Genomic DNA, 72,089 nt, shown 5'->3' with positions numbered 1-72,089 from the left:
TGATCAACTTTATCTTTTCTCTTGTCTTCTCGAGTTGTAGATGAACCATGACTGTCGTTTGGGATCTGGTCAATAATTTCTGTTTTGATTTGAACCTGTAGAACAGGGTTCTCCAACCCCAGTCCTCTAGGGCCCAGTCCCAGTCAAATAATTGGGCCGTTAGCAGGACTCTGGAGAATTTGACTGTATGTGAAGTCATTTGATTCAGGTGTATTGAACCAGGAACACATCGAGAGGTTGCACGGCAGGAGATCTGGCAACTGAAAAGGCCATTTTCAGTTGCCAGATCTTACAAGTTTTCTGTTCAAGATCTCTTTCTCTTTCCAATAATTCCTGACACCAGGCACTCATAGAGTTTATGCAGAGCATCCGTCTTATTCAGCTGGCAGAACACATGCTGACCCTGTTCCAAAAATAATATCCCATCTTAAAATCATTGACGTTCAAAATGGTATTGCAGTTGGAATAACAGCCCAGATGTACACAACTGAAATGCAGCAACAGGACTTCCAGAGTTTGTTGTTGCTTTGTTCTGTCCAGTGGGAGCAGTAATGTCACCGCGTTGCTTTGTTTAAACCCTCCAGACTCTAATGACGGTCCGTTCTGGCATCAGAGCATCTTACATTCACACAAGATGAGACCAAGTCTTGCTGGAGGGATTCTCCTCAAAATACATTCATGTTCCTTTAAAATAGGGAGAGAAAAAAGACGGAGACAGAGTAACACTGTTTGTTCTGTAGCACAGTTTGAGGAACAATCAGGAACAAAATTGCTGCTGACTTGATGGATCTGCTGGACTAAAATCCTTCATTTATTTATTTTTTAAGGTTTGACATAATTTCAGAAATCTCCCATTTATATTTTGATATGAATGATTTGAGGAGTATTTCATATTGTTTGGTCTGCAGCTCAAATATGTCAGCACAACCTATAGACTGTGATCACGTCAGTCAGAAATTGGCTTCTGTTCAATTTCACCAAAAATATGAATTCCATTTCACACAGAAATCATTTCTAACAATGGAACACTCGATACAGCCCTTCTTGTCGAAATGAGAGGAACAGCAACCCTGAGCTGCCATCACAGGAAGAGTTTCTGACGTCCAACCAGGACGGACCTACAGGAGCCGAGCGAGGAACTCGGGGTGAACCTCATCCAACACAAACACAAACTGTTGACTCTCACTCACTCATCCAGCCCCATTCCTATCTGAGTTCAGCAGTGGACAGCCTGACAAATGGCCACAATTAGAGCTTTCTCATTAAAGTTGTTTTTAATTCAGCCTTCCCATGCAGCATATCCATCATCTCCACAAGATGACCGCATATGTTTGTTTGCATTTGCATATTCTCTACGTGTGTACTTTGTGTCTTCAGAATAACATGGAGAAAGAAGGATAGACGAAACTCCCTGTTCTTCCTGGCAACATAAAGCCAAAAGCAGTCTGACGCTTTTGGCTTTCTGTGAGTTATTTACATCACCTTACCTTGTCCTTGCCTCACACAGGTATTCATGTATTTTGAACCGTTTTGTGTGTAAGGTTACAACAACAAAAGGGTTCCATAGCTCACTGTTATGCAGATGATAAATGAATCTATCTGTGCTTAAAAATGCTATCAAACGAATCATGACAGACTTCACTGAACTGGTTAGACAACATGAAAACGTCATTGAGCTGCCTTCACCACTTTGATATTAGGAAGTAGTTGTAGTTTGTTTAGTAAAGGAGGTAGTTAAAACGTTTCTAAAGCATCTTTTCTTCAATTTTGATGAGCGCATGTAATACTCATGCACATTGTACTATAAAGAGCTTTTCTGGGTGTAGTCGATTGAAGCGTTCTCTGCTTACTCAGGTATATGAAGATCATTTTAGTGTGACCTTCCTGGTAGATTCATCAAAGTAACCTGCTTTGATGCAACATTGGGTGAAGAGGATATTTTGTAAAAGTACAGATGATGTGGTGAGGAAAAACACATGGTGCTCAGTGTGTAAAGAAAAGGGAAAAAATGTAATGTAAGTTTGTTTTTTTTTACTCAGAAAGTTCAGCTTGAAGGCTTGTCAGCCTTTACATAAGTCATTCATTAATTCTTTTATTAATGTAGAATTTCATAGAATGCACTTAAAGTACATTCTTGTTTAGAATAGATTCTTTTCCCAGGGTGGTCATGACCCTGGATCCCACAGGTCAGGCTGTTGTATCATACAGCATCAGCTGTACATATGCTACATTCTGTTTCAACTTCATCAAATTATTCTCATCTGGTTTACTGTTTTTCCCTGTTGCTGGGAAACAAACTTTTCCATTCAGTTTTCTGTGATTATGGTGGTACAAAGCATTCTGGGAACAAGCAGCTTCTTTAGCGGTGACCTCTGGTGGCTTCCCCTCCTGGAGGACATATCTGTCTTCTGGACGTCTGTCCAGTCAGCGGTCGTCCCCAGGACGGTGTCCTGCTGACCCAAACTGAGAAAACATTTACAGATTCTGGTGTTTTAGGTTCATTAACTGATTGGGATGTGAGACGAGTTATGAAACGAGTTATTAAACATGTTCTATTTGTTCTTCAGTCCAGTCATTTAAGCCCTACTCAAAACTGGGCTATTTGACTATTTTAAACCTTTCTATAAATATGGAAAAAAAACTATTTCTATACTATTAGCTGAGTCAGACATTACAGTTAATTCAGTTCAGCTCAATTCAAATTCAATTCAAAAGTACTTTATGAATCCCAGGCAAAAACGACAGGTTGTCATTATTAACCCTCCTGTTATGTTGCGGGTCATATTGAGCCGCTTTAAAGTTAACTTTTTTTTTTAAATAGTTGGAAGTATTTTTTTTGCATGAAACTTTTTCTATTAGTCTTAGTAGGTGCACTCTACATATAAATTGAAAATTTATTCAAAAGATCAATTTCAAGGAAATGACTGGGTTTTTTTTGTTTGCAGGTTTTTTTCAGTTTACATAAAAAATGTAAAATCCATTTTTTATGTCCAAATGAGCAAATGAGCAGGTTGTTGTCATTGATCCTCAATTTGCGAGAGATAAAAAAAACATCATTGCACAAATATTGATTGAAATGGTTAGTATTGGAGTTAATAATCAGATACAAAAATGTTTTGGAGGATTTTTTTGGTTTCTGACACTATTAAACACTCCCCGGGTCAAACTGATCCAGGAACATTATTACTGTACCTCAGAAACGAACATAACAGGAGGGTTAAAACCAGTGTTGTATAGTAACGAAGTAAAAATACTTCACTACGTTACTTAAGTATATTTTGGAGTACTTCATACTTTCCTCGAGTATGAAAATTTTTGATGACTTTCACTTTTACTTCACTATATTTCCGAACTTAATTGCATACTTTTACTCCGATACATTTTCAATGTGTGGTTTAGTTACTCGTTACAAAAAAGCGAGAGAGAGAAACGCAAGTGTTTTGACCCCACCTACTGATTAGCAAGTAGCAAGTAGGCTACCGAACAAAGTCGGTAGCCTGCTTGCCTGGGCTGGTTCATCACCACCAATAGGATACACCTGTTTCGCTTCTCCCATTAAACACAAAGCAAGTCTCGCAATCAGCAGCAGCCACATGGAGGAGGAGTCGGAGACCACAACGACTGCAACTACGTCAGACACGGCTCCAGGGGAACCACCAGCTGGTGATGAGAGCCCATAGCCTTATTTAAACACAATACACTCTTTCGTGGGTGTTAAAGATTCGTCGTACCGCATGCAGTGTATGTTATTCCTGCCCGAAGATGTGGAAATTCTATCTTACAAAAACTCCCCGTCCAACTTGAAGAAACACATCGAGGTAACTTCTTATGAAATGGTTATAATCCTCCTGTTTCAGTAACTATAGCTTGGTCACTAGGCACTACTGTATTGTGAAACGTTGACCATAAATGAACTTTGTTTGGCATTGTTTCAGTTCCACACGTGGTGTATTTAGCTTAGGCCTAATGTTGACTGTAGCAGGCTACCTAGACTCCTCTGTTCAAGGGGGGACATAAGCCATAGCGATAGCAATTTAGACTAAATTTAACGAATATAGGAAAGGCATGCAAGTTCAAAACCAGGTTTACAAAAAAGGTCTCCCTCTTCAGATGCCAATAAGCTGCATTTCCCTCCCAATTCTTTTTTTCTTTTGCATAATGACCAGTTGTGTGCACCACCTACTGACTGTAGCATTGACTGATTCACTGATTTGTGAAGTAGAGTAATCGTAACAGCTCTTTTTCTTCATGTTGGCCGCATTTTCTGTACTATTTATTTTTCTCATTTTCAGCACTGACCTTACTTGAAGGGAAAACTTAAGGCTTACAAAAACTTAGTATTTTCTGTCCTGGAGGGTATACTAAGAAGCTGGTTCAGTTGTAAAGCAGGTTAAGTTAACCTTGTGCTATAGGTAAAGCACCTAATTTTCTTAACTAAATGATGCCTGCAGGTATATCTATTAGCAGGTTTAATTTTGCCTGCACTTGGTTGTGTACATTATTTTAAGTGTATTTGACAAGTTTACCAAAATATAAAAAATGTCATTCAAACTGCATTTGCCTTGTTTTACTTTTTACTTGTACTTTTCATTACATTACTTGAGTACATCCATTTTTACAGTAATTTCCATACTGAAGTACAAGAAGTTTCAGATACTTTAAGACTTTAACTCAAGTAACGTTTCAGTCAGTGACTTGGACTTTTACCAAAGTCATATTTTGGAGAGGTACTTGTACTTTTACTTGACTCTGAGATTTCAGTACTTTATACAACACTGGTTAAAACCCTGTCATGTCAGTGGCCTGCTCCTGCTCATCAGAACATGTTCAAGCTTTAACGTTGCCCGTAGCAACCGGCTTGTACACACATTCCTCAAGGTCAACACGGCATGAAGCAATCTCTTGTATATAGAAGGAATAATAATAATGTTTCCTGTTTGAACAACCCTTATTACCACATAGTTAGCATTTTGGCCTCGGGGCATGTTCGCCGTAATGTTGTGACTTTGATCCCTGAGCGTAATAAGTACTATCACTGACGCAAGCATCAACGTAAACAAAACAGGTTCTCAGTCTGACAGCTCCTGCCTTACCTTCACTTTAATGCGTTTCAGCAGAGTTCCCCATGTCACGCTTTTATATGCGTAATATTTTCCGCTGCAGAGAAGGAACTGTTTGCAACGGTTGCCAAGAAACACTCTTTTGACGCAATCGTCAAAAATAAAAAGGAAGGGCTTTTTAAATTCCAACTTTTACCCAGTAGGCAGACATAACATAATCTGGTCCTCCTCAAAGTTTTAAAATTAGATCAATAAAATTTTATTTGGAATTATAACATAACGCCATTATACAAAGTCAAAGCCAAAGCACAAAATCAGTGAGAGGAGAACAAACTTCATCGTGGACGACTCTTACTGATTCTAACTGAAAGTGCTAGTAACAACCAGGAAATGCCAATCAAATGTGCTTCAGTAACTAAGGGTTACGGTGAGCAAAAGCAATGATAAATCCGATATTCTGGCAGGTTGCTGGTTTGACGTTGTCAGCCCAGACGGTTGGCGATGACGTCCAGACAGGAGTGTTGGTTGTGCAACCTTTGGGAAGGTAAAAATCTCCATGAGCTGCAGTTTTGGTCTGAAGTTTAAATACACCAATCTGTGCATGAATGGCATTGATTTGTTTTGACGCTCTAGTGTGTGTGTGTGTGTGTTCTTTTTTAACATTTTGCATCCTGGGTGGCATATTTATACAGCAGAAACTGCAATCATTTTCAATGATAAAAAAGTAGGTGTGCAAGTTTTGATCTAGTTTTTTCTGATCTGTGCATTGGGTCAAAAATATACATACCTGCTAAAGAATTTGCATCCACGCTCACCGATATTGGGTTAAATCTTTTTGAGCAAGTTGCAGCTTGACCACACACTTTTTGTCGCCATCAGCAAGTCCTGGCAGAACCCTTGGTGGGTATTTTAACCTGCAAGAATTTGATTTGGTAGCGTTCATGATTCAGTGTTCCTAAACAAAAACCAGTCTTTAAACTAAAAACACAATTACTCAACGACGCTGAGGTCTGGGCTCTGGGATCGACGTTCCACGAGTTCAGCCTTTTCCATTGCAAAACCAGTTTTGATGTTTCCACAAAACATTTCACCGGCCCTGAAGCTGGAGGATCTAATCGGCTCTCTGTCAGCACACAGGACGATCCCCGGCCCAAAACTCGTCTCTGGTGCAAACTGCAGTCCCATAACCATCAGACGACATCTGCGAGAGAAAGGTTTTAAGTAGGGATGAACGACATTGGATTTTTTTAGTTGATATCCGATATGCCGATATACTAAAACTCATTTGGCCGATAACCAATACCAATGCCGATATTTATCCAAAGCTTGTAGAACGGACTGCTGGTGAGGCTTTTTTCTTCTCCACGGTTAACTGCTCTCTTGCTTTCCCTTTTGGCCACCATGAACTCATCGTAATGGTCAGAATGGTGATTTTTGAGATGGTTAATGAGGTTCCAAGTGTTGCAGGACGTCGTTGTCGCTCCTCCTCGCATCGCTGAGCAGTTTTGCTATCAGTTTCAGACACTTTGAAAAACTTCCATACCGCTGACATTTTCACCTGGTCCCACTGTCACGCTGTCATCAGATCAGGTTGGGGCGCGTGATGTCATGACTGCTGTGCTGCAGGCATCATTGGCACTGATTTGTCATCTAAAAACAAAGCCTTTGGGTTATTTTGATGGAATGGCCAATGTCAGACATCAAATTTTACAGCTAATATCTACTGATACCAATACCATGCCGATAATATTGTGCATCCCTAGTTTTAAGAAGAAAAATGTCTTCCAAGGCCTCTTCTTCTTCAATGGCACAAAATTGCCCGTTTGGAGTTTGGATGAAAGCATCAATCATGGCACCCGGAAAGGTGGAAGAAAGTTTTATACTCTGATGAGAAAAAATGTAACCTTGACAAGGAGATTCCACTTGAGAAGTTTGCTACACGTCTCAGTGAAGAGGGCGCCACTATGGCCTTATGGGCTGAGGGGTTCCCATCAAAGGAACAATGGAGCCTGTTGCAAACCCGACCAGAACTTTGGGGTCGGGTTGGGCCAGAATTATTGGCTTGATGGTCGGCTTTGGGTTAGACTCAGACTTCTGTGGTGCATTTGATAGGCTTACAATACATGCAGTGTATTGTAAGCCTATTTCAATTTAGTAATTGTTTGCAATAAAATGAAGACTCAGATTCTTTTTTTGTCTCACTCAAATTTCTTCTTTTTGCATCTAGAAGCTCTACAATACAAAATGTAAATTATTGCCATTTTCCATTTTCCAGCTGGTCTTAAAAAAAATTATGTGGAGTGTATATGGCCAAAAAAAAGTTCTCAGTCCTGAGCCTTGGGGAACACCTGCTGCAGAAGTGTGACCAAGCCAGAGATGTCACAGTAGAAAAACTACTAAGCCAATGGCAGCAATCTGAAGGTCAGAGCATCAGCCCCCTCTGGAGGAGCTGCAAATATTAAATATGAGATTTAGAGTATAGCTAAATACTATACTCTATAGTATAGTATTTAGAGTAAATCTCATACTCTAAATATGAGATTTAGAGTATAGCAGCAAGGAGAAAGTCATTGTTCTGTTTGCAGTTTGACACCAACAGGTGGTGTGTGGAGGAAAACTAAACCTCCAAACCATGAAACAAGGTGGTGGCAGAATCATGACCTGGGCCTTCTTTAGCAGGAATAGGGAAGCTGGGCAGAACTGGCAGTATGAAGGATGGAGCTAAATAAAAGACGAAAACCTTTCACTCGACGAAAGGGAAGAATTTCTAATCTGATGCATATCTAAACACAGCATGGACACACCCAGGGTTATCACACCAGCCATGTCATGTCCCTTTTATTTTAGGAAATGCGTTGTTTCGAGGAGGAACCTGAGCTCAACAGGCCAAACTGTAACCTTTTTTGAGGTCAACTAAGACTTTGACTCACCCTCCAACTTTCCCTACGTAAAGCCATCCCAGCCTGTCTCTCTCTCTCTCTCACTCACACGCCCTGTTCGCTCCCTCTAGTCAGACTCTCAAACACAAACATATCTAAGGAGACACACGTGGGCGGGTTGACGCCACGCTGTCTGCAGCGCGTCGAGGAGTATTGTTATTAACTGCAGTGTGAATAGACGCTGCAGCACATCCCTCCGCTCTCTGGCTGCTGCAGGGCTGCAGGGCTTGTCTTTCTTCTGCACGCCATAATTACAGTCTTAGCAGCGAAGGCGCACAGGCAGCGTTGACCTCACCTCACGGGGGCAGGAGAGGTGCAGCACTTTGGTTTTTACATGTGATTTCTTATTTATTTATTTTTCCTGTCAGTCTCTGTTGAGCACATGATTCTCACTGAGCCATTCAAACAGTTTGCGAAAGAACAGCACCGATGATTATGTCACAGAGGACATCCACTCCGCGCACACGATATCCTCACCTAACTCAGGCCGTCGTTACACGGAGCCGCTTCTCAGCTCAGCCGCGTTTTGTTGCGATGCAGAGACCCTTACCAAAGTCTCTGACAGCCGCGCTTTGTGGGACCAGGAAAACATTTCAGGCATATGTGAAGTACTCTGTAGGTGTACGAGCCCATAGGCCTACAGAATGCAGAGTGCAAGGCTGCAGGATTTGTTCTACGCTAGCGTACGTAGACAAAACAAAAACCTCTGGCGGATAGCATTGTGCTGCGTTGTGCTGCTTAACCTGGTCAGCTTGAAGAATATATGCTACATGAGAACTTCGTTTGTGACACATTACTGTTTTCTATGAGTTGGGAGGAAGTTAAATGTCAAAAGCGAATGCGCCTTTTGATGACGTGCTAAAATCACAATGCCACCCAGTGGCCTGGCATGACAACTACAGCCTCTGTGGTTTCTTCTAAACTTGGAACTTTACCCCAATCGATATCCGAAAACGCTACGAGCAAACGGGTCAGGTCTTCTCTGACACGTTTAAGGCTACAACTTTACACATTTAATTTGTTTTGCACAAGAAAACTTTTTTTGCATTTTGTTATTCTACAACTAAAAAGTAGTGTATAATTGTGAAGTGTATGTTTCGTCATTGTGCGGCTGAAATGTGCAGTCAGCAGCTTTTCTTTTCCAGCTTCCATGTCTCTAGTTAAATCATCCCCATGGTATGATGCACCATCATGTTTTGGTAAATGTCTTTTTTTTTTTTTTGGTGATTCACTGTCAGTTTTCTAGTGCACATAATATTTTGTCTGTAAGCCAAAAAGTTCAGTTTTGGTCTCGTGTGTCCTGAACACCTTCTTCCTTCTTATCTTGTGGTTGAAAACAGAAAACTGGACTTGAAAACTTGACACATAAATGGACTAACATCTCTCCTGTCAACAGATTCCCTCAGCTGAGCTGCGGATTTCTGCAGCTTTCCTAGAGTTAACCATTTCTCTGTTGGCTACTCCTCTGATTGATGTTCTCTTCAGTACCAAACGAGGCCAATTGGTGGCAATAGACTTTATTTAGGGGTACCCGAGTGGGAGATGAGTAAATGGAAAAGCACAACACACTTTCTAGATTTCAATACGAAAAAGCTGCACTTAGAAACCTGCAATTTTCATTGCACTTTATAATTGAGCTTTACTTTATGTCGGTCTGTCACATAAAATCCTAAAATATACCGAGCTTTATGGCTGGAGGCTGATAAAAACCTGAAAAGATTTATTGTTTTTTTTTTTTTTTTTAAACCACCTTTCTGTTTTAGCATCAACATATCCACGCATTAGGAGGTCAGTTTCTCCAGATTACCGTTTTTCTGCACCATCTTTTCCTAAAGGTGTAAACCGACCTTCAGCTGTTCCACAGTATCTCATCTCCCCAGACTGACAGCAGATGACAAATGACCTGCCTTCAGGGCGACAAGTAAGGGTTGCAGATTTTCAAAGCATAGACTGCTCTTCCTGCGATGCAACTGCTTTAACCACAAGAAGACAAAAAAAAAAAAGCATTTGAGAGGAATGATTTTTATTTTTTTCTTTATGCTTAGAGTCTTTTTAAACTTGGATCTGGAGCTGCAGTATTGGCTAATAGACTCGCACAATTTAGTTTCAAGAGACGTATAATTTGCACTCACACTGGCTGTCTCTGGCTCTCCCTTCGAAAAAATCCCCCCCTCCCCCCCCCAAAAGAAAGACCAAGTAGAAAATCAGCAGTAAATAACAGCGGTGGTACAGTAAGGCAGGGTTTCGCCCGGCGCACTCGGAGGTGAAGGGAGGGAGGGGGAGGAACGCTGGCATCGGATAAAAGCCGGGGAGCCCGCTGGGATGTGTAATAAGTCTCCACACATCAGCATGTTGGTATAATAAGCTGGATCTAGAAGCTGGAAAAGAAAGCAGGAGGAACATGCCGTAACACTGCACAGTGTGTCAGACCTGCTCGCTCTCCTCCATTTGTGTTGCTCCTTTTGTCGGTGGCGCCTTCAGGCTCCACGCAGCGACTGTTATTTTCCAGCTAGCATGAGACACGCTACAGTAATAAATTTGCTTTGTCGTTCAGAACAACAACTACCTCTGTGTTTTTCAAATTATTTTTTTTTTTACCAATAAAAAATATATTTTTTAAAAGTGCATTTTATAGCAAGCTCAGTCAGTCAATGTTTGGTTTAATCTTTTATTAATCCACCAAAAACTATGCATTCAATACCAACTATAGGACAGGCTGTTTAGAGCTGCAGTATGGAACTGTTGTGAAAAATAGATTTTTTTTTTTTTCATATTTGTTAGAACGGTCACTATGTGTTGACAGTATGAGACAAATAATCTGTGAAAAAACAGAGCTCCTCTGCTTTCTCCTGGTGTTAACTGCAGATACGCATTACTCAGTCGGAAACAACCAATGAGAGTCAGGAGGAGGGCATTAGTGCTGTTAATCATCCTCGTGCATGCGCCACTCATACCTCTGAGCAAGTCATGAATGCTAAGACCAGTCAACATGGCCACCAACGATGATGGACAAACAGTTTTCCTGCAACTGTAAGGTGCTTCTCCACCATTAGCACACTGAGCCGTGGTTACACAAGGATGATTGACAGCACTAAGACCCTCCTCCTGGCTCTGATTAGTGTATTTCTTCACTTAGTACTGGGAGCACTGGGAGAGGGCAAAAGAGATCAACTTTTCCGCAGATTATCTGTGTCACATTATTGTCACAATATAGTGACAGCTTTAACAAATATGTTAAAAATGCATGTATTTTTCAAATAAAAATTACATACTGCTGCTTTAATCTCACTGAAATAGTGAAAATAATATTGGCAAACAAGCAATTTATAATTTAAAAATAAAAGAAAACAACACAAGTATGTGGAAGCAGAAAGTTATTTGCAAATTAAATAGTAAAAGCAGACAAAATGACAATTTATCCAAATAAGAGAAACACATTTCTTTCCAAAAGAAATAAGTTTAAGTTTTTCTGCATTTAGTACATTACAATCACACTTACAATATATTTTATTGGAATTTTATGTGACAGAGCAACATTAAATAACATAACAGTGAACAAATCTAAAGTGGAACATGTTGAGCGTATGTCTTTATGTTCTTCTTCTGTGGTTACGTTACATTACAGCTGATCCAGCTATTTGTTCAAAGCTAGTTGTCAAACATTTCAGAAGTTTATTTGTAAAAATATTTCATGTGTTTTTCTTTCACCTCACAGTATTGTCCTGCGTTTGTTAGAACTGTCATATAGACGTGTCAAAAATAAAACAATTTCAAGTTTGTGGTCATAATGTGAAGAAATTCAAGCGGTGTGAATGTCTTGACAAGTTAAGTTAAGTTATAGTTATATATATAGTTATATATATATATTTTTTTAAATAATAGTTTTGTTGACATGGCCGTAATCTGAAAACTTGTCAGTCCAAGGATTCTCGTGTCCTGTGTGGTTATCCACCCTGGGATCTCTACAGAAACAACAGGCTGACGTTTCCCCTGACGACTTCTTGGAATCAAAGTGAAATAATGACATTCTCACGTAAGTCAGAGCTCAGCTAACACGGCCTCCATATTTAACAGGAACTTTTAAATCTGCTCAAAATCTCGTAAGAAGCCACAGAAGAGAACTTCTGTCGGCAGTAATGTTCAGCTCTGGTGAAGAAATCTGAGTCTTCAAGAGATTTCCAGTCGTCAGACAGATAGATCTGACAATTAGATTGAAGAAAAGGTACACGGAGAAATGTTCCGTTTATAAGACAATAATCGCTGGTTATTATTTGATCCAGAGCGACTGGGAGACAAATCTTGAATGCTGCTCAAGAGAAAAAGGAGGCCCTGATGTTATCTGATTTTGAAATGAGACGACTGCAGGAAGTCCAGAGCTTTTGACAATATGTCATCCTGTGACTAAATGTTGATAAATTGACTGAGAATCCTTTAAAATGGCAACATTCCAAGTACAGGTCCCTGTGGAACACCATCATTAAATGACATGGGGTCATTTATGTACAAACTGGAATCTCTCCCATAAATATGTTGTTGTTTTTTCCTTTGATCTTGGTTATATGTTTAAGTTTTCAAGTCTGTTTGCTCTGAAACATCCAGAACAAACTAACAGGATTTTTTTTCTCAGACTGTTTTGGGTCAGATCAGCAGTACTGTGCATAGATATCAATCCCAATGGGATCTGTTCTCAATAGCTTAAGGCATTCTGGTGCGAGTACAGTATTTTCAATATATGATGCAAATGTGTTGCAAAATCAATACATAAAATGTCTATCACAAAACAACTCAAAAAACAATAACAGCGTCTAAATTCTTCTGTCTGTTAGGACAATTACAGTATTTTAAATATGACTGTTGTTTGAACATTTCTTTCTTACAGTGCTACATTTAATGGTCATTTTTTCTCATTTATGTAAGGAAAAAATTTGGATTTGATTACAAAACCTATTAAATTAGATATAATAAATAAGCTCAGCTCATTTCATTGACTTCACAAAATATGTTGCTTTAAAAACCAGCTGAAAAAGTAGAAGAAAAGTTCTTCTAAAACAGAGAAGGGACGCAAGTAAATAAAAAAGGAGAAGCTAAAATTTTAAATCACACCAGTGAAAAATTATAATTACAATGTAAATGGAGAGAAACACATTAGAGATAAAAAGCAGCAGAAATTTATTTCTGTAGTGTTAAAAGCAAATAGCTGAAGTTAACTGGTCAGATGTGTTGAAAGGAGAAAATGCAGTGAAGGATACACCTATACATCTGTATAAAAATGTCTCCCCCTTTACTCTAACGCCCCTGAATTCAAGGCCTTTTAGTGGAATTTTGTCTGAATTGTCAAAAGCGAACCGTGTCTCCTTTAGGCTTCTCACTGCTGACCGAACGTGACTGTGATTTTAACTTTACTTCTAAAACAATGCAAGACGTTTTTCACTCTCTGTGTCTAAATGTCTGTTTCCAGAACTGAATCTTTCTGACTGGAAATCATCCGCTTTTTTAAATAATCTGTTTGTTTTTTTTGTCGTTTTTTTCACTAACATCACCTCCTATAGATTTTTTTCTCTCTCTCTAGGATTTCTCTAGGCCTTCACACACTCTGCAAAAACACAGACATTTGTTATTTTACTCAAGAGCAAAGTTCTGACCGGTGAGGACGTCACATCGTTCAGCAGAACTAAAGGACACAACTACAGTATCTCCCACTGCATATTTCTCTGTTGTGCATTTGCATTTTTTAAAGTTTACGTTTTGCCATTTTATGTTGGGACGCTCTTTTTTCTTTTCTTTTCTTTTTCTTCGACGTACAAAAAGTTCTGAAGAAAATCCTTTTATTTGGTCATTTGTAGGCTTGAATTTTCTTTTATCGAAACGTTTGTTCATAATCTCCAGACAAAGTCTTTTGTCTCAGATGCTCAGAACGGTGACCAACACTTGGTTCTGTTTCATTTATTTTCTGCCTTTCCTGCTAAAATCAGGAGGGTCAAGGCGAGGGCTGCGAAGGAAAACATTTCTTATTTTTCCATGTCACAAAATGGACGATTATAGATTATTTAAAAAAATTTTCATTTCAATTTAAAAGTCCTCTTAGTGTTTCTTCACAACACGAAGGCCCTAAATGGACCATAACTCTTAAGAAGAAAACTGGGGGCAAAATTCCTTTATGCATTTTCAGATAGCATACTCTGCTGGAACAAAATAGTTATGCAAATATGTAAGTATATGTTTAACCATCGGTTTGAATTTAATTACTTATTTATTTATGTGCCCTTCAGCTGTTTGACAGATTGCTGCTCTACTTTTAATTAGTTAAATGCCAGCAGTTTGCTCTCAGGCCTCCATAATGGGCCCTGGTGGCCTGTTACTGCAGCTCCGTTATTGGAAAGAAGCTGCTGGTGAATTTGATTAAAACCTGAAGGAAGCACAGGATTAGAGGTTGGATACATTTATGATCAATTTGACAAATTTCCTAAGTAATTTATGGAAATCTACATGCACCTTCAGAATAATGCAAAGGGAGATTTAGATTTATTTATTTATTTTCTTAATTTATTTATTAAGAAAATAATAATTAAAGCTGAATTTGAGAAAAGGCCTACAGTCAAGGGATTCCTCTGTGAGAAATTATAGATTTCTGGCTTTCAATTAAAAAAAAAACGAACAAAAAAAACCCACTTTGAGTTTCTCTATAGAGCATCGATGCAGAACCACAGGCGACGCGCTGAACGTGTGTGCGATGTTACATATAGCCTCATTGCATAACGAGAAGGTTTTTATTTTTTTGCTCTGAAATTGAAAATAAATGTGCTAAATCATGAAGGAAACTGTTTTCTTAGAAAATATTTTCATATTCTCGTTAGGCTTCGCTGATCAGATTTTTTGTTTTCTCCTTTTACTCCTAATTCTTTAAATCTTTAAAATACAAAAATGCGAGAGGAGAAATATCCTAAACAGAAAGAAAAAGAAAAAAAAAAACATGTCGGTTTTAATGCGCCGAATGTATTTATTTACCTACTTATTTATTTAGTACCTCAGTCAATGTGTTGTCGATTGTGCAGCACTGATCCCTGAAATAATTTAGTCGACAATCAGCGCGTCTCAGCGCCGCATCCCGCCGGTTCGGTGCTGCGTGTAATTTGCTCGCTCCGGTGACGCGCTGCAGCCAATCAGTGCAGTGCATCTCTGCGCGTGGAGACGGAATATACATGTGTAAGCGCGCGCGCGCGCGCGCGTGTTTGTGTGGCGGACTGGGCTGTGATGAAGAAGAGGATCACACGCGCCAGTCCTCCGCGCGGCTTCAGTCCTGTTTACAACACCGGACGAAACGAACGTCAGTGCAGTAAAAGTTGATTTATTTTATTTTATTTTTTTATTTTTTCTCTCACCAGCAGAAGGAAACTTAAGAAGGATTGCTTGGAGCTCCTCGCCTGACTGACTGCTGCTGCTGCTGCTGCTTGTTTTGATCCAACTTTCACTACTTGACTGGACGTAATGGCTTTTCCACGCAGAAGGTTACAGGAGCCTTCAGCCGGGATGTAGCGGAGGACGGAGCCGCTCAACGCCGCAGCTGTAACCGCCTCGTTCCCTCAGCAGCTCGGCTCGTCGTTAAACAGTTCGTGTTGATGAAACTCTGCTGAACATCTGAGCGTCGGTGGACCGTTTATGATGCCTCCCGCCTGGAGGTAGCTCTTTTTTCTTTCTTCTTTCTTTCTTTCCTTTTTCTTTTTCTTTTTTTTCGCACCGCATCACAGCCCCTCACACCAGCGATGACTATGAGCTCTATATCGGACGCGTTAGTCTCGGCTGATCCTTCAAAGTCGGCGTTTTTGGAGTTCGGCGGCCACGGCTACCCGGGACACCAGCAGCCCCCCTCGGGTCTGGCCCACAACCATTACCCGGTCCACAGTCTGCACGCTGTCGGGGGCCACGGTCAGCACGACGGGCCCTTCGCGGCCGGAGCATCCTCGTACGGCCGCTCGCTGGGTTACCCGCCTTACCACGCTCCGGTGAGCTCGCATCATCCCGGGACTTACCTGCCCTACCAGCACGGCGGCCACGGCGGCGCGCTGGGACACACGAGGCTAGAAGACACTGGTAAGTCCTGTGTGTGGCTTATGTGTCTTTATCAACATTTTTGCATACACACACCCACGCGCACACATTTATTACAAAACTAAATTCTTCCTTATAAACATAAAATTGGATTGAACATTGAAAAGTAAAAATAGGATTTCTTACAGACATAGTGGGTAAAAATGTATAAATAATAAATAAAGTACACTATATATAATAATAATAATAATAATTATTATTATTATTATTATTATTGTTGTTATTATTATTATTGTTATTCTGCACTGTATAAAGGCCACCTTATAAAAGTCTGGCGCTCTAGCATGTTGACGTTAAGCATGATGCCATGGATAGGACATGATAATAATAATAATAATAATAATAATAATTATTATTATTATTATTATTATTATAACAATGGTGGTAGGGTAAATGAACAAACAAAAGGCTTGCGGGTCTCCAGTCTTTCACCATGACAGCAGGCCGCAGTGGAGCCCGGTAATTGGATCCACACACAGGTCGGCCACAGCGCCGTGTTTAGGGGGCTTTAAGGCGGGCAGAAGCTCTCCACACCAGGCTTGCGGTCTCCCGCAGCGGCCCTCATATTCCTCTATCATCATCCAGTCCATCATCTTCTACCCGCTGAGTGATGTGGCCGGCTGCCTTCATTCGATTTAAATTAACGCCGACGAAAAAAAATTGAAAACATTAATATTGTGATTTTTTATTTTTATTATTATTTTTTCTTTGTAGTTCTTCCACAGTCCCATGAAGAGGGACTGACATGATTATGAATGTGCCTTATATAATAACTAGGCTGCACCCTCCAGGAAATTCAGCTGAATAATCACGAAAATCCCCCCCCCCCCCCCCCCCCCTCTTCTCCCCCACTCGACATTAGATCGAACAATGAAAAGTAAAACTATAGGTGTTTATTGATACATCCATTCTAATCTTTGGGGCGATCAGAGGTGCTCACCGAAATCAACCAATTCCTTCACGTTGTTTTGGTCAAATTTGGACCAAGTATCGAGCATGTCATGTGTGCAACATGGTTTCTGGCCTAAAGAAGCAGCAGAACTGGTCAATCTGCAAAAGTCATAGAAGAGACGCACATGAAAGTCCTGGGTATGTAGTGAAAAAAATCAAAAATAAACATGAGTAATTCTGCTTCTGATAATATCCCATGACCCTTGTAGCTGAAGTTGAAATTCAAAGTTAAATAAAATGTGACATTTATTTATTTCACATTTTTGACATATTGCAGTGAAAAACAACAACAATAATAATAGCATTAATAATAGTGATACTGTATTTAAAAAATATTCATTTAATTTACATTTTGGACTCATCAACATATTATTTTGTAAATTTCAAAAATGTAAAATCACTAGAAATCCAAATTTCTAAGTAAAGATGTGAGGCGATTTGACAGAAGTATTAAATAGAATAGAAATATTTCCTCCTGATGTGAAAACGTCAAGAGTTTATCAGGATTTCATAAATTTGTAAGGCACTAAGCAAAATGCCTGACCAAGAGTCATTTGAGGTTTTCTGGGAACAAAACGTTTTTCATTGATCTCTCTGTCTGAGTCACTGTGATCTTTGGACTCAACGTAAAATAAATGAAACCGACAATTTTCTAGAACAGAAAAAAAATATATATATATTCAAATGTTTCTATAAATGACCTATATCCTGATATAATTGATATAATTTTTTCTTTTTGTATTTTCCTTTCATATGTGATCATCAGGTCTGGGGAATCCTGAACAAAATCTGTAACTATACTAAACAAGAAAAAAAATTCAATCGAACTGAAAATGATCGGCTTTAAGGTTTTCCTCTAAATGAGAAATGGAGTTGAGGATTTTGCGAGGCCGCTCTTTGTCTCCCGGTCTCCTGCCCATCGCCGCAGCAGCTCGGTTACCCAATCTGACCTCTTTTTGGGGCCTCGGCTCCAACGCAACTGTCCTCTCCTCCCACTGCAGGCGTACAGTTCACGTCATGTAAACGGATCCTGGGAAGACGTGCTCAGAGCGTCTTTCTAAGAGGAACACAAAGAAAAGAAGGAAAGCCCTTCCAGCTGAGCCATGTGTGTTCTCGGTATTTGCTTGGCACACCGTTTTTAAGAGGATCAGCAGGATTCGTCGTGCATATGCCCTCCAAAATATATCTTCTTCAAACATGCATTAGGCCATTGAAAGAGCAGAGTTTAAATCAGTGTGACTGTATTGAGGGCTGAGCTACCGTCTGGGCAAACACAAGATAACCTAGAATTTATTTTTTTTTGTTTAAAGTTTGGAATAAAATGATAAATATAGTTAAAATCCATGTAGGAATGTGATAAGTAAAATAGGATGGATGTTTATTAAAATATAATAATGTCATGCATGATGGTTGAGACTTCCATGATATAACCTCGAGTAAAGATATCAAAAACATAAAACAAATTTATCTCGTTATAAGCGAAAGCAACAATTACTGCTGCTGTGGATAAAATAACGTTCTGAGTATTACAGCTGTGATAACGTTACCGTATGTTTATTGTTCTTCCTGTTGAGATAAATAGTGAGTATACATAAAATCTCCCAGGGGTTACACAGTTCTGAACAGGATTATAACTTTTTGTCATTCTGGGTGATATTGACTTAAAAAGTTAGTATGATATTTTGTGCTATTTATTGATACGACAAAAGTGACAATTGGAACTGACTGCAATAATTTTGCTCCCAACATAAAGAAGTGTGGTTAACATCACTGATCTGCACACAGTGAATGTATTTAATCATAATTTTAGTTTATTGATATTCATTGACTCTCTCATGGAACAAAGGGGACAAAACAGTGAAATATATATTCCCTTTTAGAGCTTTCAGCCACCGCTAATTGCAATATATTATTTTTACAATAAATCCAAATTCCTGACACCATAAGAAACGTTTCATGACGATGATGAATCCCTGTTCGTACTGTGAGAGGAACCCTTAAACGCCCCACCAGCTGTTATCTGGTTAATGCAGGATCTTAGTTAGCACAAGAGCCTGCAGTCGACGGCTTAACAGTCATGCTGCGTTCGCAAATATGCTCACACACGGCTAAATTTGTCGCCATGGAAACAAGGGTAATTCATTTCGATTCAGTCACACACAGATTCCAACCGATCCCAGTTGTCAAAGAGTGCAGCATGGTCAACCCATTATTCAAAGTCGATTTAAAAAGTCTCTATTGCAGGAAACCCAGCAGATTGTAGCAGCCTTCTTCCAAGGTTTTATCTGGAGGAGTGCAGAAACAAGTGGGGGAGGGGCAGCACAACTTTACTTAATCCTTTACATAACAAAAAAAAAAAACACACAAGTGAGTTCAGCACTTTCTCTGCCACGTCATTCACAGGATTTTGAGACGTAGGAACAATACGACATGAAAAAGTACGTGTGAAGCTATAAAGCCTTGATATGCCTTCAGAAACAGCTTATTGATGTTTGGTAAATAGAACAGACAGAACAGACTCTGGCAGAAAAACTTTAAAAAAAAAGGTTTATGTGGCACTAGAGGCCTTTACTCATTAATAACTGGACAGGCACAAGACATGATAAAAGAAATATTTTGTTTTTATGAGGCTTTTCACTTCACACACATCAAGTAAAATGACAAACTCAATCCTCAACATGTCAAACAAAATCTTAAATATGTTAAAATTTAAGATTTTGTTAAGAAAAATAATAAAATAGAACAGAAATATCCCTTTTGTTCAACAGTGGAGAAATTCAGGTATAACAGCAAAATCAAGATATAAAGGTTCACACAAAATATCAAAAAAGTGGTAAATTTATGCATATAAAAAAACATTATATATATATACATATATATATAACGATTAACAATAATAGTAATGTAATGTACAAGATTATAACAAAGAATCAGACATAGAATCCCAAAGATGTGCATCCGAGTAGAATGACATTTTACATGTGCAAAATGCACATGTGCATTGAACAATAAAAAATTGTTGGCTGTTTACTAGACAGGATATCAGCGCAGAGCAGAAAAACAGATGTGAAATAACAGCAGAAATGTTATTTAAAAATGAGTAAAAACCAGCGTAAATGATCGTTCTGATGCCAGCATGTATGGAAACAGTTCTGAGGCAAACGGCCCGAGCCAGAACCGGTTCCAGAACAGAGACGTGTTCAGGGTGAGAAGTGGCGGCGTGCAGCGGACGACATCATCAAGCCTGAGATGTTTTCATCAGCAATTTAAGACTTTGAATTTAAATATAAGTACATTTGTGTAAAACTTGTAGGCAGGGATTTATATAGTTACATTATTTTAAACTGGTAATTCTTAATATTTCCTAAATGTGTGAAAGCATAGCTGATAATGGTTAAAGTATAATATTCTATCAAGGTATAATGAAGTATTCTGATTTAGTAGTGTGCTGGATCATTACAAAGATAATGTGTGTTTTTTTATTATAGCTATATAGTTTATTGATATAGCGCAAACTTACAACAAATGTCATCTTCAGGCACTTTACAAAAAATAAATCATTTTGATGAAGTCACAAACATTCCTATTGATCTTAGTTCTCAAACAGCACAGTGTGCTGAATTAATTACTCAGTCAAGTAAAACGTTTCTAAGGAAACCCATCAGATTGCATCAAGTCGTTTCTTTCATATTATTATTTTTATATATACACACATTGCCTGCTTTGTGTTTAAGAAACATGATTAACAATAATAATAATATATTAGTAACCGTATCTATATGGACAGTTGATGTTTAGTTGCTTATGGCAGTGAATTGACTTTTGAGAGAAGAGGTTTTTTCTTCCAACTACTCCTTTTCATTCAAGATGTTGTTTATGTCGGCATGTGATTCAAACTGTAAGTAAGATAAATAAATAAATAAATAAATAAATAAATAAATAAATAAATAAATAAATAAATAAATAATGGTTCAGTGTATCTCAAAGAATGCTAGTCCGTTTAAGAAGCTTCATTCATTTTAGTTTGGAGACTTTTAATAAAAAAAACAACAACATATTTTTCTACCTCTCCAAATTGTGAAACATTTCCATATTCTTCCATTGTGCTTTAGTTAACGTTTCTTTTTTTTTTTTTTTTTTTTCTTGCATTTGCTTTGCGTCGTAAAGCTAAAGCTAGTTCCAGCTCTCCTTTGAAGTGAGGCATATTAAGCAAATTGCTCTCTTCCCTTTCGCCTCGCAGAACACGAGAAGCCCACAGCGGTGATAGAGAACGGCGAGGTGAGGCTGAACGGGAAGGGGAAGAAGATACGGAAGCCCCGGACCATCTACTCCAGCCTGCAGCTCCAGGCCCTCAACCAGCGCTTCCAGCAGACGCAGTACCTCGCCCTGCCCGAGAGGGCCGACCTCGCAGCCAAACTGGGCCTCACACAGACCCAGGTACCTGGAAACACGTGCAAAATATGGACGCTATTTATATTCGCTGTTTCATTGTTTGCTTGCCCTCTTAAAGCACAGAAAATGAACGCAAAAGCGTTCCCAAACACATTTTTTTGGAACAGCTCTGATGCCTCTGACATTTCTACGTCATTTGTGTTGTGAAGCTGCTCACACACTGCAAAAACACACACTCTTATCAAGTGGTTTTTGTCCCTGGTTTCTAGTGCAAATGTCTTATTACACTTGAAATAAGATGAAGATGACTTACATGTATCTTTTTAGCAAGATATAGCAGGTTGTTTTTAAAAACATAATTCCTTAATATCGATGTAAAAGTTCTAATTCCATCAGCAGATAAATTTACTTATGACAAGACAATTTTCCCATGTTATAAGTGAAATAATCTTCCAATGGTACTAGTACTTTCTCATCAATATTGAGTTTTTTTTTTTAAAGAAGCTTCTATATCTTGCTGATAAGTTACTTTTGAGTTAGTTTTGTCTCAATTCATCTGCATTGATATAAGTGCACTAGCAGCTAGACAAAAATACTTAGTAAGATTGTGTTTTTTTCCAGTGCATTGAGGATTTTAACCCTCTCCCTCAAATTAAAAAATAAAAAGTAAAAAAATGAAACGAGATTTCCTGTATGAGCTTATATCAATCACGCCTTTAATTGTTTCTTTTGTTCACATTGAAGCGAATCAAACGCCTAAACAGGCGGCGGCACATTCCTCCACAGGTTCCTCCCGCTGGAAATAGATACTGGTTCTTTTACTTACATAAATGTAACATGTCATGGGGCGTTCATGTTCCAGCGTAAACAAACCTTGAGCTTATCTCCAAGCAGGTTTATTAGTCAATGGTTTGATTTCAGTTGATTTTGTGGTCACTGTGTGGTTTGGCTCAAAGCTGCAGCAGAACTGCAGAGAAGATTGTCAGGCAGGACTTGAATAGGTCTAGAGTCAGAAAAAGAGGCAGTTAACATCTCTGCAGACCCCACACATGCTGGACGCAAGCTGTTTTCATATTCAGGCCGGCGCTACAGAGCTAGCGAAAGCTAGCCACTACGGAGGCAGTTTGTTCCCCCAGGCTGTCTCTGTGATGAACTCAGGGTTCCACGCAGACTTGCACTAATTACACCTTCTGCTTTTGTGAAAACGCTGCACATATACATATTTACAATGAAGAAAAAATTTATTTCCTTACTTTTATTTACTTATATTCCAAATGTCTACATTGAGAGAAAGCCAAGTCAAATTTTAAGATAGGATTTGAAGCAGATTATTTTCCTCTTAAAGTCATGTTTTCTTTTGTCTATGCTGTTTCTTAACATATGAACTCACACTCGCATATTTGTTTCTGTTAAAAAAGACAGTAAGCCACTGAACCATGTCTACTCCAGGTTATTTTATTTAAAAAAAAATTTTTTATTTGATATTTTAGTATGCTAGGACAATTCAGACCGTCCTGTGGTGCAGTGGTTAGAGCGGGCGCCCCGTATACGAAGGCTACTGACATCAACCCGGCCGTCTTGGGTTCGAATCCCATCCTCAGTTTCTTTCTTCTTTCTACCCTAAAAAAAAAAAAAGTTCACGTTTCCCCTAAATGTTCCCCACACCCAGGTATAAATTAACAACTGTAATTTAAGATACTGGACATTTGCCATATAAACCTTTGTGCTACCATTTATGCTGGATTACCTGCTGTAGGCGGGTTGGCTGACTGCCTGATGCAGTCGTTACTAACAAAAATGTAGAGCAGACTGAAAAACTTCTATTTAAAAAGAATATATCGTTATAACATAACATTTATTAAAATATGTATTTTTTTATGGGCTAAAATATAGAATAAACACCTGCTAAATTATGCAGTAATTTTCTAGAGCAGCACTGGGAGTTAATACGTCAGTCTGTCTGTCTGTCTGCATCCGGCGGCTTCATGGTTTACTTGTCCTCTGTAGCTTTAAAATGGCGTCACCTTTCCGTGGCTCGACTGTTGGTGTTTTGAAGAGGGAGAATATCTCTGAACTCGCTACTTTGTCCTTCTTGGAAGCAATGAAACAAAATTGCTACTACCTTACTGTGAGCCAACTGAGCCACTGGGTGACTCTGAGCTCCCCAGAGCCTCGTCTTTCATCACATGAAAAGGTCTTTAAACCACAGGAACAGTTTTGAAGAATTTCTTTTGGTAGTTTAGAAACTAATAATAATAATAATAATAATAATAAACAACCAACTAAAAAATTATGAAAATAGTTTAAAGAAGTTGCTGTTTGTTTGGGACGGTTTTTGCTGCTTATTTTTAAGATATTCGAGAAAATACTTTTTTCTATTATTACTTACTGATTACGGTTGTAAAAAAAAACAAAAAGAAACACTTGCTGCTTATCGGTCTCGTATTTATCAGTATTTATAAAACCCCACAATTGCATTTAATTGTTGAAAGATTTAAAAGGAACTGCCAGGCAGAGATTTTGTCGATATTGTCTCACAGCTTTAATTAGAAGCTAAAGACGATTTTTAACGTAAATTAAACAATTAAACAACTTCTTAATGGTGAGCTTCGTCTTGTCACAGACCAGGCAACTTGTTGTTTTTTAATGCTGAATTTTATATGGTAAAAAATAATAATAAAAAAAATGAGAAACAATAATAATAAACTTAAATGCTTTAGGTCATGGCTAGTAAATGACAGCCTACATATTCCCTTTCATTTCCTGTAAAACTAGGAAGACTCTACAATGCAGAGGGCTCCAAAATGTATTTAACACATACAAATTCAACAGGCTGCAGATTTAGCATTAATCTCCCGAATATTCTCAGTCTTTAAAAATGAATGATAATTCCACAAGTAGTGAGGAGACTTTATATCTGCAGTTCTTTGTAATTATGAGTTCCTGTAGCTCAGGGCTCTGCAATCACAAACCAACGAGCCGCTTTCTTGCCTTCAGTGCGGCTGAATAAATGCCGTTTAGAGCCACAAATCTCACATAACCTTTTGTGAAAAGATAACATAAAAATATTTCATTGAATATCTATAGTTGAAAATTTGTGGTCATTTTTTAAAGAACCGCCGTTTTAATTTGCTTTGAGGTTTTAAAACCAAGAAAAGCGTAAAACATTTACAAAAAGAGGATTGATACATTTTCTTCTATGGAATGTTGATGTTTGTGGAAAATGATAAAAATAAAAAAGTCTCCAAAGTAATGATGGGAAAAAAAGTAATAAGTGTTACCCGTACTTGTGTCAGTCTGTTATGGAAATCTAATGCTAGATTTGTTCCATGCAAAAGAAAAAAAAAAAACAACTGCTAAATCTGCGTTTGTTATATCTGCATTTTTTTAAAACAAAACATGCTGGTTCTTCACTTTTTTTAGGTTAAATTATTATGAGCCACTGCGGAGAGTTCATAGAGCCTCCTGTGGCTCTGGAGCCACAGTTTGCGGGCCCTTGCTCTGGCTTTAACAGGCAAAATGGCAACAGCCACAAACTAAACTCTCAAGTTGAAAAATCCATCTGTGGAAGCGTTGACAGTTTATGGGTGTGACTCGGTTTTTGAACAGTAACTTCATTTGAATAACTCCAGTGGAAACAAACAGTAACAGAGCTGTATTATTAACATGAAATAGCATATTACTATATGTTATTATATAGTCAAAAAATCATCAGTTATTATACATGCAGAATATTTTTTGACACATGGTTAGGCTAACATTTCTATCTACAGTTACACCAGATTTGTCAGTAAAAGTGAAAAATCTGGTTCTGAGCTGAGAACAGGTGTAACATTAACTCGGACTGAGTGGGAGTACTTCAGCTGCTATACGAGTGTGCGTGTGTGTGTGTGTGTGTGCGTGGGTGTGCGTGTGTGTGTGTGTGTGTGTTAATGTACTGGCTACACATTGCACCTTGTGTCATCAGTTGAATGGTTCTAATCTCCAATGAATGAACAGCCACAGATATGTTTACACTGGGGGAATTAGATGATCCATCGATTTGCCTCTGCCTGTTGTGGTAATAAAGCTCTGGGGAGGCAGCAGTTCGCCTGTAATTTACACGTCTACTGAGGAAGCAGTCGTAGAAAGTGGACTGTAACTGACATTGGCAAAGGTTTGATAGGAGTTTAACCGCCATGCTATTAAAAGGAGTTATGGGGATTATCGAGAATACAGGCCCAGTTTTTTTAGAAAGGTTTTTTTTTTTTTTTTTTTTTTTAAACGGGCAATCATGCAATTATTTTGCCACGTTTTTACATCGTGACATAAGAATGCAGTGTATGATATTATCAGCGAGCAGAATTTCTGAGATATGAATGAAACATCATGAAAGCAGGAGGGTGAGGCATTCTTTGTACTAGTTTATTATCCTGTGTGGTTCACATTTACAGGAAAAAATGTTTCCCACTAAAATCTTCACACTGCTCAGCAACAGGCAGACAAACCAAATCTGCTCCCCTGTCACTTTGACAACGACGCCTTGCAATGAAGAACTAAATCGATTATGATCACCCAGAGGGTAAAACTGGGAGAACTGAAACTGAACCTCAATTTGTGGCGACTAGCTAATCGGGCTACATCTTTGACAAGCTAATGTTTCCCTTATGCAGATGTGTGTAAGACAGCTTGCCGAATTGTTAACTTGCGTCCTCTCTTTTGCGATATCTCTTCTTTAAGACAGAAGAAGACAAACAGTTCAACTTCAATTATAGAGTTTTGTTTTCCAACCAAATTAATCCAAGATTCTTATCTAGCCTCAGACACCTAAATATGAAAAAATTAAGCTTTTTTGTTAATAATCAAGTCTTTCAAAATGACTAAAAAGTGACAATTGTGCAGAGTGTAAAAATTTACAGTGTCAGAATTGACATCACTGTCTTGTTTTTAACCTTTGTCTATTCGCAGTTCAGTATTTGCTAATTCACCCATTGGCAGATTTTTCTGTCAAGAGTAAATTTGCCTTTTTTTCTTTCTTATTACTTCATTCTTCCTTGCCTTCTTTTTTCTTTTTTCTGCCTTTTCTGAAATATTGAAAAGAAAAATAAGCCTTAGAAAGTGAAGAACAGAGCTCCAATGCTAGCTGACATGCTATTAGGTGGTGTTTCCAAAGCAACCAATCCAGTAGTGCCATTCATTTTTCTTGGCAGTAACAGACTGTCCCCATAAAAAGCAGAGATAAGGAAGGTTGTGGTGCTTTCCATGATGCGTATTAATACATATTCAGGTACGGTTGGTGTTTGAATGATTAAAACAGGCAGTTAAAACTTCTTTAATAGGAGTCTCAAACGTTAACTTTTTTCCTTGAGCCTTGATGGGTTCAGAAAGCCTCGGTGTGTGCTGTGTAAGGCTGGAGGTGGAATTTTATCCACTGAGAGAAACTCACAGAGCAGTTTGCTGATTGGTGTGAAACCGATTCCATTTCAATGAACTGCATGACTGTCATTTGCGTCCATGATGATTTTTACTATATTAGAACAAATCACAATCTGGATAAAGTTAAGTTTATGTTTAGAGGCTTACCTTATTTTGAAAGATGAGTATGCCTTTTATCCAATGTTTTTGTTGCTTGTTTTTCCATGTTTCTTTCTACAAAGTGATCAAAAACTTCTGTGCTGTGGTTTTTGTGGACGTTCTACTTGATCTAAGTCTAATTACGTTTTAAAAACTGTATTATAAGAAAATACAAGAACAGTTAAAAACATTATTTTTAGCTACCCTGCATGAGCGGTAATTAGTTATTCATTCCAGTATTCGCTATCGCTTAAGCAATGTCGCTATTGTGTTAGAGAGCAGGAAATAGGGTTTGACTATATTTTTAAAACTAAATAATTAATTATTAATATAATGTTGTCAACTGTTTTTAGCATTACGCATCAGAAATTGGTACAGTTAATTTCTCACAGGCTGTTTACATTTCCAAACCCAGTGTGTTCCATAAAACAACAATTTCAAATGACAACACTGGGCTTGGTTTAGTCTTCCTCACACGGCTCAACGTCTTGTAGGAAATACAGTTCCTTTTAAAACAACTTACTACACCTTGTGTTTCCTTTCACTTCGCTGACACTGAAAAGAGCAAAATGCATTTTTATTCTTCTTCTCTCAGTAACAACTTCCACCGAAAAGAGTATTGTGGTTAATCTCACCTGGTAATTCCTATTTATGGTACGCTTACAGATCAGAAAAGGTTCTGAGTTTCCAACCCATCCTCACTCCCTACTCGTCATATATTGACGCTTGTGCAGGTCCCTCAGCGTCACATGTTGACGCGTCGGGTACCCCCCTTCGCGTCAATAATTGAAGCGAGGGGTGAAGCGTAAGCCTAACCGTAACTTTTCCCCTAACCCTGCCCAGATCGTCGTTTTTTGAAGCTTAGGGAGCGCCCTTCGCGTGAATTATTAACGCAAAGTGGTTTCCCGACACGTCAACATGTGACGCTGAGGGAACCTTCCAAAATCGTCAATATGTGACGTTTTCCCAAATCGTCACATATTGACGCGAAGGGAGTACCATGTGACGCATGGACAGAACTCGTCCCAACTCGTCAATATATGACGAGTAGGGAGTGAGAATGTGTTGGAGTTTCAGTATGAGGGTCGGTTGTGCTGCCACCTGTTGGTCACCAAGGGATTTCAGAGGAGGCTCAACTCCAGCACGCTTAATTTTACCAATTGTTGGAGCAACACAGATGCATGAAAGTTGCATTCAACTAAACTGTCCTTATTTGTCATAATAGATGCACAACTAGCTTGAGCATTTCTGGTGTTTGGCCAGTACCATAGCAATAAACCACCAATGAATATGACTGATCTTAATTAATCTCACGATAAATAAAAATGAGCTTCAATTTTGAATTTTGCAATTTTGGTATTTTCTATTCTGATGATTTGTATTTTTAAAGAGCAATTAAAAGCAGCCTGAAAACTGATTTTGAGACTTCATGATCCATTTTATTTATGGTTTCAATTGTGTGTGTGTTTATTTATTTATTTCTGTTTCATTCAATATTTGTGGTTGCTGTAGTTTAATTTAAATATTGAAAATATCCTCCTGTCCCAGTGTTAAGTGTTCTCTACAAAATGAAAGTTTATTGGTCTTCGAGAGATCAAACTGGAAAAGGGCCTCAAAAGAGCAATATTGTCATTAATTGCGATAATTACGTGGACAATTTATCGTCCAGCAAAATTTGTGATTGTGACAAGCCTATTAACTGTCTCATTTATTCTCAATAAACAGATTGACAGCATTTTGCTGTCTCACCTGAGGAATAGCTACTTTATACTTAGCTGGTGTGTGCATTTTTACCTCCCTCTTCTCTCTTTACCTCCTTGTTGTTGTTTGCGGCACACACATCATCTCATTATTTAAACAAATTGAGTTTTAGAGATGTGTAGGCATGATAAACAAACACATTACAATTTTAAAAAGCCCAGCTGCTCCACCTGTGCACTTGAACCTTACATGTGCACATCCACGAATCAGTCAATCTTTACAAGCCTTTGTACAAACTCTTTCCTCTCCTTGTGGTCACATGGTCAACTGTAATTAGCTCAGTCTGCGAATGTTAATACTGTCTGTGTTATGTACCGGCCACATTCTTCTCAGTACCCTGGAGCCCACACAGTAACACACCAATACAAACATATGCATCTACTTAAATACATTTAGCCCGAGTGGATGCTTTCATACACATATAAAGAAACACACACACTTGGAGATAGTGATCATACACCCCATCGCCATCCCTCCTCCATGCCATTAGGCCGCCTGCCAAACACTGACCACTTTCCACTGAAATCGCAACTGTTCCCAGACGCTGCTGAGAAATGGCACGTAGCACATTTCTGATGTTTTTTTTTCTTTTCTCAAAAATATATTCATCATGCACATATGCACACACAGGCGCACCCCCACACGCGCGCGCACCCACACACACACCCAAACACACATTCATGTAATTCTGGTTTATGACACCATTATGACTTTTGGGGTGTTTATGGGGACAGACCTCTCTCTCCCTGTATCTCTCTCTCTTTCTGTCACCCCCCCCCCCCCCCCACCCGCCCCCCCCCACACACACCCACACCCCTACAAAAGCAAGCAAATTTAAAGGTTGCTGAAGATTGTGGAATATTTTGAATTTTGTGTGGTTCACTGATGGTTCTCATACACACTCAAATATACCTGGAATGCCTCTGAGCTGCACTCCCTCGTTAAAGTTGTGCACTGCAAAAACACAAAATCTTACCAAGTATTTTGGTCTAGTTTCTAGATCAACAAAACTAACTGTTACAAGTAACTTTTTAGCAAGACAAAGGAGCTTGTTTGAAGTAAATAACTCCTTGATGTTGATCTGACAGTGGAACAAGTACTTTTTCATCAATATTACAAAATTATTTACTTAAAATAAGCTCCTTCATCTTGCTGAAAGAAGTTACAAGTTAGTTTTAGGAAAAACTAACTTGTAAGTTAGTTTTTCCTAAAAAAAAAAAACCCTCTTGACTAAAAACCCAACTATTTGGAGTTGCTTTTGAAACATAATCAATGAAACATTAATCAACATTTTGATGTGTAATGATGGCACTATGACAATTGTTGGCTGTGTGCTCTACAACTTTGTATTTTTGTGTGTGTTTTTATGATGTAAAGCACTTCGAACTGCCTTGTTGCTAGAGATGAACTTGATTGATTTATTGATCTAATTTCAAGTACAATCAGATCTCTGCACCAGAAACTAGACAAAAATACTTGGTAAGATGTTATGTTTTTGCAGTGTGGTGTTGGTAGTATTTAGTAGTTAACCTCCCCTGAATGCTGTCAGTTGTCTGCTGCTTTGTGAATATGAGAACCATAATCACTGTAGCAATCCTCACACCTGAGCTGTTTTCCCTTCACAGGCTGTTGATTGACTGTTGGCTCAATAGACTTTCTTCACTTGCTTTAGGTGTTCACTCACTGCAGTTAAGATATTTCATAAACTGCTGACACTGATTAGTATCTCTTTATAATTGCAATGTTCTAATGCTTATGCAAACACACAGTGAGCTTTAAAAGCAAGTCATGATATGTTAGATCCACTTCAATGCGCAAAATGTAGAATTTGAATAATTTTGGAGATTTTAAAAAGCAGAGGTTGTTTTTCAGCAACATGTGCTTAAATCAAGTTGGGTCTCTATTTTTATGGAGTGGTTATTGTACTTTATGTGTTTACCATCATGCAGTTTAACTTCAGAAGGACAGTGTGGTCAGCAGATACTCTTGAGGAACAGGGATCTGTCAAAGTTTTACTGTCTGTGATTTTGTGGCTAATTAGCTCAAATGCTGGGTGTGTAAGAATTGTTCTGTTTTGATCATCAAATAAAGGGATCATTTTTTCCACATATTTAAGTCAATTTAAGAAGTCAGAGGTTGGATTGGATTTTTATTTTATAGGATTAAATATTTGCTATAAAAGCACTTCAGACATCAATATAAATAGCCGTAAACTCCCACTGTAACAATACCAAGCAACCCCACTGCCAACACTGTTGTCTACTTTATTCCTTTGCGCTTTTTCCTCTTTTTCTCTTGCCAGAAAATGTTCTGCTTGAAAAAAGTGTCAGAATCAATTGCAGACAAATGTTTGAACTGTGCTATAGTTGGCGATTTGTTTATTTACCGTAAGAGGCTATTGTAATTTGATGCTTCACTGGCAGGCATACTGGAACAAAAACGTGGCAATTATGTTAACAACAGCATGACTGAATAATCTTTGCCCACAGAGAAATGAATGGAGTGATAATCAGCTTCATTATCTGAAAGCTGATATTCTATCTCTAGCCATGCTTTTCCTTCTTTTAGTTAGAACCAGCGTATTTCACAAACCTCAGTGCCAGCATACATTAAAGCTAAGTGGTAAATGTTTCAGAATTTGTAAATGCAGGTGTTTAATACTGTTGCTTCGTATTACACCTGTTAGTCAGGGGTAAGATCTTTACCTGGATTCTATATTTTTGGATATTCTTCCACTAGCTTCTCAAAATAGTTCCCTTTATTCCTTTCCTCCTCACAGAACTGGTGTTACTGAGTCAGGCTTGTAGGTCAGACACTTTATCTTTTCTGTTACTGAGACCAGGGCTCTGTAAAGACCACTCTAAAATACTGACTTTGTCAACCTTAAGCCACTTTGTCACTAATTTGTGGCACAATTAGGGCCACACTTTAACTTCCTAGCTGATGTCTTGAGATGTTGTTTCAATATTTATATCTAATCTTCTGTCCTCATGATGGCTTATGTTTTGTGCCAAGTGTCACTGTGGTGCTCATTATAACAATTGACTTTTAGTTTCATCAGATAACAAGGAAATTTTTCTACAATTGAGGGTGATCGTCTCTGTGTGTGTTTGAAAACAGCAGTCTGGCTAATCTGGCTGAAGATGGCTAATGCACAAATGAGCAAGGAATAGTAAAAAAAAGGCAAATTTTTTGAAAAGGGTTTTCAAAAACTGCAAGAGGAAATTTTATATTATACAGATAAAGACTGTTGCAGGGCCAGCGCTAGCCGTTTGGGTGTCCTTTACTCAAAGGCTTTTTGGTGCCGGTCACCCCCAAGTCCCCAGAAAAGAAAAACTAATTAAGTATTAGTCAGTGCATTTCTCTTTATTTGGTAGTGGAAAGTTAAGGCACACAAAGACATTTTAGTGATGTTTCCACATGTTGTATTTGTTTGATGTCAACCCCTAAAACAACAAAAAGGTCTAACTTTACAAAGGAAACTGACTCATTTATTCATGACAAGTTTTGTTGTCCCAAGTGAGGTTAATTAGGGGGAGCTTTTGAAAACCAAGAATCCTCAAAGTCTGCAGAAATTCTTCCCATTAAGTTACATATTTTTTTAGATTAACAGTTTAGCTCTGCTATTCAAAGTAAATCTTGTTTGAAGCAGGATAGATGTAACAGGCTGGGCTTACGGTCATTTTTCATCATAAAAACCGAGCCAGCGCTCGTCATACAGGGAGCTCTGAAGTTATGACTGATCATTTTCTTCTAAGGTACTTTGAGCCCAGCAAAAATTAAATACGCAAATATCTTTAGGAATTTATTAGGAATAGACGTTACATGTTCAAATCCCAGTTGGGTCAACAAACACCAGAAAGTCACTTTTCTCTGGTGCCGATAACCAATAACAGAAAAAAAATAAATGCAAAAACATTTTAGTGACCTCAGAGAGCATAAACCAAAGAACAACATGAATTATTTCGAAACTGGAATGGACAAACATTTTTGGTAGATTTTATTTAGTTATTTTCTGTAGTTAGCATTTTTCATGTTTTTCATTTGTTAAAAGCAGTTTAGTTTTGCTTCAGTAGTGAGTAACTGCATGTAAAATGATGCTTTGCTACAGTTTTTTGTCTATAGCAGTAAAATAATTTTAGTGAAACATTCTGCTTCTCTCCTCTGCCGCTGCTGAGGAGGGAGAGAAATACAGAGGAGATTGGAGGTAGGACTAGGAGAGTCATGTTTTTCTCAAAGAAATATTTTACTTTTGTGTAATTTCTCACAGAAAATTACACAAAGCTGTATTTTTTTTACATGTAGAGCATGCTTTACACATTTTTGATTTAAATATGTATTTTTTTTATTATTTCCATAATTATGATGAATTGTCATGAGTCTGATTTTTGGTACCTCATGGTGATTTTTTGGCGCACTGTGTAATTTCCGTGGACTTTTGGAAGAAAATGATTTTCCCAATTAGGCTCCATGTTGTAGTGAAGACGTTTTATTTTTGTTTCACTTTTATTTCCTTTTAGATTTTTACAGAGTTATGTAAAGGCAGAGTTTCATAAAATATGAACATAAAAACAGGCTGGAAAATGAATGCTGAATGAGAAAGAAAGCGTAATACTAAATGCCTCGTGGAGTTACAGCCAATAAACTGTGAAAAGTATAAACACAGGTCTTCTCAGAGCTTACATTTTAAACCTTTGTTCTCAGCCCATTTCTTTCTCCCCTTTCCTTTTCCCCCAGGTGAAAATATGGTTCCAAAACAAACGGTCAAAGTACAAGAAGATCATGAAGAACGGTCCTTGTGGAGCCGAGGGAGATCACCTCGCCCCGCCGCCACCAGCCTCCTCCTCTCCATGCTCTCTGTGGGACATCAGTATGGCTGCCAAAGGCCCGCCTGTCCACTCTGGAGGATACATGAACAATTTTGGACACTGGTACTCTGGACATCAGCAGGACACCATGCCAAGGACTCAGATGATGTGACTGACGGAACAGATGGCAGACCTCTTGGATCAGTTGTGGATATTATACCAGCATGCTGAACTGGAAAGTACATGGCTACATGTGCGTTACATTGCTTACAGTCTGAGCCACTTTGGAGGTAAAAATAGTATTGAGTGGCACATCCTTCTCTGCCTAAGAAGACATATTGAGCAACTTCTTGCTGAACACTGCAGCCCTGCCAACACAGGACGATTAAAGGAGTTCAGGAACTGCTGAAGTGTCCCTTTGTAGCTGTTGCTGAAATACACTTATGGACATGCAATGTGTGTTTTTCCACCAAAACGTATATAAAAAATAATTGTTTTTTTTAGGGCTTTCTAATATTTTTTTTAAAGAACTGTAATAATTCAGTTAACCTACTTGTTGCAGATGTGGACAGTTTGAAGAGCTGAATGAAATAAAGAGTTCATGGGGAGCTGAAGTTTGAGCATCTTTTTTTGTTTGCTTAAAAATCTGACATTTATTGAATACTGACCCGTTCAATAAATGAAAACATCACTGAAAAGCCAATTTATTTCAGAAACTTTATCATTAAATGTAACACATTATATAGACTAGTTACATACAGACTGTTTACTGCTTGCAGTTAATGAAGACATGACATTTAAAATTAAAGCATTACAATAAAACCAATTAGGAAAACATTTTTATATTACAGCAATTTGGGTTTAATTAAAAAAAAGTACATTTAATACTTACAAAAGATTGTTTTCAAAAATGTACTTTTGATCTGACAAAAAGTCTAATCAGAAAGCATATTCTAATTTACTGAATATTACTGTAATCGCCAAATATCCAACGTTCTTACTCTGTATTCTAATGGGTCTTCTTGTTTGATGGTGAGTATCGAGCTGGAAAATAGACAATTTAATGACAATTTAATGTTTTATTTTTCCTTTTCATTCTGCATGGAACTTTAACAATGTTCTATCAGACATTTCTCTGTTTTCTCAGTTTCTTTTCAGATCCTGCAGGGCGTGATTCTCTCTCTGCGTTTCCAGTCACACGTATGTAATGTCACGACGTGTTCAGTGGAAGTCGTTCTCCAGCCTTTGAAATAAAAAAAAGTAAAAAATCAGTGCTTTGCTGTCTGAGAGAGGAAATCGCTCCTGTAGCTTCAACCTCGAATTATAACCTAAATACTGTTTGCTCTGCTGCCTACTTCCACCAGTCAAAGAACATTTCATCATAGTTCAGTCAGACTGAAGTTTCTGTCCAAAATGAAAAGGTATTTTCTCAAAATAATGTTTTATTACCCTTTCAATTATTGTGCTGCTGTTTACAGTAAAATCATCTAACACTGCATTACGTTATGAGATAATGAAGATGAAACATTTGAAATCCTCTGAAAAAATGCACGATTGCTTATACATGTTGGAATACTGAATGATATATTGAGGTTTTTATTATCCTGCGCTAAAACCATTAATCGCATTAATCATGCTGAACTGATTATTGTGATCGATTAATTGCAAATTGGGGGGTACAGACTAAAAAAAAGAAAAAGCCATTTGCTGAAAGAGCAACACTTTCAGCGCAGTAATTAAGTCAAAACTCTGCAAAAATATTTATACATTTTGCATAAGAGATAAAAACTATGTTTTCTCTGTACATCTGTTCCACCCAACACTCCTCAAGAGGCGTTTTAAGCTTCACCTGGTTCAAATTTTGCAAAAAATAAATAAATAAAAATCTCAAAAAATCTCACCTTTACCTTTTGTTTACACAAAAGGTAAAGGTGAAAAGTTTTATCCTCAATAAAAATCAGACAATATTCAATCAGATGACAGTAAAGTAGCTGATATGTGCTCCAGTTCATGTTTGAATGTTTAACTTATTTCAAACAGTGGACACAAATCCTCTTTTACACGCAGAAGCATCGGATGCAGACATGAGAAACATTTTGTTCCTCAGTGTTAGCTCGGTTGGTTCTCCGGTGGCCTGAGGCAGTTTTGTCTGAAGTCATAAATCAGAAGACGGAGGTCACGTCTCTGCACCCAGGCAAACATCTGGAAACGCAAAAAGACTTGTCAGACACCGCCGATGATTTTTTTTTTTTTTTAAATGACCGCGTCAATTAAAGGTAATTTAGGATACAGCTTGTTAAATAAAGCCTTCGCTCTGACGGCCTAATTATCTGTAATTGTTAGTGGAGGGAATATCTTCCCGCCATGGGTCCTGAAGGAGAAGCCTTGGAAGCTCCTGCATCAATCTGGATTACTGAAGCGTAATCCTTTCACTGCTTACTGAGCTGGTCAATTATTACTGCAGAAACAAATAGTTTATCAGTTTTTTTTTTATTAAAATTTTTTGTAATATTTTGTAGAGGGAAAAAAACATGTAACCATTGTAATATTTTTTTATTTTTTACTCATACATATTTAAATGGATGTAGAATAATGCAGCAGTGGCTAAACCGACAAACGGTGCTGTGAGCAATTTAACGTTATATGAATAAAAGTTACTCCTTTGCTCATATTTACAAATAAAAGTTAGTTTTTATCTTAAATGTAAAATTTGTATGTCTTGTACATGTTTTGGGCTACATTCTGAATTTGTTCTTTCAGGAACTGTCCTTTTGTTCACTGCATACTAAATTAGTTAACGATTATTTTTGATCATCGTATTTTCTCCGACTAATCGTTTCAGCCTTAGTTTTTACTCCTTTCCCAGGAAAACCAAAAACTATACAGAAAATTAATGCAGGATTATGATTGATAAAACCAACGACCTTTGCCACTGATCACATCTATACAAACCCTAGATGGGCTTGTAATGGGTTATTCAAGGTAACTTGCTGATAGAAAGTTTTCACAGCAGCTGTGGATTTGTTTGTATGCAGGATCCAAACATCCAGTGGAGTTCCTCAGGGCTCCATTTTGAGTCCAGATGTATTCCTGAGTTTCAGCTGAATATCTTGATTAAAATCTTCTCCAGTTAACTTTGGCCCAATGTAAACATGTTAACTCACTCACTTTAATCACTTCTTGTCTTAATTGAAGATCAGAGATTTCCACAGTGATGTGTTGAAGGGTGAGTTTCCTCCCCAAGATATATATCACAAGCTTTTACTTTTTATATAAAGATTTTCTTATTTTGTATTTTTTTATTTTCTTTAAAGTATTGTTTAAAAAAATCATAGGACACACTGACTCTCTGAAATGCGATAAATCATCCTTTTGTTTGAAGGAAACAGTTTCTACTGTATTGCAGTTTTGCAAAACACACTTTATCCTAGCACAAAAACGTTTTAGCAAAACATTGGAGTTTTTACAAAATGGCCCTGTTTCCACTGAGCAACATTTTGTAATTCCAACTTGTGATAAATTCCATCAGTGGAATTCATCTGCGGTCCACTGATGAATTGATCAGTGGAACTGGAAGGGCCAAAAATCCCTTTCCTAACATCAACACCATCAAGACATTCTGAGATCTCAGTAAATTGAGAGTTTTTCTTTTGGGTTGAGGTTCAGGTTTGAGGATTGAGGTTCTTGATTGGTTCATGCAAGACAACCCGCTAATGAACTCGAGGCCTTTTGCTGAGAAGAACGAGGAAGTCCGTCATCTGACAAAACGAACCTCCTCACCAAGGCGAGGTTAGCGACGGCAGGCTGCTTGTTCAGATTCCTCTAACACTTGTGCTCCACATGCACAAGTGATAAATACGCCTTTGTCTTCTTTGATGGATTTGTAATGTTTGCCTCCTGTTTGATCTGTTTCCTCAGAGCGACATCTATCACCCGTTTTTGGACAGCTCCTAATCAGGAAACAATAACAACGTCTTCATAAGGCCGACAAGATCATAAAAACGCAGCCAGCGCTCGTCATACAGGGAGCTCTGAAGTTACGACTGATCATTTTCTTCTAAGGTACTTTGAGCCCAGCAAAAATTAAATACGCAAATATCTTTAGGAATTTATTAGGAATAGACGTTACATGTTCAAATCCCAGTTGGGTCAACAAACACCAGAAAGTCACTTTTCTCCGGTGCCGATAACCAATAACAGAAAAAAATAAATGCAAAAACATTTTAGTGACCTCAGAGAGCATAAACCAAAGAACAACATGAATTATTTTGAAACTGGAATGGACAAACACTTTTGGTAGATTCTATTTAGTTATTTTTTTATAAACAAGAAAACAGATAATTATTCTGACCATTAGTTCCTTTTGATATTTCTGTGGAAGGCAGTGATATTCTATCTGAGACAGATCTATCCCCAAAGACTGTTCTTCAGAAACAGAATCAAATGGGACCCAACCCTGTTAACTACACTGAATGCCACAATTCATAATAAACTAAAACTAGCAATAAATCAATCAGTCGGGTTTGTTTCATTGCACATTTCAACACCAAGGCAGTTCAAAGTGCTTTACGTCATAAAAACACAAAAATACAATATAACACACAGTCAACAATTGAAACATTACATTTTACCAAGTGCAAAATCTAAAACACTGCTCACTAGCGGAGTTCCTCAAGGCTCCATTATGGGTGCTGTTTTGTTTTTACTACACATATACTGTTTTATTTATTATTATTATTATTTTTAATCACACTTATTTTTATTATTCAACTAATTAGGCTACCATGCAAAAGTCACCAAAGTATTGCAATATGCCATCTTAAAGAGACGATTTCATTTATCACTTCCAGACAATAAGTTACTTTTTTAACATGCTTTGAACACTGCGGCCTAAACGGCAAGTTTCAAAAGGCTGGACTGCTGCATGATGACGAGGACAGCACAAACTACATGACCAATTACAGTCTAGATGAAAATGACATAAGCTCCATTGACCAATTTGATATTCTCGAAAATAAAACTAGCTGAAAGGAAACGAGGCAATTTAAAAAAAAAAAAAAAAACTCTTGTTTTGCCGCGAGGATGAGGTGTTTTTTTTTTTTTTCTTCAGGCGCATCAAAAATGGTTTATTTCACAAAACCATCGCAACACATGAGTCACGTGATCGACAACCAGACGTTGACACGAAGAAGGTGACAGGAAGTAGTCGGAGGATGATGATGGCTCGGCGTGTTTATCAATGACTCGTGAGAACAAACGTATTTTTCACACATTGTGATTTTCATTGGGTTTCTTATTTAAGGGAGACACCACAATTGCCGATTGTAAAATTTTGCACAAATTTGTAGTGGAAACGCAGCCAGTGCGAGAGACAACACAGGAGAGAGCGAGGGAGTACAGCAGTGGGAAGAACGGTAAAGGGCAAAGGAATGCACTGCAAAAACATTCAGTCTTACCAACTAGTTTTTGTCTAGTTGCTGGTGCAAATATCTTAGTACACATGAATTAAGACAAAACTAACTGAAAAGGGTAAGACTCTATTTGAAGGGGTGTGCAGAAGACTGAAATAACACCTGTCATGAACGTGAAGGAGTCTTTATGAATGTTTATGACTGTTGTCATGAAGTCAGTCGGTAAATAGACACGTTTAAAGTAAATATGCATTAAAAATGCTTTTAAAGTGCATTAAATGTGTCAACTTAGCATTAGTTGGCAAATAACTACATTTTAATGAAAAGTTGCATTAAAACTGACATTAAAAGTTAATTAATAGAGTCAACTTTGCATTAAAAGTGTCATTATTTACCAAATGACACTTCATGAAAACAGTCATAAACATTCATAAAGACTCCTTCATGTTCATGACAGGTGTCATGTCAGTCTTATGCAAATACCTTCAAATAAAGAGTTACCCTTAAAAGTATGTTTTCAGCAAGCTATAGGAGCTTGTCTTAAGTAAATAATTCCTTAATATTGATTAAAAAAAGTATTAGCTCCATTGGCAGATTATTTCACTTATAACATGGAGAAAATGTCTTGTTATAAGAGAAATAATCAGCCAACAAAACAAGTACTTTTTAATCAATATTAAGGAATTATTTACTTAAAATAAACCTCAACATCTTGCACAAAAGTTACTTTTAAGTTAGTTTTGTCTTATTTCAAGTTTTCTCTGATATTTGCGCTAGAAACGAGACAAAAATAGTTGGTAGTATTTTGTGTTTTTGCAGTGGCTCCTGAAGGCCTCAAAAACAGCAGGCAGCCACCAGGCGCCGCCCCGGTGTCTGCCGGGGCCCACATGCCGAGGCCTGCACAGAGCAGGAGCAGCAGACCCCAGGCCAAAGAAAAGCATACAGACACATGGCACCCACCCACCACCTCCAACAAAATATAGTTTACATAAAATTTAAGTGCGATTTTGTCCACAGTACTGATTTTTTTCCAAGTGCTACAGACCAACATGTTCATCTGAGCCTCACATGCTCATATATGTTCAGAACATCCCACTAAATTTAAATTCAACAGGGAACAGAAATGTAACTGCTCATTGTCCGTTCCAGCAGCGCTCTGTTGTGCTTGTTGTGGTGTGAGCAACAATAATAAATATGAAGAAACTCATCTTCAATGATAAATCCCTTAATGCCTTTATTAAGTTCTTCCCCTGAATTCTCTTCCTCTTCCTCTCAAACCGACAGTTGACTGTTGCTTCTCCAGTGAGGAACTACAACATAAACTGGCTAACACAATGCTAATAAAGAAAGAACTATGTTAATGGCTCACCGCTTCAGTTTTGCTTATGTTTTTTTTATTCTTCTGTTTTTTTGTTGTTTTTTTTTAAGGATCAAAGCACTTTTCTAAAAAAGGAATAAAGAAAGAGGGGCTAGACAGCGGAATGTTTAAAGCTCTTTCATTCCACCACCAGGAGCTGCTTCCTGTTGCTTCGGGGAGAGTTCACACCAGAGAGTTTTATAGAAAACTTGGAGTCCTAATGAACTGATGAAACCCTGACAGAGGCTCAGTAACCATGGCAACCAAGTAACGTCCACTTAAAGGGGCAGAAGCAGCAGAAAAGCACGACAGAGGGAAATATATCAGATCGTCACCTTCATATGTCCTTTTGTGCCAAAAGGGATTTTGGCAGAAAAAAATATTAAAAATCAACACTTTTTTACCAACAGATCAATGAGGCAACTCTTGGCAAAAAGAAAATAAAAAATATGGTTTTGATGCAGATATCTTCAACCATATTATATTTAGTGCTTAAAGAACTCCCGTCTCTTTGAATGTTTTACATTCTCTCATCTTTCAGCCACAACTTTCCAAGTATTTTAATCAAATTAAATTAATTACCGTTGTTCACTGACACTCCAATCCAGTCAGACTCAGTCTGAGCTATTTTGCAAAGAAGAAAGTTTGAAAAATGTCAGTTTCTAGATATGCAAAGCTGGTAGAGACAAATCCTACAAGACTTTCACAGCTGTAACTGTAATGAAATGTGGTTCTTCAAAGTATCGACTCAGGGGGTTGAACACAAATGGACAAAAACAAAAAACAAGCAGCATGAAGGTCAATTTTCCCTTAACTTTGCAGTTATCTGCTAGGTTGTGCTGTTCTGTAACACACAGTCCTGATAAAATACATTAAAGTTTGTGACTGTAACTTGACAGGAAGTGGAGAAGTTCAACAATTCTACTTCCTTGAGGCTTTTTAAGGCCCCATAAACAAACCTGATACAATCTGACAGAGAAAGCTGAAAACTGGGATTGGTGTCCAGTAGCTGGGGTTTAGACGTTAAGACTAATCAAACAAGTTTAACTATTAGGCTAGTTTTTCCAGGTGGAGAACAAAACCTCTCATTTATCACGAGACAGTCACAAGTAAGTCCCAACCGCTTCTTCAGCACGCAGTCAGCGTCTACAGAGTCAGAGGATCTGAGAAAAGTCACAAGTATTCACATTTCATGCTGCTTGTTAATATATGTATTCCTTTAATTAACCAGGTAAACCCCGTTGAGATCTAGATCTCATTTTCAAGAGGGACCTTAATCATAATCAGAGCTCAAAATGCAGAAAAAAGACAGTAAACATAATAAAAGGCTCAGACATCCTGATACATTTAAAGGCAGAACAGTGTGAATGCCTAACAGAAAATGCTGTGAAAGTCAGATTTAAAATTTGTTATAGATTTTTCTTTTTTCTTAAGGCAAGGGGTCCAAAGCGCCGCTCAGTGGCCATCTGCAGAACCCCGACTGTAAAATGAAGACTGGACCCATGGACCTGGAGGTCACATCTAACCGCCACATTGGCAGAAGACTTAAAAAAAATTTAAAAAAAAACAATTCGGACAGCAGCGTGTACAGAAATTCATAAGTGCCACAATTCAGTAGTTTTAAATGTCACAAAGCTGATATTCATGCATTTGAAAAATGTAATATAACAGGAGGTGTAAGCAGCAAACTAATTCTTCTGTCGCTACACTCGATTTTTTAAAATATCTAAATCTGTAGTAACTACAGATAACACAATAAGTGCTTCATCATTTTGTCATTTCATCATACACTTTAGTACAAGAAGGGAAAACTAATTTTTAAAAATGTCACTTATATGTGTGATTCAAATTTTTATTTGAGTCACCAGTTTAACCAATAAATTGAATAATGAATTGAATGAGGATCTATGAAATATATTAAAAGGAATATTTATTTTTGAATTATATATAGATTTCCAATTTTATTCAGATTATCACACATATCACTGTTAGATGACAATGGCAGGAAGATAATGGGATAATGTAAGAGAAAAGAGTAATGACATAGATGGATCATGTCTTTAAATGGTAACTATTCATTCGTTTTCTACTCGTTCCAGAAGGTCGTGTGCGTGGGGCCCATCTGGTCTTATCCTGCCCCAGGCCCAGGCAGAGCTGTCAGCTGGCCTGGAGGAAACCGCAAATCTAGAATGGAGCAAATCTGGCCTCACATAACCTTAGGTACAAAACAAATTATTTCTCATTTATTAATCAGGTTTACACATTCGTCCAAATGGAACAGTACAACATTAACGTTAACTTACCTGATTAAGCAAAATGCTCATTTCCATCCGTACAAACATACAAAAACCCACAAAAAGACCCTCCAGATGAAGGAGTATCAGTTTTAGAAAAGCTAAAAAAATTTTTTTTAAAAAGAAACAGATTATGTTTACGACAGACAAAATAATTCTGGCCCAAAAAAGAAAACAATCACCCCCAAAATTTCTGAAATTGTACACTTTGTATTCTAATAATAATATCAAGACTCTTGTTATATTTTCAACGTTAAAAGATCTTTGTTTTTAATATAAGTTGTTCAATTAAATAAAATATTGCATGTTTCGTTTAGTATTGAGCAGATAAAAATAAAAACGGCAAAACACATTCATTTTTACATCTTTAGTTATCAAAGTTAATCTTTGTGACCCCTCATGGCAAAATGTTTGTCTAGAATTTGCAGTTTAAATTTTGAGCAACTTGTTTAAATTTAAATTAAGTTTGAATTTGCATACTTTATTTGTTGATTGTTTGTATTCTTTCTTTTTTTTTGTTTTGTTTTACATTTTTAAGTTCTTCTCACAACCTGATAATGAAAACAATTTATCTGCAGGACTTTATCTCAGGTCTTCCTTTTATTTAATATTTTCTTTAAATCTTGTTAGGTGGCACCGCATCGTGCCCTGGAGTCTTTGTTGTCTCTTTTCCTACATGGCTGAACAGATGCAGATCATGCAGGGAATGGAAAGCCAAGTCAGCTCTCGGTTTTTGTGACACTTTCAAAGGTTTTCTTTCCTCTGCCGAGTTTTCCTGTCAGCTCTGCTTGCGGAGGCTGATGTCATCACCTCGTCTGGCCAACTTCAGCTCACTCGTCGTGAATCCGTGATGATTTTTATCATCTCCGGAGGAAGGAAAACACATTTGATTCGCATCGTATGAGAGTAACCGTGAATGCGCCTAAACTTCACACTCCACCTGGTATATTTGTTTTTTGGCTATGAGAATATAATCTACCGATGAAAAGTGTTAGCTGACGAGTAGAAACTCACAATGGCTTGTTTTCTCTGTGAAGTATCAGTCACAGGTTGCTACAAGTCCTTGTTTGCCCTCCCTGTCTGCCTTCCTGTGATGTTCAGATGCATTCCTCTGTGACACCTGGAAGCTGAGGGGATCAGCACAGGAAGCCCAGAGCCTCAGCACACATTGCTGCTTTTCTCAGGGGAGCTGCAGGTTCCCCAGTCAGAGGCTCCAGTAAACCATGATTACATAATGATGTGCACAGCGCTCTGCGTTGTCTTATAAACTTTTCTCCAACTGCGTTTCCATTACGAATGTGCGCAAAACTTTGTCAATATTCCACTAATGCTCCCCAAAAAACTAAAATTTAGCAATTGCAGTGTGTCCTTTGAATAAGAATAAGAATTTGAAAATGTGAATACATTTGTTCACACATTAAGTCATTTAAAAGCACGCCGCACCGCAATCCTTCCTGTCATCTTCTCCTTCGTCATTTCTGCCTGTAGTGACATCCGGCTGTTCATCATGTGACTCGTGTGATGTGAGAGTGGTGTTGCCATTGCAGTTTAGTGAAATACACTAATTTCATCTGAAAAGCAACTTCATCCTGGCTCAGTAACTCTTTACTTAGTAACGCGTCACTGATGCAATGGCATTGGTGTCAACATAGTAAATACCAGATCTGAATAGTTGCCTTGCCATCAACAGATGCTACCAACAACGCTGTGTTCCTCTGCAGGAAGAAATGACTCTTCTTGTGAGATTATCGTCAGATTCTTACTGGAGTTGAAGACATTAATTCTTGTTCCTTTTAATCTTTTTCCATATTTACAGTCACAGCTGCATCTGTGGCTCTCCATTCTCCATGCTATACTGTATTTCCCTCCACAGTAAAAACTTTGCTGAAATAAAGTTTTTTAATAGCTATAACTGGTGCTCAACCACCATGTTTAAAACCAACAAATTTACACTTACCCATGATAGATGCAAAAAAAGCTAGCTAGTGTGTATTAGCTACTTGTTAGAAGTACTTCAATCACCTTTAGTCACAAGCACTGAAGATGTCTGCCGTGCGACTCAAACGTTTATGTAGACAAAACCCCTGAAAGAAAAAACAAACACTATGTAGCATGTATGAGATTACGTAGTCTTGTCGTGACAACATTTAAGACCAATTTTTAAATTGGATTAAAAACATTTTAAGATCTTGTCGTTTAAAACTTTTTAAGGACACGTGGAAACCCTGTAAATAAGACATACAATATCGGTAAATTTGAATTATTGGCCAAAGCAGAAATGTTGGATATCAATATTGACCCAAATTTTAATATTGATAAATCTGAAGTTGAAGTGGACTTTATTTAGGGATCTCAAAGAAAAGGTTTTTTTTTTATGTCTGGTGATGAGAGCAGAAAATAAATTGTGGCCATGACTTAATAACTCATGGGAACGACTTATTTCATGGGAACGATTTAATTATAACAAGTCATGGCCAGGAGATATTAAGTGGAGTTTTGTTTCTCCCGTGTCACCAGATGGGTTCCGTTGTTTCCTCTTTCTTTCTTCTTTTTATGCAGAAATGACTTATAATGACCTCTTTTACTTCCCAGTCATCAACTACTTCATGTTGTCTATCACATAAATTTAAACAAAATTTGAAAAAAGGGACCAATATGCATTATCTAGCTCCATTTATTAGTCAGGCTAATGACGAATATTTGCACTTTCACAATTTCACTCTGAAAACAAGAAAAAGAAAAAAAAAATCAGGACTAAGAAGTTGCATAGAAATATTTCAAATTGTCTGTCTACATGTTACCTCGTCACACCCTTTTTCTGTCAAGTGTTTGCAAGTTTCTCTGCACAGAAGCTTCTCTCCTCTCCAACTGGATCCCACATGAAAGCGCTCGGCTCCCATCTCTGTCGGTGTCGATGGTGTGTTATTAGCATCTCCTGACTCCGGCGTGTCTGCAGCATCGTCACCTCCCACAGCCTGCTTTACACGAACGCTGCATGTGAATGTAAAATATATAGCTGGGTGCAACCTGCCTCTGTTGTCTGACTCACTCCAACAGGTTTACCGGGAAAGCACCGTCAGCACAACACTGCGGTGTGTGTGCACGTGTGTGTGAATCTGGTTTTTATATCCTTGTGGGGACCTATTTCTGTCTGCACTGTGGGATTGTGGGGACCACTACTTTGTGTGGGGACATTTCTTGGCCCCCATGAGGGGAATTGCTGTTTTTTATGTTAGAGCTTAGGTATATGATGGTTAGGGTTGGGATAAGGGTTAGACTGTATAAAATGAGTTGAAGTCAATATAAAGTCCCCACAAAACATGAAAACATGACTGAATGTGTGTGTGTGCAGGCACGTGTGTGCATACGTGTGTGGGCATGTGCGTTTGTTTCTAATACCTTGTGGGGACCATTTTCCTGACATATACTACGTTGTGGGGACACACTGCTCTTTGTGGGGCCTGAAGCCTGGTCCCCACAAGGGAAAACGCTGTTTTTGGGTCAGGGGTCAGATTTAGGACTAAGGTGAATTGAGTTTTGGTTAGGGTTAGGGTTAAGTATGTAATGGATAGGGTTAGGGTAAAGGTAAGGGTAAGGTTTAGGCTGTAGAAATGAATGGAAGTCAATGGAAAGTCCCCGCAAAGATACCTGTGCAAACAGTACGGGAAGAACATGACCTTTTTTTTTATTAAATAAAAAATTATCAGAAAAAATACTTAAAAGGCATTTAGAATTTTATTTCTTATATCTAAAACTTAAATAGAAAACTTGAGTACAGATCAGAATTTTTTCAGAACTGTCCTAGCGCCAGGTTCCAGCTTTTATTTACTTTTTTAGTCGCCTGGGCCTATTTTCACTGTAATGAATAAATGGGGTGTTTTAGTGATAAAATACATCATAATAAGTGAGTGACTTATGATTGTTAATCAAAGTTAAGTAAGAAAATCAAATTTCATTGTGATGTCATCTTGTTAACTGTTATGTCTCATTTCAGAAGTCAAAAATTGGAAATTAACATACTAATATTTCACCAGATGGTTTTAAAGTTCCGCAAAAATATACCAGAGTTGCTTGTCTTGCTCTTCCTTCCAGTCTTTTTGCATGTCATAACCAGCTCTGTTTATCTGCTGCTCACACTAATGCCACGCAAATATTCTACCAGAGCTGCAGCATCTTACATGCCTCACATGCATGTCTTGGTATTCAGTATTGCATGCGCAAAAACCTTTGAAGATCTTCTCCTGTGAAATGAGTTGATGAGGGATCAGGACAGACAGCAGGATGTCCGCTCTCATACAGAAGCTCCTCAGGATGTGACTCAGGTTCTGTTTGTTCTGCATCACATCCAGACGCTTCGACATAGCCATTAGACTGCTTCAACTGGAGTTTTGGCGCTTTCATGTAGAACAGTGACAGAAATAAATGCATACTAGCTAGAGTTGGGTAGTAACTACTGTAGTTACATTTACTTGAGTAACTTTTTTTGACTATGGAGTAATATTTTTATGAAGTATCTCTACTCCTTCTTGAGTAAAATTTCTGGATTCTCTTCCCACTGAATGAAAAACAAACATGTTTTAACCAAAAAATCCACCAGACAAAGACACACACCTGCAGTTTTTGTTAAAATTTTTAAAGTTTTATATTGAAAGAAACTAAATGGAAAAGTTTCCTTTTGCCTTTTCTTTTTACTTATATGAAATATTGTCAGTTTGGTTCTTAAAATAACATAATTTCCACTTAATTTTATTAAGTGAACTGATTATGTATCTGATTATGTAATTTTTAAGTATTAAATTATTGCTAATTTGATCAGTTACTCAGTACTTGAGTAGGCTTTTTACCAAATACTTTTTTTAACCCATACCTGAGTGACTTCTTGGACGACTACTTTTTTTTCTTTTTACTTGAGTAAAAATATATTGAAGTAGTGCTTCTTTTACTTGAGTACAGTTTTTGCATACTCCCCCCAGCTCTGCTGCTCTCCTAAAATAACTCTGGTCTATAAATCTCATGACTCATGTAGATGATTTCCTGTAAATTTTCAAACATTACTGCTTTAGGCTGAAAATGATTTATATCTTTGTAGAGAAGCAACACGATTAAAAGAAAACCCAAAAAACGTCACATTTATAAAAATGCTCAATTTTATTGCTGTTCAGAGAGAAGTGTTATGATAGACCCGGCTTTCTGTCGTTCATAATAAAGGACTCACAGAGAAAGAAAGAAACAGGATTTTAACAATGTTCTAGGGAAAATATTACCTTAATAAGAATTGTCTTTATTACTTTTACAAATAGCATAAAGGTTTCACACAAAATATTTGTAATTAGTTTAAGCCTGTCCAAGTGCCAAAAACAGACTAAAATATCTTTTTTGTGTTATTCATAAATGAAATGGTGGCTTTGTGAACCTAAAATTGTGTCTTGGAATTTTTCTATTTAGGTTACAAAAATCCAGTTCAGGTTTGGACCTGACCTGGATTTTTATTTCGTCTGTTCAAGAGGTTTTTAAACAATTGATGAATTAATGCTGTGCAACTTTAAAGGAGATTCTAGAAAATTCTGGAATTTCATTTGACCAGTATCCAATACTGGATAAGTATGGGACATATAACACTCAGAACTGAAAAACATTGGCGTTTCCAGACTTTATTCTTTGTCCCATTATCTAAATTCCAAAATATTTTTTATATATTAAAATTATCTGGGCAGATTCGTGATTGACTGCTTTCTTGTCCTCTAGACCGTTATAGTTCAGGCAAAAACTTTAGATTGATCAGTTATTAGTGGGCAACTTGTTCCTTAGACTGAAAAGTCCCAAAGTGAAATGTCCTAAAACACAATGTCTAATGTGGGCTTAATAAAAAAAATATTTAATGCATGCGCAAAGGTTATTTACATTTCTTTAAAATTTCTTTTACAAAATAATTTTGATTTTTTAAAATTGAAATATGGCACTTTGACTCCCGGTTTAGGAGAAAAATCAGAGCTGAAAACTACAAATTAAACTCCACACAAAAGACACATCGACGTCGAATAATAAAAAAAGTCGTCTTCTTTATGGGGGAGATGAAAGATGACAACGACGACTAGCACGAAGACTCTGAAACCAAACAGAGGAAGACTCAAAGATGTAAGGAAACACTGCAGACAACATGGCAACAGCCATTGCTCAAGGGGACATGCTAACGGCTAACGCAGCACCATGAAAATGAATTATTCATTTGCTTTGGGATTAGTACTTTAGTTTTTGCTCACTTTTAACTAAATATAAAAATGTGAATTTGGTTGTTTGTTATTTTCAGTGTAAAGTTGATCAACAGTAGATATTTTTCACTGGATATTTTTTTTCTCTGACATCTACTGTTTCTAAAGCTTTAAGCTTATTTTTCACCATTCATTTGTCATTGTATTGTCTGTTTTCCATTTAATCAGCGGTCGCTGGTGGTTGTCATTGCTAGGAATCTCCAGAAGTTTCACTTTGCACATTTGAAATGTGTTGTTAATTGGTGAGATGAAACAAAGTTGAAACAAGTTGCATCTGACAGAAAATTTGAATTATCAAAAGTGGGATAAGCACAAAACCTAATGGGTTACATTTTTACTAGCTCCATTACATGACTTGTATATTCATGAATTTTTCCTCAGTTGGAATTACTGTGAAATGTGTTGTCAAAGAAAACAAACAGTAAATAACTGTAAACTTTAATTCTGGGCTTAAAGGAAATGAATCAATGTGCAAATGTGTTCCTTATTTAATTTATTCACATAATATTTACATGAAATACTTTACATTATGTTTGGTACAGGCTAAAAGACTGGCTAGCGTAGCATCTTTGGGACAAATTACTGTTAAATGTGACCACAGAAAGCAATTGTCTTCATGTTCCCTTTTTTCTTTAGAAATTCAGTCAAGTTGACTTAATCAAAGACAAGTTGTTTTTAAGTCTGTTTAAATAATAAAGATTCAAACATATCTATTCTCCTCATGCTAACAGGAGCGTCTCCACAGTTCCAGGTGGGTCCATATTATATGCAAAGAGTTTGCTTCATCCTTCAGGAGAAGAGCTCTCCTGAAAAAAAGTGTCCGTTGTGAATAATTTTCTTGAGCCAATTCATGTTTTTCTCTGAAGGGGGAAGTCTGGGTGGTTGTTGGAAAACTTTCCAGCCCCTTTTGTTTGAACGTCAAACCGCTTGTTTTAAGATTTGCTCTCAGTGAGATAAGTGAATGGAGAGGCAGAGAAAGAGAGACGGTGACATGAGGAGCATCAGGCGAGGTGTCAGGTGAGTGAGTTTAAAGTTCCCTTGAAGGGCCGGTGCAGATAAATTCCAAATGTCATGACAGCTTTGAAAATAAATTAAATTCGACTCAGAAAAGGACATTTCTGACACGCAGAATGAATGACTCATATTCTGTTATAAAGAATATTGAGTTAACAAGTCGTCCCTTAGAAATACAGTTTTGGTGTTATCACTTAGTCCCGTTCCCTCTGCGCCTGCCCTTTGTCCGTCACCACCAGCAGGACTTGTCCTCAACTGAGTTGGAGGACATAATTAACTTTATACCCAAAAACATTGTTAGAAAAGATATTTTTCTCCCTGCGGTGTTAATAGCGTAATGTAAGGCTCAGGATTTTAGAAGGAACTAGAAAATTTCTGAAGAAATTTAAACAGGGCCGGCCAAAATCTGCCCATTGATTGGAACCCAGTGTTCTGATGCTAAAAATTAGCTTCAATGCTAAAGTAAGCTGCTGTTGTGGATGTTCACCAATACGAAAAGACTGGGTTGATCAGTGCTGGTCAATGTTCAAGCACAAAACAACAGAGGAACCATGAGTACAGAAACCCCTCCCCAACCTGTTGCTGGTGGGTTTTGTTGTTGTTATTTTCCTGTCCAACTCTTATTCAACTTTGTAGCAAATACAAGTAATTGAGTAATTAGTCGGTTTTCCATTAACGATTTTTAATGCCACTTTTTGAAGAATCGCTCTAGAAACAGTGGATGGAAACAGCGAAACTCAAAATAACTTCCTCGAGTTTTTTCCCTGGTTTGAGTCGGTTTTAGGCAAAAAGAGTTAATGCACTCAGAGGGAGATGGAGACATGTTTGCAGAATAAGTTCCAGCGTAACAAACTCTCCCAGTCCAAACCTCCAGCACAGATGGGAGGACTCTCTCCCGTTTTTCTGAGATGTCCGGTCCATGCTGGTCTGCAGCCATACGTAGTATCAACACCTGACGACATCACATTTTGATTCGCGCCAAACCAGTAAATGGGAACACTCTTTTCTTCCTTCCTCATCTTTGTTTTAAAAGTTTGCTCGAAATTTGCTTGACATTTAGAAACAGAGCTACCGTCTCAGTTGGAAGCTGAGACTCTTTTCCCTAAATACACAAGGTTTTAATATTGTGACAGTACTTACATTTGATAGCAGTGTTTCTATACAGGAGGATATATATGAGAAATAAATAAGAAAATCTTAGTTTGAGTCTTAGTCAGTTTAACATAAAGACGAGTCCATCAATCTGTACTAAGTTCTTTTTTTTAGACTGATAGATAAAAAAAGGTTTACTTTGATAGTCTTTATGTTTGGTAAAGTCCAGCAGTGAGTTTCAGTAGCACGTTGTTTCAGTAGGGAACAGACAGAGGACGAATCCAGAACATAATTTATTGGAATGACCAAATAATTAAAAGTTTTTTACGTTAAATACGGAGAAATTTCAAATAGAAAAAAAAAAATGAATTCACAAAATATTATCAGACTAAGCAGTGCAAAAACACTTCAATCCACGTGATCTCCCACAAAAATATCAGTCCGACTTGGGAGAAACGGAGGAATAATTCATATATTTGTAGTTTCTACCAGTCATTGCTTGAGTCTGTTCTCTGTCAGGTTATTTGGGGTTACAGCAACGCTGAAATTCCTCTCAAGAGGAGAAAAACAAGCAAACAAAAGGTCTGGTTTTTCAGCACCAATCGTGTTGAGCATCCAGATTGGTGGCTCAGTAGATGGCTCGCATACTCTGTGCGTCTGATGGCGCTGTTGGCGGCGTGTGGTGTATCTGGCCTGACTGCGCCAAGCCTAAGTGCGCCCCTTGCTGCTGGTACCAGTTGTGCTGCGTAAAGTCCTCCATGTACGCAGGAGAGGAGCTGATCGGGGGTTGATACGGACCCTGACCCCTGCTGGCGGGATCCAGCATTGCGCTGTTCTTGAGGCCGCCGCCGTTTGTGTCGTTGATGCTGCTTATGCCGTTGCTGCTGCCGTTTGTGTTGTTGTTGTTGTTGTTGCTGCTGTTGCCAGAGGCGTTGTCCCACACGGCCGGAGAGGGGGGAGAGTTGCAGGCCATGGAGTCGCTGGCGTCTGGGCTATGTTCACAGGGCATGTCGCCGAGCGGAAACTCGCCGTTCTTGTAGAGCTTCTTGAATTTGGAGCGTCGATTCTGGAACCAGATCTTGACCTGAAACAGAGAATATTTCAAAACAAATCATAAGGATTTTTCCGATACACTTCCCTCTAATCTATAGGAAAAAGCAAAGTAAGTTGTGCTAAGTGCCTTTTTTATTCAAATTTTTAAGGGATGCACCGCTATTAAAGTTTGGGCCGATGCTGATAACCAATATTACTACTTCTGTTATAGCCAATAACCAATATGTGTCAGCATTATACACACATGACATGAATTAAATATATTTTCCTATCCTCGGACACTGTGAAAAATGACCAAACCGTTAGTATTGCGTCTCTGTGAAATCCTGCACTGCATCACATGACCACATGGCCAACCCCACGCCTTCCATAAGCACAAACAGCAACAAGATGGAAATAAACATCGCTTGTGAATATCAACCCAGTTTTAATTATCAGACCGGTACAGAAATGTTTTTAAAAAAAGGCTAACATCGGTCGATACCGATGTTAACGCCGATGTATTGTGCGCCCCTCAAATTCAATCATAACCTCTAAATCTTCCTGATTATTTTTAGCTCCATTCGTAAAATTTACTTGTGACCTGAACCTCCTCTCCACTGTCAGGTAACTCACAGTATCAAACAATACATCTTCCGCTCTACTCTGTTTAGCTTCCCTTTTCTTGAGAAGACAGCATCCCCTCAGCATGATGCTGCCACCACCATGTGTCTCTGTGGAGACTGCTTCAGGATCCAGAAGTAAGTTACTGTGTCTGCTGGTTGCTGTCTACATAAATAAAGTTGACCAGGGTATTTCATATGCTTGTGAGAGTCACTCAAGGATAACATTGAACAATGATCTACAACGGCCACAATAAAACAAACCATATGTTATCACTCCTGAAGAGATGGCTGGTAGTAAATCATTGGTGTAAAGATTATGACTTCAGATAACAACAAATGAACATAACCATCAAATGCTGAGAAACCGTCCTTGCATTTTGTATCTTACATATTATATTGTAGATCGATTCGATATGTCTTAACTATAAAATAATACATTTTATTCTTCTTGTCATTATTTTAATATTATTTCAACTACTGTAACTTTAATTTTTACAGTGCAGGTTTCATCTGTCTAGCAGCAACAAAACAGATAAAAGACCTCAACTTTAATTTGAACAAAAAGCTATATATATATATATAAATATACAGTTTAAACTGTCACCATGTTGTGACAGGACAACAGGAGACAAATAATCTGTGAAAATTTCAATCTCCTTCACTTCCTCCCTGTGCTGCTATTGCTGTCTGAAGCAATGCCCCACTACCGGTGAAGAACAGTCAACCAGAGCCAGGGGGAGGGGCTTAGCACTGTCAATCAATCTCAATGTGTTAATGGTGGAAAAACAACTAACCGCTACAGGAAAACTGTTTATTTGCTGTCATCAGTGGCCATGCTAACTAGCCTTAGCATTCAGGACTGGCTCTGCTAGCTGCAGCGCAGCAAAGAGCAAAAGAGGAAAGGAGGTGAGGGGATGAGCAGCGCCATACAGAAGGATGATTGACAGCACTAAGATCTGCCTCCTAGTTCTGACTGGTTGTTTCTAGTTAGCACTGATTTTTTTCACATTTTATCTACCTCACACCACAATGTTATAACATATTTTTAATAAAGTTACATACTGCAGTTGTAAGTTAAAATTATTTTCCCTTCAAACCATTCAGCAAATATCCAAATACATTTTGACATTTACACATTAATTTTTAATTTGTTCGTTGTGAGCGATGTTCAGTGAATCAGACGGTGACTACGTGAACAGTTCCAGCTAACAGATGACTCCCATCCCTTCATAAAAGTCAGACCAAGTTAAAAATGTCACCAGGCGGTTTCAGTTTGGTCATTGCATCGTTTTCCTCGGAAGCGCCTTTTGATTCCACACACAACTGAACAGAACACGGCGGCTGACAGCATTTACCTGCGTTTGGGTGAGGCCCAGTTGCGCAGCCAGTTCAGCCCGCTCCGGCAGGGCCAGGTACTGGGCCGACTGGAATCTCCTCTGCAGCACGGCCAGCTGGTAGCTGGAGTAGATGGTCCGTGGTTTGCGGACCTTCTTGGGTTTCCCGTTGACCATCCGGACTTCCAGGTCCGGTTCCTCTTTCACTGCACCGGTGAGGGGGGCAGGGGGGGAAGGAAGACAAGACAAAAAAATAAAAATAAACCGTAGCCCTACGTCTCCTGCTTTGTCACACAACGTTTTCATAAGAGCGCTCCGGAGCAAAGACTCTGAGTTGAGAAGTTGTGGCACAAAAATAGCCACGGCTTCTGTAACACAGAACTTTCAAAGAAATTCCTCCCGCACTGTGAACTTATAATTTGGTCTCAGAGTTTCCCACAACTGGGGGAAGGAGACAGAGATTTATAGGTACTTTTGCAGTAGCCCGAAGGCCTGCCTGTGTAGAACACTCCCAATTTGTTCTGGTATTCCAGCAGCAAATGTTCCATGAAAAACAAATTCTTCAGTAAATTCCTGCAGAATTAAAACAATCGATCTGCTTGATTGGGAAGAAACTCTTCACCGGGAGACGACAACATCAAGTCCCTGCTCAAAGTCAGCATTTCAATATGCTGATGGAAGCTGATCTTAATCCCTAATATGTCACGTTAATGACATTTATAAGATTATAATTATATTCTCATGAATTGAAGTTTACACAAGAGACAGAAAAAGACAAGTCAAGCCTGTGCAACACTCTTAGAACAGCTGCTTTTTTAAGCATCGTCACTTCCTGCTCCCTCACACGTGATACCATGAGACGGTTTCTGATTTCAAACTGAATGTTGAAACTTTCCAACACACCGCTGCTACGGTTTAGAGTCCTTTAATGAGGTTTCAGAGAAAGGACACCTCATTTATCAGATGTTCTGAGGGACAATTTGGGCCATTTCTAAGTATTTTTGGTTCTGACAGGTAGACGTTCGTGGTGCGGTAACTGCAGCAGCAACAGTCATCACTCTTCCTGAGGTAACACTGTTTAAAAACAGTGCTGACAAGCTACCTGAGCAGACAGCCTGACTAATAAAGCTGCTTCCTCTGGATGATCAGAGCAATCAAACACGATAACATCCGGTGCCATTGAATCTTGAAAACCATATTTCCAAGTCTGCCCATCAGAACAAAAATAATAGCAAATAAATAAATATACATTACACGTTTACAACTGTATTATTAAAATGAAAAGAAACATTCACACATAAATGAAAAATAGAAGGGTAACGTGAATATTTACATACATATTAAAAGACTGACTATTGAGAAAAGTGTCTCGCATGTATAAAGAATATTACACTGCAGAGTAAGGGAGGGCAGTTATCGTATCGGGTATCATTTATCGGGAAAAATTTCTAATGACAAGGATTTTGATTTATCGTTGTCTCAGTAAATCACAATCATTAATGTTAAATAAAAATGTTAGCAACAATGTTATTTTTTATAATATTCTCCACTGTTCATTCCACAAGAGTATCAATAATTATCTTCATTCTAACATATTATTAAATCTGGGTACTGTGTGCAGCTATAAATCACGCTGCGTTCAGGAACAGGCGTATTCCAAATGGGAATATTTTTCAAGAACAGAATGTTTGAATGTTTTTGGCGCTGTGCCACAAACATTCACAGTCATAATGTTACCTAAGCAAAGAAGCATTATGTAGTAGTTTTTAATTATAATTTTTATTGTTACAACAAAAATATATCGATAAAATTCAAAGTTCATATCGCCCACCCCTGCAGCAGACTTCCCAGAAATCCTTAAAGTGGCATTAGAGTAATAAATCGCTGGGATTACTGGAAGTAATCCTGTCAGCTAAAAACAGAGCAAATTTCAGCTTTGGATTCATTTCAAAAACATTTTTTGAGAGGCGTGTTTTAGCTTTTCTCTAAAGTCAAACTTAGTTGTTTGCTAAATTGTATTTCACGTATTAGAAGCTTTGAAATATTTGTAGGTCCAGTTGAGTTTATAGTCTGATTAAACTCAACTGTGACCTATAAAAGTCACTTAAGAGAAAAAAACAACCGGTGTGAAAGACGAGACCTTCAGGAAAACCTGAACGTCAAACCAGTCTGAACGCTTTGAAGCAAAAGATCCTGACAGCGGTTTGGCTTTTATGATTGCAACGTTTTGTATGACACAACGCCCCAGAATGCTCAGCAATATTCTGCCACATTATTTTTCTTTTTTTAACGACATGCTGTATAGTCAAAATTCATTTTAAAATGTTGGACCTCGAGCCAACGTTGGATTTCCGTCCACATAAACATACACGGCATGAGACACGGAAGGGCTTTCTCGTTGGCATCGTTGTTTGTTTATTTATTTGTTTGGGCGCGACGCCCGAGCCTCGCGTGATAAGGAACTTTTCGACGGTGGATGATTCAAAGGCCAGGGCTGGCTGACATGCCGTGACACCTGATGTGCCGTGGCTGTGGGCCAAAGTCCCCCGGGGCCAGTTCCAGGAGTCAACTCCCAACTGGAATGCCAAAAACACAACACCAGCTCATCTAGTTTGTTTTCCTTTCTCCCGTGAGCCGAGGTGCCCAGTAAACCTTGAGGAAGAGACGAATAAAAAAAGCTTTTGGAGGGAAAGTTGAGTTCATGCTCTGCTGTGCAGCTTAGAGGAACACTTGGATTTTTGTACAACGTTACAGCTTAAGTCACTGAGTCTGTCTTTGGTTGACGTGAACTAGTTTTGTGGCATCCTCTGCCTCAACCCTCAGGCTAAGAACTAAATGATAAAAAATGGTGTAATTAATACATCACCTAACAGTCTTAGCCTTGGCCTGTCATCTTCTCTCCAATTATTGGATCTATCAGCATCAACAATGAACTACAAGCAACTACTAACCCTCAATTAGCTAACAAGCAGATGATGCAGCTCTAATTTGGCGTATTTAGATGTTGTACATTTGGATGGAGCAGATAATGGGAGGGATGGTGGGCTGTCAATCAAACTTTTCCATGTTGGATAACGTTCACCTCAACAGACAAGACAGCTCACTTTGGTATGTGAGATGAGAGTTTAACCGCACCTTCAAGAAAACTAAGAACCCCCTGTTTTTAAGAAGCAGAGGTTTCATAAATCACAGCAACCAAGATAAAAATACAATTTGTGTCTGACTCAACCAGATATTACAAATTTATGCTTGTTTTATTCTAAATCTGCACTCAAACTGCAGATTTTGTTGCTTAATTCAGATTTTTTTTTATCCAGAAATGCAAAAACAAAAGCAAGAGTCAAAAAAATCAGACTCACGTGAGAACGGTTTACGATCCCACAGCAACAAGCAAGCGCTGAATAAAAAACAAATAACACTATTTACAGATCGTTAATGGATGGATCTAAAAGTTATTCAGCAACGTAACAAAGTTCTAACCAGAAGGAAAAACGATAACAGGACTAATAGCGGTTGTTTGGATGCGTAGTCAGAGCCATGAGTGGTGGGACTGGGATGTGACGCACTTCATAATTTTATAATTATAACTTTCAACCATTGTTTACATGTGGATGTACATCGTCTGGCTACTGGTGCAGAATTATGATGCATGTGTCTCATCAGTAGCTGCGTTTCCATTACAAATCTGTAAAAAGACCGTTGTATTCCACTAATGTCAAAAAACACAATTTTGCAATTGCGACAGTTCCATCTGATAAGAAACATGATTAAAATCACACATGAATAAGTTTGTTCACGAGATAAGTAACTACAAAACATGCTACGCTATCATCCTCCAACTACTTCCTGTCGTCGTCTTCTTCGTAGTTTCTGCCAGTGGCAACATCCGGCTTTTGCTCATGTGGCTCTTGTGATGTGAAAAATGTGTTCCTATTCCAGTTTTGTGACATAAACCAGTTTCAATATGGCCGAAAACCTCTTCATCACAGCACCAAAACTTTTTATAAAAGAAAAAAAAATAAAACAAATTACAAAATTGGCATTTCCATTAAGCAAATTTATTTTTGAAATGTCAAATTGTGCGACTGTCTGGTCAGTGGAATACAGCTCTGGACCGATATAAATGTCGGACAAAATGTGACTCCTTGTTGTTCAGATGCCTAAAAAACAATCAGATATGAACCCGACTTAGTGCCACATGTGGAAGTGGCACAAATCAGATTTTTTGGGGAAAAGATTGGGCCGATCAGACTGGCACAAAAAACTTGAATATGGGGACAAAAAAAAAATCGGATTCGGATCATATTTCTCTGCTGTGTGAATGTAGCCTTAACATGGCCTTAAAGCCACGACGGAACTGAAAACTCTTAGGAAACAGGATGACTTTTATTAAATAGAATAACTCTCAGACTTTGTTTTAAAAGATCTCTGTTCAGTGTAGAAGACCAAACTCCATCACAAACTGGGAAACAGCCCTTCAGGAGGGCGTAGCAAGTAGACGATAACTTTGATGCTAACAGTTAGCCAGGAGTTGTTTTATTGCAACACTTAGAAATCCCTTGTATCTTTTCAGTCAGTCTCTCATTATTTCTCCAAAGAGCTGCCAAATGATCAGTTTGAAAGAGGTGAGGGCCTTCTTCTCTGTTTTTGTTTTTTTAAATTGTACTTTTAGATAATCTGATGAGCAGTTTGTGAGCAGACTCTAAACAATGCGCAGCAATCCAACAACCACTTCCTGTCTTGTTTCAGTTGACATGCGTCACCGGTGATATTATAAACCTACTTCAGCACACAAAAAACGTGGAAACTTAACAGATCTTCATGGGAAATAATTTCCTTTGATAACTACTGCCGTGACATTTTAATTAGGCCGAGTCTCCAACAGCATATTGACTATTGTTATGCATTTTATTGTTAATGTGTTACATTTAAACACAGGAGATCCCTGTATTCTACGTTTAGACCAAGTTTCCTTTGTCCTAATTCACAGCACAAAGGAATGAAAACTTCTGCATATGAATGGAACACATTCATTTTCAGAAGTCCACATTTTTGAGCTTTAGGAATGCTCCCCAAAAGTCCGATTTCATGCTGAAGAGTTGGACGTCTCCTCACATCCCCAAGTTCAAAATCCAAAATGGCTGCTGCACATATAAAACACTTAGTTGTATTTCTGATAGTTATCCGCATCAACTTCTCTTCGCAAATACGTTGCTGCGAACTGTAAATCCACGATGTACTAAACAAGCTGTTTTATTGCTATTAGCAGCGATGGCCTGATCACTGGAAATAGCAAATCTCACTGGTTTTCCAATTCTTTTTAGTTCAACATCTAAAATACTTACAGTGGCCCAATTTATGGGCCACTGTAAGTAGCCCACTGTAAGTAACTAGATTGAACAGAGACTCTTTATGTGACTGATATTGATGATTTTTTTTTAAACTATTAGTTTATTTGGAAAAACAGAAAAAAAGAACAGTTTGAGTTTTGTTTTTAGATATGAAAACCACTTTCAGAATAAGACAAGCATGAAAACAACAACACAGACTCATTACACCTGGACTGAAACATTTTACACTGACTACGGAATATTTAAAACACTTTGTATGACCTGTATGTTAAAACAAAAAAACCTCTTTGGATTCTTCGTTTTCCTTTGGATTTTGCTAAAATCTTGTTTCAGGTCGTTCTCGTCGACCTGCCTTGTGAAAACTGCACTACCTCACAACATGTAATCTCATAAAACCTCACTGATTTAAACTGCAGCTAAATTTAACCTATACTGACAGATATAACCACTGTTTACCTTTAAAAATTAAGATATTTTTTTTTAAGAAAGGTTATATTGTTTCCTGAAGACCTCGAGGCCAACAGAGCAGCAGATCACAAACCACTTCCGTTTAGAGATAAAGAAAATTAACTTTGCTTCAGTAATAAATATCTACAACAAAATGACTCCTGACTCTGCGGACTTTGAAGCTTCTATGAAAAAAACCCAAAAACTAAACGTAAACTGTAATAAAGACACTCAGGAGAAAAGACATGACTTACTGAAAAGTTCTATTTAACTCTTTTCTTTTTCAAAATTACACACTAACTTATTTACATTTTTTTTTTATTAATTTGATTTTTGCTTTGTTAATGTAACATGTAAAATAGGTTTTGTTTTATTTTTTTTTTAGTTAAGAATTTAACAAGTTAAATGATAGTCCCTTTGCTCAACATTCTTTAAAGATGTTCATCCAAAATATTCAGTTTGGAAACAACTTGGAAGAATTTATTTGATTTAGTCGCGTCTAGAGCTGATGGGGAAACATTAAGTGAAACTCGCTGAAGCGCATTTAGTTGAATGAAGCGTTGGTTCAGTCTCACCACGTTCTTGCAGCGCCGTCTGAACCTCCCTGCCGAAGGCTCCGTGATCTCTGTACGCCGCATGCGGGTACGGGTATTCCGCCTTGCCCACCGAGTACGCGCCGCTGGGCGCCATGCCGTTCAGGTTGTAGTGGTGGTGGTGGTAGGTGTACGGGTTCATGTGCGGCGCTCCGTACGGCTGCTGCGCCGCGTAAAAGTCCTGCGAGTCGTGCATCGCGCTCTGCCCGCCGTAGAAGCCCGCGTCGGCGGAGGAGGTCTCCGGCAGGGTCGGGGGGGAGTCCTTGGTGGAGATGGAGCTCCCCGCCGCGCCGGGCAGAGACGGTTTCTTGTCCTCAAAGACAGGCGACGATTGACCGTTCATTTTTAAAAAGCGATCTTTTCAGCCGCTGTTGGAGTTGGCCCCGTTCGCTCTAAACTCCTGCTGCCCTCAGTCAGTGTGGAGCTGGCGTTCCCAAACTCCCTTGACGCAGCAGCCAGCCAGGCTGTCCACCGTGGCGGGCGGCGCCCAACCCAGCAAGAGCTCCTAATTACAGGGCGCGCCGAGCTGAGCCAAGCCAGGCAGGACAGAGAGGAGTGGATGTCTGCTTCTCATTGGCTCCCGAGCCTGTGCCCTAAAGCCAAGACCGTGTTCACTGTCGCCTGTCTGGCTCCCTTCTCCTCCCCGCAGAAACGCACATAAGCCTCTTCATGAGCCGGGAGCCGCGCGCGCACGAAGCTGTTGGCAGGACCTGCAGAGACGTTTCGGACCGGTTTGAAACACACGGCGTCGTGCAAAATCACCGAGACTCGAACCTTTCTGCATGTGACACCCAGCATCTTTAGATGCATGAAAAAAACTTCGGTGGTTTTTGTTTTCTTAAATTGCAGCCCTAAATGAAACCTCCAGAAGTCCCGCCTGTGTGAGAACTGGTTAACAAACAGCAGGCAAGAAAGTTGAGAGCAGGATCAGATCATAAAGCTTTGAACATTTCAGAGTTCTGTTCAAATCCATCATCTGAAACTGGAGACAGAAACTACCAAGACCAAGTCAGTATTATATAAAAACAATATTTTTGAGCTTTACATCTTGCTATAAAGTTATTTGTCAAAAACATACCTGGAGGGTTACCTTGAAATGTTCATGCATGATGGAGAAATCCCTTAATCTCCCATGGCAACCAAAACGCCTGGGTGGACCTAGCTCCGCCTTTGAGGAAAAAGCTCCTCCTCAGAGCTGCAAGTTTGCAAGCTATGGAGTTTCCACCCCTCAGACAACGCCGCCCCCAAGGCGTCTTCGCTCGGCTGCTTCAGACTAGCCAGCAGCGATTAGCAACTAGTGGAACTGCACATCTGCTCAGCTCATTACAGCAGCTACTTCTCAAAATGTTGTTTAAGGTTAATAGAGGAGCCATGTTGTTATGACTTCCTGAAGGCAGAGTGTCAGAAAGAGCAGGACTTTTTAAAGAGACAGAGGCCCAATTTCAAGTCAAATTTCTTTTAACATTTTTGTGGAAAGACTTGAAAATCGAAATTAAACATTTTCCATCCAATCTAACCAAATGTAAAGTATTTGGAAAAAAAATATATAAAAAATACTTTGTGTCTATTGGCAAAACGTGGTGGGAACATCCCTGAAAATAACGGCAGCAGCTATTGCAGTGAAAGACTCAGTGGGGGGTTAAGGACAATTGCAAGTATGTTCAGATTTTTATTTGGAAAAATATTTACCTTCCACCGAGCCATTCTGCTTTTCCTTTGTGTTCATCTCTCACCTTCATCCAAATAAAACAAACTGAAGTTTGGAACAGTAACTTGCAAGTTACTGGGGTGTGAACACTTTTGCGATTAAAACCGTGCCCTGCAGAACAGAAGTGAGGCAGATGAAGGTTTTTACATGCATGGTGACATTCTGATGAGTGTTTGCACACCGGCCTGAAGGTGCTGCCTCTCATTCACACGCAAATCCATCACCGCGTGCTGCCGGCAGTTACTTAGTTAATCGAGGCTCTTTATTGGGCTTTTCTTCTTTATGAGTGGGTTGATGGAGCCTGAGGGAAGTCAACAGTTCGTCCCAGAGGATTTGTTGCATGTTGTCCCAACGGGCCAAAATAGGAACACAAGATAGTGATACTGATAGTGATAAAGTTATAGAACTTTGAGAAATTATCCAAAATATAAACTGGAAGAGAGAGGAAACCTTTCCTGAGTGCTGAGGGTTTCCTCTGCACTCTGGAACAGTGTGGAACCGCAGTATTTTCCAGGTCTGGATAAAGTGTTAAAGGAAAAGGAAAGTCTGGAAAACTAATAACTACAGACTTTATCTCCATCATGTTCTGTTCTCAGTCACCCAGTACTTTGGTTAGGACATGAAGCAAGGTGGGAATTACAACCAAGGATTTTCCACTGCAAGTATATCCATCTACAGACTTCATTACAATCTTTGATTGTTTTTTTTTGTTTTGTTTTGTTTTTTTTAGCAAGTTTTATATTTAAAATCTGAGCTTTGCAGAAATATTTTCAGTTTATTGTGAACTTTAAAATGTATAATGTATGTATGACATAACTAGAATTTCTTCAGCGTAATCTTCTTAAAGTGTATGTCAGCTCAATGAGGCAAAGTCACCTCTAGGTGTCACTGTTGCTGTTTAGGATGTTTCATGGAACGAAGTGTCAGATGTGAAAGTTCTGGTCTGTTTAGCTGCTTTGTTGTTGTTCTTGGTGAGACAGTGCTCTAGCTTTCTGGTAAATTCACAATCTGGAGTTCTAGGGACTTTCTTAAATAGTGTTGGGCCTCCTTCTCACGTAACCAGGAGCTATGGATCAGTCTGAATACATCAAAACACTTGAAGAGGTTGTATTAGTTTATGACGAAATTGAAACTGGAGGAAACACTGAAATGAGTGTTTCATCCAGACAATGACCCATAAACAAATGAAAATGAGCAGAATTTTGGTTTCAGGCAAGCAAGATCAACGTTATGGAGAGACTGGACCAGTCTGGGCCGGAAATCTGTGGGGTGACGTCACACCTGTTGTTTCTAGGGGGGGGGGGGGGGGGGGGGGGGGGGGGGGGGAATAAAAAAACAACAAGAGCTGCAAATGTGGAATCATTCTGGGCTGGACTACCTGTGCACAGGTGCCAGAAGCTGGTAACACAGACATGAAGCTTTTATCAGAAAGTACAACATACAGCAAATATTGGAATTTCTAAAGAAAATTGAAGACATTGCTTTAAGCCAAACATTTCTTCCTCCTCACATTCTATACTAAAAACAACCGTGATACATTTTTTTTCATGAATTAATTCGAAATTGAACTAGCAGTGTTCTTAAAACATTTTGTCTAAGCAAAAGCTGCTATAAGGATTTGAACTTAGTTTTCCCAAATACGATATTTTGCTCACAACTACTGTATAAGCAAACTTCCAATTTCTTCTAGTAACTAATTCATTTCGCAATGTGATTTTGCCTCACACTGTGACCAACTTGATCACTTCTTTCTTTAAAGTGCGCACCACATCAGCGATCCTGAAAAATGGTTTGGACTCTGGCATTCTACGGCCAACCTATACTCACACCTTACGTTTAGGGCCACGTGATTTCCATGACGTTTATATAACGTCTGTCAAGAACTACAGATGCAGTTTTTGCTTTAAGGATGCTGGTGGCAAAGCACAGAGAAGACCAAACTGAGCCGCATTGTGTCTTTCTAGAGTTTGAGGAGCTGTGGCATTACATGAGGTCTGGAGTGGCAGAGAAGTATGTTTGAGTGGCGCAGGACATCTATGAGAGCCATGAGACAGAAGTTCAAGAAAGAGGTGGGATGGCATCAAGGATCGGCTCTAAGCCCCTTCTTGTTTGCTTTGCTGATGGACAGGAGTCTCAGTGGATTATGTTTACAGATGACACTGGTCTGCAGTGAGAGCAGGGCACTGGTGAAGAGTAGTTGCAATCTGACAGAAGACATTTCTGTAAACGAGGGGGCACCAGTGGAATGGTGACGTTACAGGGAGTGGAAGTAAACGGTCACCAGTCCAGAGCAACAGTTAGAGTGAAAAAGAGGTGAAGAAGAGTCGGCAGGCAAGTTGGAATGGGTGGAGAAAAGTGTCTGCTGGGATAAACAATCAAAAGAAAGATGTTCAAGACAATAGAGAGACCATGTTGTATGATGTAGAGATGATGCCAATGAGAAACAGACAGCAGAACTGGAGGCTGTAGAGCTCAAAATGTTGAGGTTCTCATTGGGGATGATGATGATGATGATGGTCAGGAATGAGTACATCAGATGGGTGTTAGATGTTAGAGATAAAGGCTGAAGTCTGGACATGTTCAGAGGATAAACATTGATTGTATCAGCAGAATGATGCTGAGGTTGGAGCCACAGGGAAGGAGGCTGAGAGGAAGAACAAAATAGGGTTTTATGGGTGAAAGAGGACATGACGTCACCCGGTGTGAGAATAGAAGACACTGAGATTAGGAAGGAATAAGAGAAGACGGATGATTCTCTGTGGTGACCCCCAAAGGGAAAAGCCAAAAGAAGAGGCCGTCACTTGTGGTTTAAGTTTTGTGTTCTTTAAATGTTAGTGTTTTGTTGTAGCTTAGCTGAATTATTTTCATGCCTAAAGAAAGTACTTTATCAAATGTTCGAATTCAGATTTCTTCTAAAATTAAGACTGCTTGTTAAGCATTGTCAAAAATTATAGTAGTTGAAGGTTGTAAATAGATGGATGTGGTGTTTCCTATTGTTTTTTTTTCTTCTTGTAATTTTTCCTTTAGCTGATTATGCTCTATTTTTAAGTCTTCTCTTCCTCTCATTTATTGATCTCGTACATTTTACCAATTGAAGATAATTCGTAGGTCTTGTATTAAACATGTTTTTCCTCCACTACACATTTATCTGTTGTCTTGTTTCTGTTTTTAATAACATCTCCCATGATTCCCCATTTCATACAATTACCATAGTTACCATGCCATTTACAACTCTGCATGTGCTAATCTGAAATCCTTCAACCAAGAAGTTAAAACCCTTAACTACTAATAGGAGGTGTTTGTTTTTTTTTTCCCTTTATCAATTTAGGGACAGTGGAATACATTCAGGACGGAAAGCAATTTTGCCACATCATCCAACTTTGGAAATAGATTTTTTTTTTTTTAGGTTAGCTGTGCTTGAGTTATCACCAGCTGCGTTTCCATTACAAATATGCAAAAAACTTAGATCCCAAACACAATTGTGCAATTGCTGTTTCCATTAAATAAACGCAATTAAAAATCACACGTGAAAAAATGTAATGCTATAAAAACCATTCAAAAACATGCCGCGCTGTTATCTTCCAACTACTTCCTGTTGCCTTCTTCTTCGTGGTTTGAGCGAGTGGCAACAGTGTTGATCATATGACTTGTACGAAAAATGAATTTCTGTTGCAAAATAAACCAATTTTGATACAGCCAAAAAAAAAAAAAAAAACACCTCGTTCTACTGCCAAAACTCAAAGAAAAAGAAAGTTTTCAAAATTGGTGTGTTTCCATTAAGTTAATTTATTTCAAAATGTTAAATTGCTCAATTATATGGTCAATGGAAACGCAGCTACTGATTCAGACTCCTGGCAAAAGAAAACAAAATAAGCAGCTTCAGAATGAGGTACAAAACAAATGTAGCTAGAGATCACTTTAAAAAAAAACAGTGTTTGCAGTATCTTAAATTGACAACTTATCGGTTTCTTTTTTTTTTATTAGCATTTGTCTTTCTCTAATTCATACAAGGTGAACCCATAAGTCTTTGCAAAATTCAGTTCCCAAAAAATTTACAGCTCAATTTTCTCCAGCAAAGCCAACTTAACCCTCAGAACCTGAAAAGTTCTTTGAGGGAGCATCCAAGCTTTCAGAGGCAAGGTTTATTCTGTTCTTACACATTATAAAAAAGAAAAAAAACAAAAACAAAAAAAAAAGGTAAGGGTGGGCGGAGTGGACATATCCAGCCTTGAATGAACAGACGCGCTTGGAAATTGGAAATTTTATATACAAACAGGTAGTGGTAGTACATGGGGAGGGGGAGGAAGTTCCGTGGTCTTGAGCGGACAGAAGAGCGGTTCCCCGTGTTTTCCACAACCCCACTATTCCATGTGAAAGAACGAGTGACAGCGGAAGAGGTGGTGGGGGTCTGATGCCCTGCAGACTCAGAGATTTATCTGTTGGCCTGTAGTTGGTGTTCCACAACTATAGAAAAATGCAAACATTCAGTTTCAGCGCCGGCTGGCAAATAAAGACATACAGACAAACCAAGCGTCATTTCTCCCACTCTCAGAACAAACGGAACATCATTTTTTTTTAATTTTTTAGCATTGTTTATCATAGATGTATGTATAAGTACTGTATATTTATCCTCTACTGTTATTTTACAAGATTCCCTGATGGCCAGCACAGACAGAAACTGGAAGGGAAAAAAACAAAACAAACAAAAAAAAAAAGGAAAAGTGAAGTTTGTCCAATTTTACATAGAGTAGAAACCAGCCATGGGAGGAGAGGAGGAAAAAAAAAAACAAAAAAAACGCAGTGCTGCGATTGGTCCACTAGGAGGAGCACTGTGTGCCCTGATCAACCCCAAAGGAGGAAGAGACAGTGAGAAGAAGCAGGGAGAACAGAGGGCTGATAGAGGAGTGACCCCGTTCCATTCTTCTTCTGTGTTGGGGTGGTGGTGGTTCGTCTTTATCTGGACAACAGGTTGGTTTGCTCACTGGGTTGAATGTTAGTAATCTCCCTGTCCCCCCTCCTCCGTCCCTTCCAGATCGAGGTGGGAGAACGAAGGAGATCTGACTGGCCCAAATCCCTTCCGACAGGAGGACAGACGCTTTCACTCTCTCTGAGGAGACAAAGACATCCTGATTAACGTCGGTGAAACTCCGCCAATCAAATGCAACAACGTTCTTATTTACGGCACCAGGCTGATACCTGTGCGCAGAGTTACAAGCTGCAGTGGCGAAACTTTTATAAATGTCTTTCATAATAGCAGTATCAACTTTATTGCTTTAAGTTGTAACATTTTGCAGTTTTGGATGGCAAATGATGGATGTTTTGAAAGCTTTAGCTTAGTTAGTAGAAAAAATATCTGCAGGCTTGCTAACAGGGCGGCTAACATGACTATTGAAATAGCTAGCAACAATTGTCAGACTGTCAAAATAGCTTTACAAAGAGCAGAATGGTAATAGTGCAAAAAGCATAATATTCAGAAAAGCAGACCTACAATTTGGAAACAAATATGGGAAGTGTTTCTTAAGCTCTTTAATTATTCATATTTTCAGTGTTACATCCACAAGGTATACTGCGTTTTACTGGATTTTTATGCAGTAATCATTATGAGAAAGGAGAACACGTGGCTTTCGACAATTTTTCAGTTAATATTTGAAGAACAAGGCATGCATTTATATTATCGAGTCTTACAATAATTTCTGGGATTATTTATAATCCAGTAAAATTTGTTATGACATTGCAACTTAAGAGTCAGGAGGCTGTTGGAGGCTACATTAACACAGTAAACATTACCGGGCAAACCGTTCAATAATAAACTCTCACTGTTTACGTTGTCAATAAAGGGCAAGTCATTTGTTTTGTATTCTGATGTCTTCAGGCCGAGTCCGATGTCTTCTTCATAATCCGCTCTACAAGTTACTGCTTTTAAATATTGATCATTTCATTTCCTGGAAGCATTGTGCTGTAACTATTTTTAAACAATTGTCTGCAGGAGTGTTAGAACAATTCCTGCTCTAACATCCTGTGAAGACAGTTTAAGAAGGATCAGACCGCGTCATGGTTGAGCATTGATACTAAGCACACACAATATATCGGCACTAAAATATCGGTATCAGTCTGGTAAGTAAAACTGGGCCGAAATTAATAACTGGTGTTTATTTCCATTTAACGATTGAAATAAAAACACGTTTTTAAGGGGGTGTGTAAATATGTGCTGACCTTATGTGAGTTTCTTTGCTTTGTTGTAGAGCGAGTCGACCACTTTGCTCATGTTCTGAATGGTCTCCAGAGCCGCTTCGTACGTCTTGTCCACCACCGGCTCGTCGAACACGATCAGCACGCCTTCGCCTTGGTCCAGAATACCTGCAGAGGGAGACGCAGCACGAGTGGAAACCATGGGAGAAGGTCCATCAAAGCAGAGAGAAACCCCCAGCAAAGCAAAAAAACTCCTACCATGAAACTTCTGATCCAGAATCATCTGAGATAGTTTCCTCTCTACGTCTCTCTGCAACACACACAGTAGCCATTTCTCAGAAAAAACAAAAAGACGACGTGAAAAGGGATATAAAGGAGCTCAAGGTTTATTCCGGTGTGTCATAAGCCTGGCGGGCCACCAGGCTAAGCGTAGTTTATTCTAAACAGGGTTTTTTAAAGACAAATTAAGCGAGGTATATGGTTGACTCTGAACTGGGCGAGGGGTTGTGCAACAATAGCGCTGTCCCTGTACATTGGTGGTTTTTTTCTTTTTTCTCTAAATTATGATGCCAGCTCATTCACATCTTTTGTAACTTTTAACATTTTTTACACAAAAACACGGTGGTGATTGCCCTGGGCCCCCTGCCACCGAGCTTGGCAGGTGTTCTAGGGGAAACCCTGGGAAATGGAAAACCTAAAGACTGGCAGCAAGGATTACCTTAGGGAGCTTGATGAGCGAGGAGATGTGTGTAATCTGTTAAAAAAAAGAAAACAATCCCACAAAGTTTCAGCAGCAGTAAACATATCAGAAGCTGAAAAATTTCTGCCTTCGGTGGAAAAGCGTCTACCTGCACCCTGGAGAAGGGCTCGATGACGCGGATGAGGTTCTGCTCCAGCAGGTTGTCGTACAGCTTGGTCAGGTGGGTGCTGATGATGGGGTCATTCCTCAGCTCCGCTTTGTACTCTGTTAGCGCCTTAAAGTCGAGCGGGAAGAACGTCGTCACAAACGAGGGCAATGGTAAAAGTTTTCACAGTGAAAGAACAAGAAAAAGAAAAAGAAAACAAGGAAGACGCAGCAGAGAGGCCAACCTGTTCAAAGTCTGCGAGCGACCGGTTCTTACTGGCTTGTGCCACACATTTCAAGGAGTCTGTCTGTTGGGAGGAGAAAAGGAATGAATCAAAGTATAAGACATATTCATACTCTGAACATATTTGTGCTATGTTTGTTGACTGATTGAGATTTTGTGATGGACCAACACAAGCCCAGAGCTACGAGAAGCTGATTAAAATATTTACTTGTGATTAATCGCAAAGTAACTACTGATTTTTATTTTGATTTTTTTCAAATCTTCTTAACGTACCCTAACAGAATATTTTTAATGTCTATAATACTCTTATAAGCAGTGGGGTGGAACAATCTACATGTGTAACACAAATGTATGCTGATTAAAACTGAAGCAATACAAATCATGACAAATATTGTACAAGAAAATCTATAAAGACACCACAATCTCTACAGAAATGTTTTTTTAAAATTGCTCTTGTGCTTATACTCCAACACACAACAAATGTAATTTACCGTCATGGTGATACTTAAAGGTAACAAAGAGACTGAGTGCAATTAAAAGGAATCAAAGTACAATGACTGAAATGCTACAATGATAAATGTAATACAGAACCAGGACTATAAAGTGGTGTTAAAATAAAACTTTTTATTGGGCTGTTATCACGTGTTGCATATGTTTGATGCAAAAATAATAAAAGTTTCATTTATTCATTAGGAGGTTCATTAAACCAGGAATCCTCAAACTCTGCAGAACTTTTTCACATCAAGTCACATCGAGTTATCAGTTCAGATTGACAGACTAGTAGACGAGACATGTAATATGACGAAATGTGAAGAAAGTCCTGGCAGTATGGATACTATCGCAAAACATAAAGAGAACTGGGAAAAAGGTTTTTATAAAAACTGAACCGAGTCGTACCTGTCTGCCTGCGTATCGTAGAGCAAGTTTGCCACTGATGAGGGCCTGGACGTCTTCTGGGCTACAGAAACAGAAAAAATAAATTACATTTTCTTTTACACTAAAACTTAGTCTCAAGTCCTTCTGACAACTTCACAGAAAGCCATTTTTGATTTGCACGGCTCATGAAGAGTTCCTGAGTTCAGTTTAAGGAGCTAGATCCCCTCTGCGGTGAATGCAGCACTCACGCATTGAGCATGATTTTGCAGAGCAGCATGTATTTGAGTGCGGTGATGGCTCTGGGGCTGTCGATGGAGTCGTAGCCCTCAAAGGCCTCGTAAAAGTACGAGTACGCCGTCTTCCAGTCTTTCTCCTCTGCTGCGTGAATGATCCCTGGAAACACACACATCAGGTTATTGCTAGGCCTGTTAAGGCAACAAATTTAGCTGGAGGATAAATTGTCCCAAAAGTTATTGTGATGATATTGTTGTTTTGAGACCCTTTTCAACAAATACAATGAAAATGGCTTAATAATGTGTTTATTAAGCCATTATCACAATGTCTTGCTCTCTAAGAGCACATTCTCATAGACCAATCAGCTTTAAGTTCTAATGAACATTTAACACTGGAACTGGAAAACAATTAAAAACAACAGAAAGAACAAATAAAATGAATTATGAAGTCCCTGGAACAAGACCAAAAAAAAGTCTAGTTAAAGCACCAGACTGAAGACTTTTATCATCCAGTTTTTAGTAAAAAAAAAAAAAGAGAAAAACGAAAAATAATGCTAATGGAAATTAGATTTCTTTTTTATTTATTATGCGATTAATTGATTTATTGTCACAAGCCAATTTATTGCTTCACACAAAATCAGGTCTGTTCCATTAGGGCCCCTGCAGGCGTTCCTCAGGGTACCTGACTGCATGTCCAGAGCTGCTTGCAGTTTGGGCGGGCAGTAGATGGCGTTGGCAGTCGTCCTGGCCGAGGTGAGGGCGGCGCGGGCCTTGGGCAGGTTGCTCAGTGCGTGGTACGTCTTGCTCTCCAGCAGCTGGACCTCCACCAGCAGCGCCTTGTCGTCCATCTTCTTCAGCTCCTGAAGGAGCTGGGAGCCTGCGGAGGCCAATACACCGGGGGTCAGGGGTCAAACGGCAGCTCAGACTTTAGAGACAGGCCGCCCTTTCTCCTCTGAGGATACAGACGTTGCCAAACAGCGTGCAGGATTACCACTTACCGAGTTGTAGTGCTTCCTGGTAGCATTTTGTGTCAAAATACAGAGAGATGAGTCGAGCCTGAGGAGAGAGGAGACGGAGTTAGTGTGTGTCTGCGTTCTGCTGACCTCTCACCTCCAAAACCTTGTGAATACTCAGTTCTGCCTTCTGTTTAAAACCCGACAGCAGAAAGGAATTCACAGTAGGGCTGAACGACATGGCTGAAACATGAATCACCATATAAAGGATAATTATTGACTAGTCTGTTTTTATTATCTGAAATAAAACCGTACTGAATGTGACCTTTACTGTTCTATCCATGGTTTTTCTCCACGTCGCTGATCTTTTGGTTTTAAGCAGTTATGAGTGACTGTGATGAAACATGAAACTGATGCTACGCAAAATAGCAGCTTGTTGCTAGGTAACCAAAGAGTGAGTGAGTTAGTTGATGTCAACCTTGCTTAGAGAGAGGCTGAGCAGCTAATGCTATTTCTCTGCCTACATTTCCCAGAATGCTGTGATCGGCGTTCAATTAAATTATTGAATATCCTATCAGACGTATTCTCGATTGATATTGATCACATGTCTATATCAATATATATTGTTATTGATTTATTGATCAGCCCGAAT

General features: G+C 38.6%; 3 protein-coding genes across 4 annotated transcripts in view; 1 reads left to right on the top strand and 2 right to left on the bottom strand.

Annotated features, from left to right (window-relative positions):
* Positions 1 to 15,198: 15,198 nt before the first annotated feature.
* LOC116736191 (homeobox protein Dlx4a-like) lies at positions 15,199 to 34,184 on the top strand. Its single transcript, XM_032588514.1, has 3 exons — positions 15,199 to 16,087; positions 21,297 to 21,493; positions 33,500 to 34,184. The coding sequence occupies exons 1-3, from the start codon at positions 15,760 to 15,762 to the stop codon at positions 33,740 to 33,742; spliced, it is 768 nt and encodes a 255-aa protein (XP_032444405.1). The 5' UTR covers positions 15,199 to 15,759; the 3' UTR covers positions 33,743 to 34,184.
* A 15,197-nt stretch (positions 34,185 to 49,381) lies between these two features.
* On the bottom strand, positions 49,382 to 61,059 carry LOC116735636 (homeobox protein Dlx3b-like). 2 transcript variants are annotated; one of them, XM_032587656.1, is made up of 3 exons: positions 60,376 to 61,059; positions 54,021 to 54,205; positions 49,382 to 52,091 (listed from the first exon to the last, which is right to left on the bottom strand). In XM_032587656.1, exons 1-3 carry the CDS (start codon positions 60,731 to 60,733, stop codon positions 51,636 to 51,638), a joined length of 999 nt encoding a protein of 332 aa, XP_032443547.1. In that variant the 5' UTR covers positions 60,734 to 61,059; the 3' UTR covers positions 49,382 to 51,635. The 2 variants fall into 2 exon arrangements, with proteins under 2 accessions (XP_032443547.1, XP_032443546.1); XM_032587655.1 differs by having other exon boundaries at positions 60,373 to 61,055.
* A 4,989-nt stretch (positions 61,060 to 66,048) lies between these two features.
* LOC116735867 (26S proteasome non-ATPase regulatory subunit 11A) overlaps positions 66,049 to 72,089 on the bottom strand; it is a 9,333-nt gene continuing 3,292 nt past the window's right edge. Inside the window, exons 4-13 of the mRNA XM_032588013.1 lie at positions 71,483 to 71,540; positions 71,167 to 71,361; positions 70,500 to 70,644; positions 70,273 to 70,333; positions 69,377 to 69,439; positions 69,136 to 69,261; positions 69,006 to 69,041; positions 68,546 to 68,597; positions 68,312 to 68,455; positions 66,049 to 67,205 (exon numbers count right to left, since the gene is read on the bottom strand). Coding sequence (XP_032443904.1) covers positions 68,313 to 68,455; positions 68,546 to 68,597; positions 69,006 to 69,041; positions 69,136 to 69,261; positions 69,377 to 69,439; positions 70,273 to 70,333; positions 70,500 to 70,644; positions 71,167 to 71,361; positions 71,483 to 71,540 — 879 coding nt within the window. The 3' untranslated portion in view covers positions 66,049 to 67,205; position 68,312. The remainder of the gene's footprint in view (positions 67,206 to 68,311; positions 68,456 to 68,545; positions 68,598 to 69,005; positions 69,042 to 69,135; positions 69,262 to 69,376; positions 69,440 to 70,272; positions 70,334 to 70,499; positions 70,645 to 71,166; positions 71,362 to 71,482; positions 71,541 to 72,089) is intronic.

This window comes from Xiphophorus hellerii, chromosome 16 (assembly GCF_003331165.1).
Source record: "Xiphophorus hellerii strain 12219 chromosome 16, Xiphophorus_hellerii-4.1, whole genome shotgun sequence".
Lineage (NCBI taxonomy): Eukaryota > Metazoa > Chordata > Actinopteri > Cyprinodontiformes > Poeciliidae > Xiphophorus > Xiphophorus hellerii.
Note: the sequence above shows the minus strand (reverse complement) of the source record. Positions and strands in the feature narration are given on the sequence as shown.

What these genes read in the sequence shown, in the direction of transcription:
- LOC116736191 (XM_032588514.1), top strand. Translation starts at nt 15,760, where the DNA reads ATGACTATGAGCTCTATATCGGACGCGTTAGTCTCGGCTGATCCTTCA. An exon ending in CACGAGGCTAGAAGACACTG is followed by an intron (nt 16,088 to 21,296) that starts GTAAGTCCTGTG and finishes TTCGCCTCGCAG; the next exon opens with AACACGAGAAGCCCACAGCG. An exon ending in TGGGCCTCACACAGACCCAG is followed by an intron (nt 21,494 to 33,499) that starts GTACCTGGAAAC and finishes CTTTTCCCCCAG; the next exon opens with GTGAAAATATGGTTCCAAAA.
- LOC116735636 (XM_032587655.1), bottom strand. Translation starts at nt 60,733, where the DNA reads ATGAACGGTCAATCGTCGCCTGTCTTTGAGGACAAGAAACCGTCTCTG. An exon ending in GACGGCGCTGCAAGAACGTG is followed by an intron (nt 54,206 to 60,372) that starts GTGAGACTGAAC and finishes TCACCGGTGCAG; the next exon opens with TGAAAGAGGAACCGGACCTG. An exon ending in TGGGCCTCACCCAAACGCAG is followed by an intron (nt 52,092 to 54,020) that starts GTAAATGCTGTC and finishes TCTCTGTTTCAG; the next exon opens with GTCAAGATCTGGTTCCAGAA.